Source organism: Sphaeramia orbicularis, chromosome 16 (genome assembly GCF_902148855.1).
Source record: "Sphaeramia orbicularis chromosome 16, fSphaOr1.1, whole genome shotgun sequence".
Taxonomy (NCBI): Eukaryota; Metazoa; Chordata; class Actinopteri; order Kurtiformes; family Apogonidae; genus Sphaeramia; species Sphaeramia orbicularis.
In genome coordinates this window covers 40,782,848-40,833,573 of record NC_043972.1, presented here as the reverse complement: position 1 = coordinate 40,833,573, position 50,726 = coordinate 40,782,848, and the positions used below count along the sequence as shown (strand labels likewise).

At 34.8% G+C, this 50,726-nt stretch overlaps 1 protein-coding gene and 1 long non-coding RNA gene across 2 annotated transcripts in view; both read right to left on the bottom strand.

Moving 5' to 3' along the window:
* Positions 1–270: 270 nt before the first annotated feature.
* Positions 271–33,490, bottom strand: csf3r (colony stimulating factor 3 receptor). The gene is made up of 17 exons (XM_030158857.1): positions 33,378–33,490; positions 23,477–23,558; positions 22,596–22,669; positions 19,719–20,015; positions 17,813–17,945; positions 17,494–17,660; positions 16,167–16,336; positions 13,992–14,142; positions 13,617–13,699; positions 13,293–13,494; positions 8,004–8,195; positions 7,719–7,820; positions 5,602–5,748; positions 5,382–5,522; positions 5,196–5,292; positions 3,284–3,362; positions 271–1,007 (listed from the first exon to the last, which is right to left on the bottom strand). Exons 3-17 carry the CDS (start codon positions 22,657–22,659, stop codon positions 528–530), a joined length of 2,505 nt encoding a protein of 834 aa, XP_030014717.1. The 5' UTR covers positions 22,660–22,669; positions 23,477–23,558; positions 33,378–33,490; the 3' UTR covers positions 271–527.
* Positions 33,491–42,064: 8,574 nt separating this feature from the next.
* LOC115436118 (uncharacterized) overlaps positions 42,065–50,726 on the bottom strand; it is a 14,332-nt gene continuing 5,670 nt past the window's right edge. The window contains exons 2-3 of the long non-coding RNA XR_003937779.1: positions 47,816–47,825; positions 42,065–42,075 (exon numbers count right to left, since the gene is read on the bottom strand). This is a non-coding gene — a long non-coding RNA (uncharacterized LOC115436118). The remainder of the gene's footprint in view (positions 42,076–47,815; positions 47,826–50,726) is intronic.

Genomic DNA, 50,726 nt, shown 5'->3' with positions numbered 1-50,726 from the left:
ATGAGTAATTAAACAAAATTACAGATTAGTGTCTATATTTCAGTACATATTGTAGATTAAGCTGGTATCATTTTCAACCTCATCCCCTAAAGAAAAAAATATTAGGTGCTGTGGAAGGAAATTTGATAAATAGCCTACATAATATCCCATTATAGAAGTTAATGAAAAATTGACTGGAAAAAATGTGAGCTTATTTATAGAAGCTAATCTACTTAACAGAGAAATATTTCACTGAGGTTCACTGAAAGATACCAAAAATGTCGGTTTTAATCTTTTTAAGGAAAGAAATGTTTATTTTCAAACATAGGAATGATGTATTTTCACAGCTTCATAGTTCAGTACAGAAAACAAGCACAAGCATCTCAATCATCTGACAGAAAAAAATGTTTTGTCTTCAGTATCTTGCATTTACAGCTCTTTCTCACATCTTATACCTCACATCTCATCATACCTCATGCATCATTCAGGCTCACAATATAAAGTCAAATTTGCACAAACATCTTTCTCTTCCAATCAGCCAAATACTTTTAGTCATTGTGAGGTTCATTCATGGCTAATGCTCGTAGAAAAGGAAACTCATTCCACACAATATCTGCCTCTCCCTCAACCTCATCATTAGGGCATGGCCCAAAGAAACACTGCTCCCTCTTCATCATCCTATCAGATGGAATAATCTGGTAGCACTTTGGGGTGAAGGCTTCCTCTGTCTCCAGAAGCGGCTGCGTGGACTCGGAGCGCAGGTAGACATGACAGTCCTTGGACGGTGGACTGGAACATGGACTGGAGCAGATGACGGTGGCGTAGGGAACAGAATCACTGTTAGTTCCAGAGTAGCCAGGGATGAATGGTGAACCACAGATGGACTCTCCCAGGTCGCTGGTGTCCTCCGGGTCGCTCAGGAAAAGGTCATCCTTCTCTTTTGTCATTGTCATATGTAGGTCCAAGAAGCTGAGGTGGGTCAGGAATACTGGGTTGGGCTCCTCGCTGTCTGAAGTACGGAGGGATTCCTGCAAAGGAAAAATAGACAAAACCGGTGGTTCCCAATCTTTTTTGGCTCATGACCTCATTTTAACATCACAAATTTCCGGCGACCCCTGACATTCTAAACAAGACTTTTTGCTGGAAATTTTTGCTAAAATTAATTTGTTTTTGATCATGTAATAGTTTGCTATACTATGTTGCAAATAAATGTTAATTTTAGGTGACAGTCTATATAATGTATATTATTATGGACGGAAGCAGAAAAGCCAGGTGTAGATTATTGCACAAAGTGAGAATTTTATTTTCCTTGGTCAGGATATGTACATTATTATGAAAGAGCTGCAGCATCTAAAACAGACCACAATGAACATTCATTTTCTGAACCCGCTTTATCCTCACTAGGGTCACGGGGGTCGCTTGGAGCCTATCCCAGTTACATAGGGGTGAAGGCGGGGTACACCCTGGACAAGTCGCCAGTTCATCGCAGGGCTGAACATATAGAGACAAACAATCACTCTCACATTCACACCTACGGGCAATTCAGATTAACCTATCAGTGCATGTCTTTGGATGGTGGGAGGAAGCCGGAGTACCCGGAGAGAACTTGCACAGACACGGGGAGAACATGCAAACTCCACACAGAAAGGTCCCACCTCCATCGACTGGTGTTGGAATCGAACCCAGGACCTTCTTGCTGTGAGGCACGAGTGCTAACCACTGCACCACCGTGTTGCCCTCCACAATGAACATTTGAAAGATAAACAGTACCACAATGCTTCAGTTTCAGCTTCACAGTTTGTCATGTCTTTTATGTATTGGGATTGTCTCTCTCAACTCACCGTATATTTTTTATCAGTAAGGTTTTTTTTTGTTTGGCTGGGTTTTTTTTTTTTTTTTCCAATTACTAGAAATTTCAGGTGACCCCATTTGAATTCCAGGTGACCCCATTTGGGGTCCCAACCCCAAGGTTGAAAAACACTGCACTAAACATTCAGTAAAAACAGAAAATACACAGTAGGGTTGTAGGTGAAATCTGCTTCATTCTTTCCTCATGTTAATCATTAATGGTGTTACAATAAAATGGCCTTTATGCACTGTGGCACCTTTAATTAAAAAAATGTAAATCAGATTTGATGATATGCAGTCTTCAAGCCTATGTTTGTCAGCTTCTAAATATTCTATATCTAAAAAGGATTTCTGTGCAACCATGTCCCCCTCCCCCCCCCCACCCCTCCACAATCTCTCTCTCTCTTTCTCTTCCCTTTAACCCTCTCTCTTTAACCCCAAATGGTCAAGGCAGATGTCCATCCTCCAGGAGTCTAGATCTGCTCCAGGTTTCTGCTGTTAAAAGGAGGTTTGTCCTCACTACTGTCACCAACTGTTTGCTCCTGGAGGATTCTGATGAATGTCTGTAAACTGGCTTAAGAGTTTTCATTTAGTTTTAATTTTTCAGTTATTATGAGGAAATCAATCAATGAATCAATGAATCAAATTTTATATATATAGCGTCACATAATAACAAAAGTTATCTCATGACACTGTACATTTAGAGCTGGTCTAAAGCAGACAGACCTGAGACTACTCCTGAAGTACTCCTGAAAATAAAAATAAACCTATCTATGCATTTATAAAGCAAATAAAACTAAAATGAATGCAAAATCAAAGCCAACATTGTCATAAAAAAGTGCTGAAAATTCTTAATCACATAATTATTGTTATTTCAACCATATTATTAACAGTGGCTTTGGTGTAACAGATACAGAAATATCAATATTCATTGTTCTCATTGTTCATTGTTTTTACTGTATGAATGAATAAGATAAGATAAGATAAGATAAGATATTCCTTTATTAGTCCCACAAGGGGAATTAGATTTAGAGCAGCTATAGTGGAGCACAAACAAAGCAAACGAGAGCAAAAAAGAACATAATCAATAATAAAGACAAATCAAAAAAGCTATAAATACTATTTACAGCTGTGAACATGCTGATCATACCACAGATTGGATAGGAGATACTCATATGTACACCTATACACACATATCTACATACATAATTATATATATATATATATATATATATATATATATATATATATATATATATATATATATATATATATATATATATATGTATATGCACATGTATACAGATTATACATATGAGTACAGTTTATTGCACAGTTTGAATATTTTCGTTCCTTGAAGCTTTTGGGTGGTCTGCACTTCCTGCCCAACACCATTCTCGCTATCAACAATATCGACAGTTTTCATCTTCCTCAGGTAGATTCTAGTTTTACATACCTGTAATGATTCTGATGACCATTTCCTGATGCTACTGTTAGCTGGATCTGGAACAATTGGCCAAAGACGCATCTTCAATCTGTAAAGCAAAGTAATAACAACAAAAATAGCATCAAAATAAAAACAGACAAACTTCCAATATAACAGTGGTTCTCAACTGGTCTGGCTTCAGGACCCACTATCACCCCTTAAGGACAAGACAAGACCCAAACTGATAAAAGTTAAACTTCTCAAATGTATTTAGAAGAAGAGTCTTTACTTTGTCATTAAGGGTTCACACATGTAAACATGCACCACACACTGAAATTTGTCTTCTGTCTTTAACTCATCAGTAGATCATGCATCACACACTGCAGACTAGGAGCAGTGGGCTCACCATCTCAGGCGCCTGGGGAGCAAATGGGGAGTTAAATGCCTTGCTCAAGGGCACATCAGCCAACAACTCTCTGCCAGTCCAGGGAATCGAACCGACAAGCCACCGGTCACAAGCAAGACTTTCCAGGTATCTAGGACGCAGCTGCCCCCACAATGGTATGTTTTGAACCTGATATAATACAGAACCAGCGTGTTGATCCATGGGTTCTAGATGTGGTAGTTTTTAAGCTGTTGAGTATTTGTGCATGCTGTACCGCATTTGCCCAGCAGTCACCGCTAAAGTGCTCTGGGTATAGCAACATGATTATGAGGCTATCGTATTCCAAAATTACTAATATCTCCCAAAATATTGGTCCTATCAACTTGCTGTTTCACTAGTCTGTTCCTTGACCAAAAATACATAAGTATGACAAACTGCAGCAGTCAGCTCTTTCCGGATTTTGTGTGAATATAGAGACACACATACACATACACACACACACGTAGAGGCCACTTGGCTTTTATAATATAGACATCATAGAATGAAAACACAGAAGACAATTTTAACCCTTTCATGTGTACTGGTCCCTACAGTGGACAGCTATTCTACAGCTGTTCTCTTGTATATTCATGAATTTTGTTGTTCTTTTCATTGTTTTTTTTTTTATTTTGTTTTGGTTTTTTTACACATATCTTTATTAAAGTTTCAAGACACTACATATCTTTTCTGACATGAATTGGTAACATTATGTAGATCTCCCCTGAGCATAAACCCCCAGAATCACAAGCCCTCCCCATAGTTTTCACACAATTTATCACTAATTCATCTTTATGTGCATCAAAAATTAAATGAGTGGTGTCCAGCTGAGTGGACATTTTTGCAACTTAATGAAAAATAGGTTCATAAGACTTTTTCATTATAATTTTTTTAAATGTATTTTTTAATTTTTTAAAATTATTTTTATTTTATTTATTTTTTAAAAGAAAATTTTCAATCACATTATTTTTTTCATGCCTAAAGAGCAATAAAAACACTCAGGAAAAAAATTTGATTAAGGTTCTCATAATTTGTGCATGAAAGGGTTAATGATAAACCAAACTGACCAGCAGGTGGTGGTGATAAATATGGAAATATTCCCTTTAACACTAAATTAGGTACATTTTAACCCACACTAAAAAAGTGCACTTAGTTAGCAATAAAAAGTGCATTGAGTCACTTATTCAAGAATTAAACACACTGAGGTTTTTGTCCTCAGTGCAGGTGAAACCATATCTGATGTAGTCGTTGTCATACCTGAGTTTTGCCATGAAACTTTTGGGTCTTCTTTTATGCTTTGAAATGTCTGGCATTAATTAGTATTACAGCACATTACTAACACCTACTGTTGGGGAGTGTGAATGGACGGCACTCAACTCCATAACAAATAAGCACAGCATTTGGTTTCTTAACATTATATTTTTTGCTCAGACAGAGGCTCATGACCCAAGGAAAAAGAGTTTGCAACCCACCAGTTGAGAATCACTGCAGTATAATAAGATGTCCTCACTATGATCTCACCTTTTGTGCTTGGAGAAACAAGTCATGGCCAAACAAATTACCATCAAAGACAGAGCAACGCAGGATGAAATTGCAATCATCACAACAGCGACTGCATCTGGAAAGAGGTTATAATCATGAATAAAAAATCTAAGGTGGGACAAAGCTCATATTACTGAAAAAAGCATTAAAAACAATGATACTAACCGAAAGGCTCAACACCAAAGTGGATTACTGATCCATTATAATTCCCACCAAGTGTGCTGACCATCATGAAGGCGTCATACAAAAGCCTGTTGTTAAGGTCTTTGAGCAGAACCCTCCTCTCATCGGGCTTTGCATTCACAACTTAAAGAGAGGTCACATGTCAGACGGTATAGAAAACATGGAAAATCTACAAAAACATCAGGCAGGATAGTTCACCTACCGTGAACGGGTCCCTTCTGAGCCCAGTAAAACACACTGTAGCTTTGGATAATCCCGTTCCTTTGGTCTAATGGTATTTCATCCCAGGTGAGCTCAACATGAGACTGCCAGGTCTTTTTAATTCTCATTTTTGGAGCCATAGATGGAGCTTCAAGAAAGGAACAAAGAAAATAGGAGCATGTTGGTTCCACATATTCATTAGTCAAGTAGTCTGGTTAAAGTCATAGTAGTTATTCCACTTCTCTACTTTAGAAAACATGAGGAAGCACAGACTTTGATCAGCTTTTTTCCCTCATCAACTCATCTATTCTAAGATGGTGTACCATTTGGAGTCAAACGGACAGAATAACATTTAGAGTGAATGTAAAAATCCCACTAAATATTTTGGACCTTACAAATATAATAATGAATAATGATTCATTTTCCAAGTGAATTGTATATTATTCAAAACAGAGGTGTACCCCTACTTCCCTTATTTCACAGAATATATTGAAATACTTTCGTTTCTGAACACAAACAAAGCAATAAAGATGTCATTTTCACAGAGCAATAAATGTCAGTTTCTTTCTTTTACTTCTGCTTTTTATTTATAGTTTGTCAACCCTAAAATGTTCCTCTAAATGTTTTTTTTTTTTTGGTACAACTTACTTTTCCAGCCTTTTCTTGCCCCCATCCCAACTTTTCTGGTAGTGTGCTGCTGCCATTAAATTAAAATGTACCTTATTTTTGTCTGTTTAACCATTTGACATTTGTTTTTAATCTTCCATTGAGAATAACATATGAATAACATACATTCTGCATACATTCTGCATGCATTCATGCATTCTGTTTTTATGACATATTACAGTGTTTTGACTTTTTTGGAATTGGTTTGAGTTCATAGATCTCTACATCAGAGAAATACTAATACCTGTCACAGTTTTACACTAGTTATAAATGTATTCATTGCTCAGTTATAATAAAAAGGAGACACCAAGGGGATTATTTTGTTAATGTGTGATTATTTATAGTCTTGCGGTTATACTGATGCAAAGTAAATGTAATCTAACCTTAGCCTCAAAGGTATCAAAACTAAAATGAGCCCACAGTGAAGATGTCAAGTAGAAAGTATAGGTGTTTTGGAAGCAGTCGAAAAATCACAATCATGTAAAATGCATATAACCAAAATTGTTACTTAATCCTTTTGAAACTACCATTATAACACACAGTCTAAATTTCTCTATGTGTTTTTTTTTTGCAATAAAATTGTCAGAAAATGTCTTTTTTGCCAATTTTTGGACTGGACTGGATTGCACTTATATAGCGCATTTTATACACTTTCATGGTGCCCAAAGCGCTTTACAAAGCTTCACATTCACCCATTCTCTCTCTCTCTCTCTCTCACACACACACACACACACACACACACACACACACACACACACACACACACACACACCAGTAGGCGGCTGCCACCATGCAAGGTGCTGCCAGGCAGCAATTTAGGGATCAATGTCTTGCCCAAGGACACGTCAACATTTCTTTTGGACACTTCATTTACACATTTTTTTTTTAGGAAGAACTTAACTTTCAATATCTGGCTACTGATTATCATTATTACATGTCATATATGCTTAAAACCGTGTGTTATAGCAAAAAAAAAACAACCAAAAAACTAATTTTCTTTTCTTTAAATCATATTTATAATGATAAACAACTGCAAATGTTCATAACAAAATTTGATGAGATTACACAAATAAACATTTAACTATTTTACATGTGCTCAAACAGTTTTGCGTGTCTAGAGCATTCTGTTTTTCATGCTACATATTCTTCTTCTTTTTTTTTTTTTTTTTAATTATTTCTTGTCATTTTTACAGCAACAATGTATATTTTTATTTAAGATGTTGGTTTGCTTAATGATTATTGAAATCCAAACGTTCCACTGATCTAAAGTTTCCATTTCCGTCCACTAGAGGGCATTATTCAACCACATATGAACTGTTTCTGATGACCTGCTCAGTGCATGTTTTTTGCTGGTGGTAAACTCTGTTCTGACTTCTTGAAAGTTGAAGTATTCCAACTCTCACACCTCTGCCTGCTCTTTGTGGGATCCTTCATGTGTCTTTGGCGACTTACCCTTTTGTCTGGCGTAGGCATTAGCAGTCTGAGGCAGCCCTATCCCGTCCTTAAACCTGGGATACACAGAGATCCCGTAGGGCTTGTACGGCTCAAAGCTGCCTATTGATGAGAGTGAAGAGGTTAGAGTGGATCAGTGGCCGTAAGCTCCTGGCTGTGTACAGGCAGGAAACACAAGGCCCTGCACAAGGGGGACTGTTTGGATTCTAGTGGAGTGGGATGAACCAATCAGTATCACAGCAGCGTCAAACACTGAGGACAAAGCTTCAGACTAAATATTGATACCTGTTATGATGAGGCTTGACTGGTTTCGGTCGACGATATCAAAGCCGACGAAGGAGGGGTCTGTTTGTAACAAAGGTCTCCATTCGACCACATAACCAGTGAGAGCAGAGGAATCTAGACCTGTCCATCGGACCAGCAGGGATCTGTCGTCATAGGGGGTGATCACGATATCGCCCAGTAAAGCAGAATGAGCTGCAAACAGAAAGACAATTCATCACACACAGTTTATTCAAATTTAGAGTCACATGGTCACAGTATCAGGTATCATAGTATACGTATAATATAGTTACTATGACACTAGTCGCTTTTCCATTGACCCTCAAATTGCGCAAATATAACTTGCGGATAAAAATTTATATAATGTAAATTATGACTGCATTAGGACTAAAAGGCTTTTTAGTTTTAAATTTTACATTCTCCATCGAAACTCTGCACTGCAACTCTTACTTTAATATAGGTGTGGTTTTATATTTTTGGGTTTTATGTGTATTTTTTTCTTACTTGCTGTTTTTAATCACCTTTTACGCTTCTTTTATAATATTTTAAATGTGTTTCTTTTTCCCTTGTCGTTGTATTTCAATGTCCTGTGTAAAGCACCTTGAATTGTCTTGTTGCTGAAATGTGCTATACAAATAAACTTGCCTTGCCTAATGGAAAAATGACAATTTCGCCAAAAGTCTCATTTTCAATTAAAAGTTTTTGTGCTGGCAAGAGGGGATTTTTCGGGCGTAGCGCAAATAGTATATCATGCAAAACTGCAATGGAACTAGAGTAAAGTGAATTAAAAAAACGCATGTTGACGGACATTACAACAAGCGAAGAAGAAGAAGAAACATGTCGCGGTGTGTGTGGACACACCAGGAAACCAAATAATTTTTTAATTTAGTGTGAGATAGAGGGGTAATATGTAATAATAATGAATATATCTGTAAATCAACATGATATTTATGTAGCCATGTTTATGGAATGACTTCTCGTGTCATCTCGTGATAATAAATAAACAAATCATCGCATTTGTGATTTAATGGAAAAACCAACATTATGCACTTTTGTTTTTTCGACATTTAGTAAATATCGGTAAAGTTTTGTGCAGATGTTTAATGGAAAAGCGACTTATGAAGCAGGGGTGTGTATTGGCAATAATATGACGATACGATACAAATTACAATTCTAGGATCACGATATGATATATCACGATATATCATGATACTGTTAAAAAGGCCATTTTTTGCTTGTTTCTTTTTTTAAATGGTTATTTCCTTGAAGAATTGAATTACACCAGAAATATGTACAAATACTAACATTTTTATTTGATCAGAACAGGATCTAATGCTATATCAACATTTTCCTGTGTTAAAACTTAAATTATGTTTTACAGACATTACAGTTTAAGATCCTGTTCAAATGTTCATATTCTATTAGTTCATAACTAACATCATAACATTATTTTTGTGCAATCCCAATACCTAACATTACTAAATAAAAGCGTGTTAAATAATAATAAATAAAATATAAACAAAAACAAAAAAGAAAAATGAACCTCCACAATATCTGCATTTGAATAATTACCTAAAAATATCCATACAGTACTTTTTAACACTGATACAGTGTGTGAAATGAAATATTGCGATATATTGCAGAATCGATATTTTTTAATGAAGTAAATAATTATAGGTCAATTATCAGTCACTTAACTGAGGGGTTCCCAAAGTGAGGTACATGTACCCCTGGGGGTACTTGGAAGAAGCCCAGGGGGTACTTATTTATTTATTTTATTTCACTGGTTCATTTAATAGGGACCATGCATATTTATGAACATTGCTGTATAAAAAACACACCCATGTAAATATGCCAAAATTAGTAAAAAGAACTACTTTTCATCTGCAGCCCCTAGGCAGGAGACAGAACAAGACATAAAACAGCCAACATTGATATATCACACATTCACTATAAATTAAAAATGTAAGAAATACATACAATGATGACATAAACATCATTAAAACAGACAAACAACAAACATAAAAAAAAAACAAATAGACATAGGATGATCACAGTGGCATTAACCTGTAGTCATCTCTATAGTTATATACAATTTAACAGAGATAGTGTACGGGTGATGAAATATATGTATGATTTTTTTTTTTTTTTTTGATAAATACATTAAATAATCATCATGTACTGAATAAAAAATAAATAATGAGAATTAATGCTGAAATATAAAATGTGAAAAATGCATTCATATAATAAAATTGACACTCTTGACCTTATTAGTTTTCAGTATTTTTATTGTATTGTTTTTTGGGTTTTTTTTGTATTATTGTCTGTCATCTTGTTTAAGTTTTGGTAACATTTTAATAACATTTCTATTTTATATTATTTGAGATGAGATTATCTGAGTAAGTAATTTTTGTGTGTTGATGAAAGGTTCATTTATTCATTCATGACCATTTAATGTATTTTTCTTATCAGTGAAAGAGGGCAGTTTTCAGTTTATATTTTGCACAAAATTTGCTTATAAAGATTTGTTATTTTTAATATATTAAAGTTAAATATATGTTGTTTGTTTACAAAGTTTTGAAAATATAAACAGACACCTTTGGCACAGGGACAGATTTTGCCAAATTTTTTCAATCAAATTTGCTGAAGTGAGAGTTGGGGGTACGTGGCTAAAAATACGTATTTCACTGTAAAAAGTTTGAGAACCACTGACTTAACCCATAAAGACCCAAACATCCACTGGCGACCAATATTATTTACCAGTATAAAATGTTTAATATCTGTTGATTCACTAATCTTGTCAATCAGTGTAAATAATGGGTGTAAAATGCAGTTTTTCGTCTTTTCATGGTCATCACAAATGACCCATTTGGAGGCTCAGAGTCATCTTCTACAACACTGATTTACCAGTAAGTGGATAGAGACAGTTGTTTTATGTTCAGTTCATAATAGATTTTATTGAAAAACTTACTTTTTCTTTGTTTTCTCTGTTTCTGATATAATAACCCTCAACTTTAATCCAGGCTTTTATGGACGTCTACATGAGTAGTACATTAAATATAGGAAAATACCCGATTTTCACTTGAAAATGTAAAATACAGAAGATAATATTACAATAAATGGTGATAAATTGCTTAAGGAAGGTTAAAAAAAAGAGAAAAAAATCATTTGGGAACTGCCACAAAAGAAGTACTGGGTTAAAATTACATCTGAAGGAATGAAAACTAAAGGTTTATTCATTTGAATAAATGTTTTATTATGCAAAGAAAAAATGATTGATTCTGGGAAATTAGTCAGTTGTTTTTTTTAATCAAATGAAAAATAGTCTCATCAAGCATGTTTATTATTAGAAATGAGATGTTTTTGGGAAATGACAACATGAATAATATCTTAATAAGGCACTGAGTTAAAACTAATCATTAACAAGATAAAACAATAATTTGCATAATATCCTATCAGACCAACAAGATTCTTTTACTTTTTAAAAAAGTGAACATCTTCTTCCCAGTTTAAGAGTATTAAGTCTGACTCACTTCACTGTGTCTGTTACTTAAAATAAGCACACTTTGCTGAGTTTTATCTATTTTAGATTTAAGGCTTTATTCAGTGCTTTTCAGTGGCTACACTTTTATTCTAGTTTCAATACTCCTTTCCAATCTAATTTTGGCAGATATGTGTGTTTTCTTTATTAAGACAGAACAATATGGTTCTTTGGCTTCTAGTGGAGCTGTTCATGTAATGTTCTGATGAGTTTACAGGAGTATGTGTTGAAAGTCTTGAAAATAAATGTAAGTAATTAGAAAGTTTTGCATTTCCCCTTTGAACAAAATAACTTAAGAGCATGACTTTGAAATATTTAATGACTTCTGATCCATTAATCCTATCAATACATGTTAATAATTGGTGTGAAATGCAGTTTGTCATCTTTTCATGGCCATCAGATATGACCCATTTGCATGTTCAGAGGCTCCACAGTGAACGTGGATACACCATCATCTTCTACAACATTGATTCCCCAGTAAATAAATGACAGCGGATTGAGACACTTGTTTAAGTTCAGTTATTGATATTTTCACTGAAAAAGTCACTTTTTTTTTTCGGTGTTCTCTGTTTCTGACATAATAATCCTCAACTTTTACCCATAAAGACCCAGTATTACTTATATGGCAGTTTTACCTTCGCTAGGAGGTATTGTGGTCACTTTGCTTTGTGTGTTTGCGTGCGTGTGTGTTTGTTTGTTAGCAACATAACTCAAAAAGTTATGGACAGATTTTCATGAAATTTTCAGGAAATGTTGATACTGGCACAAGGAAGAAATTATTAAATTTTAGTGGTGATGGGGGGGGGTGTCTCTCTTGGTGGAGGTCTGCGCTCTCCAAGTGCTTTTCTTGTTTCTCTATATTTAGCCTTTCTTGAGTTATTTATCACCATGTATTATAGTATTACGCTCTGTATTTTGTGGGGTTTTAGTGTAAATAATGTATTTTCCAATATTTAATTCACTGATCGTGTAGATGTTCATAAAAGCTCAGATTAAAGTTGAGGGTGATTACATCAGAAACAGAGAAAACTGAAGAAAAAGTGACTTTTTCAGTGAAGGTATCAATAATTGAATGTAAAAACAAGCATTTCCACTGTCATTGATCCAACTTTATTTGTTTTACTGGTGAATCAATGTTGAAGATGACAGTGTTTCCACATTCACTACAGAGCCTCTGAACATCCAAATGGGTCATATCTGATGACCATGAAAAGATGACAAACTGTATGTTACACCAATTATTTACATGTATTGATAGAATTAGTGGTTCAGAAGTTATTAAACATTTTAGATCAGAACATGGTTTTGGTAAGTGGTTGGTGTTTGGGTCTTTATGGGTTAATCTAAGCTCTATGAACATCTGCATGATCAGTAAATTAAATACAAGAAAATACATGGTTTTCATTGACAAAACACTAAATACAGAGGAAAGTACTATAATAAATAGTGATAAATCATTGAAAAGAAAAACTTTATTTGGGAACTGCCACAAAAGTCAACATTGGGTCTTTATAGGTTAAACTGTACTGTGTCTTATGAGCAACATAATCCGGGGAGAAAATAAAACATGCACATTTTAGACTCTCCACCAGCTTGTACTGTTTTTTTTTTTTTTTTTCTTTTTGCATTCTTTCATACACAATTCAAATAATTGCATGTACATATATACAGTACATACAGAGTTTGACTTGAAACATGAAACCACCGCAGCCGTAAACCGGTTCAAACAAGTGTAAAGATGTCAGTTTTACCTTTAGGGGTGTAAATGCGAACTTCAGTGGGGGTGGATTTCCCTGCTGCATTTACTGCACTCAGATACACCTTCTTTGCTTTTGCAGGGAGCTGGAAGGAGCAGTAATTCCCCACTGTAACACACACCTGACCCTTTTCACCTTTTTGCAGTGAGACAACATATGACACATTTTGGCTGTTGGCATGAAATTGTTTTGAAGGCTGAAACAGAAAAAAAAAAAAATACAGGATATTTTACTGGCAGACCTCACACTCATCTAGCACTGTAAGAGAAAACACATAAGTTTGTGACAGGTGTCAGGCTATGAGTGTGATATGTGCACCTTCCAAAACAAATGTATGTTACGTTGTTTGTGCATTTGATCTCCTGAAGTCTTCACCCAGGAGTCTAAGCGTCCAGTCGGAGCTGAAAAGAAAGAGACGGCTGTCAGTTTCAGGGCTTGTCAAAGGCCTGCGCTTCTATTCTCACCCTTTAGAAAGTAGAACTTTTCTATACAAGACGAGTCTATGGATTCACTGCTAGAGTGTGCAGCAAAACTCAATACATCAATTCACCCTGTGCTATAGAGCAAAGCAATGGGAGATGTAAAACATGACATTAGCATATATTGAAAAGGCCAGGAAATGGAAGAAAAGGCAACAGATTGGAAAATGTTCAAGTGACTGATTGTGCCACATTGAATTGATCTGGGTCCTACCACTCTCCAAGGTGACTCCAGACTGGCTGCTGCTCCATTCACTCCAGGGGCTTTGTTGGTATCTGACTCTGATCTGGGAAATATAGCGAGTCCCGTGGAGGAGGCGACACTGGTCAACGGATTTTGTTGCTCTCACACGGTTCAGTGCGGTCTAACATATGACCAAGAGCAAACAAACCATACAAATCACCCTCAAAACTTTTATCATCAAATCTGTCTTTTGAATGATGATACTGCTTTGAACTTTAACCCATAAAGACCCAGTGTTACTTTTGTGGCAGTTCCCAAATTAATTTTTCTGCATATTTAACCTTTCTTAAGCGATTCATCACCAGTCATTCTAAAATAATCCTCCATATTTTGCATTTTTCGAGTGAAAATCATGTATTTTCCTGTATTTAATTTACTGATCATATAGATGTTCAGAAAAGCTCAGACAACAGTTGTAAATTAAAAACAGTAACTGGCGATCAAAACCATCTACTGACCTGAAATATTTAATAACTTCTGAACCATTAATCCTATCAATACATGTAAATAATTGGTGTAAAATGCAGTTTGTCATCTTTTCATGGTCAGATATGACCCATTTGGACGTTCAGAGGCTGCGTAGTTACCATGGAAACTCCATCATCTTCAACAACATTGATTCACCAGTAAATAAATGACATGGGATGGAGACACTTGTTTATGTTCAGTTATTGATATTTTCACTGAAAAAGTCACTTTTTTTCAGTGTTCTCTGTTTCTGACATAATAATCCTCAACTTTTACCCATAAAAACCCAGTATTACTTATATGGCAGTTCCAAAATAGTTTTTTCTCTATATTTAGCCTTTCTTGAGTTATTTATCACCATGTATCATAATATTATGCTCTGCATTTTGTGGGTTTTCAGTGTAAATCATGTATTTTCCAATATTTAATTCACTGATCCTGTAGATGTTAATAAAAGTTTAGATTAAAGTTGAGGGTGATTACATTAGAAACAGAGAAAACTGAAGAAAAAGTGACTTTTTCAGCAAATCTATCATTAACTGAACATAAGCCAAGTGTCTCTTTTTATTGTCATTGATCCAACTTTATGGGTTTTACTGGTGAATCAATGTTGCAGAAGATGACGGTGTTTCCATAGCAACTACAGAGCCTCTGAACGTCCAAATGGGTCATATCTGATGACCATGAAAAGATGACAAACTGCATTTTACTCCAATAATTTACATGTATTGAGAGGTTTAGTGGATCTTAAGTTATTAAACATTTTAGATTTAGAAGATAGTTTTGGTTGACGGTGAGCTTTCTGACATTATATAACACTATAAAACACAGTGGGACTCTATTACAAGTAGAAACTTCCACACAGACTAAAAAATACCTGGAAATAACAAAAATATGAAGCCATAATATAAGTACTGAATGTTCAACACCAAAAAGCATATTTGAACAGATGTAAAATAGTTATAATTATTTATTTTTGCAATCTCAAAAACTTTTGTTATGGACAATTACAGTCATTTCTGATAATAAATCAAACAATAAATAAAAACTTCAAGTCCATTTTTTTTTCTTTTGTACGAAAACACACTGTTTTAAGCATTTATGTTTTATAATAATGACAATTAATGGCCAGATTTTGAAAGTCAACTTCTTCCTGAAAACAAAGGTGCAAAAAATTGGCAAAAAAGACATTTTCTGACACTTTTATTGCAAAGAAAACATGAAGACACCTGTAATAATGGCAGTCTTAAAACGGTTAACATGGAACTCATTTGAACTATTTTTATACACAGTTAGTAATTTAATTTACAGTAAAGCATCACATTCTGTAGGATGATCATTTGTTTCTGAGGTAACTTTTCCTCAGAAAAACAGGCCTATTTTCAGTTTTTGTGATTTTTTTTTCCATTTTGACAGTGAATTTTAAAGTAAATCACAAACAGTTTTCAAATAATTGTATGAAGAAAAGAAAAATTTCTACCTTTAAAGTAATAAAACCTGCAGATAAATATAGTGAAGAAAAGGTGGCCTGTAAGATGCAGTGGGGTCGAGGTGAAAAGTATCATCAAAGCGAAAATAAGTGAAGCAGAAGAGCCTCAAATCTGAGAGCAGTACCTGAATAAAAGTAAATAGTTAAATATTCAACTACTGAGTGTAACTGGATTGGTTTGTACTCACGATTTGTTCACTCCATTGACCGTGGTCAGTGGTCCTCATTCGGACCTCCAGGTTCAGGCGTGCGGCCTGCATCCAGGTCTGGTGCTGGGATAAGGCCCATCTCAGCGTTAGGCAGCCGTACCTTCTAGGTATCGCTTGGATACTCAGAATCTTTGGTGGGTCAAATTTAGCTGAAATAAAACAACAAACAAAGCAAAAACCTTTTAGGATTTTTCTGATACTTCGTTTTTTTTTATTTGTGTCGTGTTGGGTTTGTGTAATAAATGATTGTGAAGAAGAAGTAGAATTAAAGACGGTTCTGGTGAAATATGAAATAAGGTAAGGTAAGGTAAGGTAAGGTAAGATAAGATAAGATAAGATAAGCTAAAACAAGATACGATAAGATAAGGTAAGATAAGATAAGATGAGATAAAATAGATACGATAAGGTAAGATAAGATAAGATAAAATGGGATAAGATTGAATAAGATGCGAGAAGATAAGATAAAATAAGATAAGGTAAGATAAAATAAGATAGGATAAAATACGATAAGGTAAGATAATATAAGAAAAGATAAGATAAAATGAGATAAGCCAAGATAAGATAAGATAAAATGAGGTAAGATTAAATAAGATGTGATAAGATAAAATAAGGGAAGATAAGATAAGATAAGATAAGATAAGAAAAGATAAGATAAAATGAGATATGATAAAATAAGATAAGATAAAATAAAACAAGATAAGGTAAGATAATATAAGAAAAGATAAGATAAAATGAGATAAGGCAAGATAAGATAAGATAAGATAAAATGAGATAAGATTAAATAAGATGCGATGCGATGCGATAAGGTAAGATAAGATAAGATAAGATATGGTAAGACAAGATAAAATGAAATAAAATGAGGTAAGATAAAACAAGATAAGATAAGGCAAGAGAAGATAAGATAAAATGAGATAAAATAAGATAAAATAAGGTAAGAGAAGATAAGATAAAATGAGATAAGATATACATTATTGATCCCCCTAGGGGGAAATTCAAATGTACAGCAGCAAAGGACAATATGCATCAAATGGAACAGAATACTACAAAAGATAAAAATATGAAAATTTGTTAAAGTGACAAAACATTACAAAAAATAGTAACAATAATAATAAATTAATTAACAAGTGTGCAGTAGGTGACTTTGATAAATGTGTGAGTGACACTGACAGATGCAAAAGTGTTCAGAGCAGAACAGCTCAGTCCAAATATTCTAGGACTAATTACAGTGAAATGGCAAATAATGAAGATGCAACCTGCAAAAAATAAACTCTATACAAAATAAATAACTGTTTTCAATCATTCTCACCTGCACTTACTGGTTCCAAAACGACAGGATCTGAGGTTGTTTCTCCAAGTTCATTTGTTACCTTCACATATATCTCCATTTCAGAGAAGAAGACAAAGTCCGAGCGAGGGATGGTGTAGCGGTGCTTTCCAGGAAGCAGCTTGTAAGTAAAGTTCTCATTTGAATCCCTGAAATGAGGAAGTTATATTGTGGGAATGGAATCACTATTGTGAAACTTCTCAGATATTTGTAAATGACATTTAAAACCATAAATAAACCAAAATAAAATCTGCTTTCTGGTAACCGTTTCAGGGTTTTCCTTTTGGAAGTAAAGTACTACCTGATGTGTGTGTGGAGGCTGTACTTGGTGAGAAGGTGGGTTTCACGCTGTCCGGGGTCCCAGCGACAGGAAATGGTGCTCGGGGTGGTCAGGTTTGTCAAACAGTAGAGGTTTTCTGGGGCTGAAGGGGGATCTGAGAAGGAAAAAAAGGGGTTTTAATGGAGCTGATGATAAAGTCTTGTCCATAAAAGACTGTCAGCCACAAACACATTAAAAACTGAAATCAATTTAAGGCATAAAATCACCAAATCCTCCCCAAAAGAGGATAAGGCCTAGACATTTTACCTTATTTTACCGCAGACATTTAGATTTTGTGAGGAAAAAAGCTATTAATTCAAAAACATACAAAGCAATACTTATAAACTCTAAATGTAGAGCATCAGTTTTCATGTTTTTCTTGGGATTATCCTCAAAAATTATAGGTAGAATGAACCAACTGATACCTAGGGCTGTACACGAGCTTTAATAAAGTGCCGATCTAATGTAGTTTTTGCTAAGTTTTGGCTTCGAATTACTGGACACATTGGCAGAAAAATAATGAAATAAAATAAATCTGCTGTAAGACACTTTGCCAAGGCTGGAACTGAAGTCGAAATATTTTATTTAAGCCAGAGCTGTAAAGGAAATGTTTTCAATGATTTGTAATCTAACATGACCACTGCAATTTGTTTTGTAAAGCTGTGAAGGTTGGGCATATTGTGCATGATGACAATAATAAAAAGAAAAAAACAATCAACTAAGCAACCAAATCAACCAATGAAATGGTTTAGACTAGTAATATTTTAACACGTTTGTCTTGTAAAAATTAAGCTTTTACATTTGGTAATGTGTATTAATATTATGTCATTTTATTGTATTGAAACATTTGCAAAAAGACTGAAGGCGGACTATTTTATTTAAGATAGAGCTGTAAAGGAAAGGTTTTTAAGGATTTGTAATCTAACATGACCACTGCAGTTTGTCTGGTAAAGCTGTGAGGGTTGGGCATATAGTGCATGATGCTATTAAAAAAAACACTGATTCAACCGACCGACTGACCAACCACAACCAACCAACTAACTAACTAACTAACTAACTAACTATAAGCTGTGAGGGTTGGGCATATTGTGCATGATGCTATTAAAAAAACATTGATTCAACCAGCCGACCAACCAACCAACCAACCAACCACAACCAACCAACCAACCAACTAACTAACTAACTAACTAACTAACTAACTAACTAACTAACTAACTAACTATAAGCTCTGAGGGTTGGGCATATTGTGCATGATGTTATTAAAAAAACATTGATTCAACCAGCCGACCAACCAACCAACCAACCAACCAACCAACTAACTAACTAACTAACTAACTAACTAACTAACTAACTAACTAACTATAAGCTGTGAGGGTTGGGCATATTGTGCATGATGCTATTAAAAAAACATTGATTCAACCAGCCGACCAACCAACCAACCAACCAACCAACCAACCAACCACAACCAACCAACCAACCAACCAACCAACCAACCACAACCAACAAACCAACCAACCAACCAACCAACTAAATAACTAACTAACTAACTAACTAACTAACTAACTATAAGCTGTGAGGGTTGGGCATATTGTGCATGATGCTATTAAAAAAACACTGATTCAACCAACTGACCAACCAACCGACCGACCAACCGACTGACCGACCAACCAACCACATCCAACCAACCAACCAACCAACCTTACAAAAAACCAACCAGCCAACCAAACCAACCAAACCAATCAACCAACCAACCAAACAAACAAACAAACAAACAAACAAACAAACAAACAAACAAACAAACAAACAAACAAACAAACCACATCCAATAATCAGTGCAGGTGAGATAATCATTGACAAAACAATAAGAGGAGGAGGAACTCATTCTCACATCCCGCTCTGATCTCCACTCCTCCCAGGATGACAGCAGAAGGGCCCTGGGTGCAGCAGGTGAGGACCGCCCTGGTGTCATTGAAGCTTTGTAAAACAACCTGGGAAATCCTGCTGCTCTCATTGGCTACAAAGCTGTCGGGGACAGAGCGGTCATTGAGGCGCCACTCGATACGAACAGCTTGTCCAGTGGCCAGAGGGCAGTCGTCTCTGATGACACAGGTGGCTGTGACAGGTGACCCCAGAGCTACCACCGAGCTGGACGTCTGGACCGTCGCACAGGGCTGTGTGACAGCGTCTGAAAATGAGGAAACTCATTTAAACCTCAGAGCTGGGACAACTGTATGGAGTTAATTCACTGCTGAAACCAAAGAAAACAGTATGTTTTAATATCCTGTGTGAATTAACAGTGTGGACTGCAAAATATAAAACAACAGTAGGATATTTGTCAGAATATTATCAGTGTCCCTTAACTGTATAGAGCTAATTTCTTGCCAAAACCTGGCAAAAATAAAACACTACATCATTAATGCCAAAATGTTAAAACAAATACAAAATACACCACCCCAAAGTCTTTTGTTTTATATATAATTTAACTGACCCCCTGGGATGTTTATACTGAGGTCATTTGAGTGTGTCTATGTATTTTGATAGTTGCTGGCAGCCATTTTATTTACTTATTATGTACATTATATTAGAATATATATGTGGTTACCTGTGTGAATTTTTTTTTCTTTTTTTTGTAGTTTAGTTTATTTGATGTTATGTTATTATTCTGTATATATGTAAAGGTGTTAGTGTTGATGTTTGTTTAATGTTGTTATATTGAAAAAACTTAAATAAAATATTAAAAAAAAAAAAAAAAAAAAAAAACGCTGCCTTTTTAAGTTGTGTCGTTCTGTTTTTTGTTTTTCTTTACGTCTTTTCCTTTTTTTCTTTGTTTTTTTTTCTTTTTGTAAATGTCTGAAAATATGATAAAATCCATAAAAACTTAAATGACAAAATATATATATATATATATATATATATATATATATATATATATATATATATATATATATATATATATATATTTACGAAAGACATTCTAATGCATTTTTCCAATTATAAAATTATAAATAAAAATATTGTCTTCGTCCTCCATAACACACTCAGTCATTTTAAAGAAACGCAGCATCACACTGATTTCTGCCAAAACCTGCTCTAACAAACACTGCTGGTTTAGACTATTTATCAATTAAATTTATACATGTACAGTAACATCCATACAGACAATGCAAATCTCAGCAGCCACAAAATCAACTCATCTGAATAATACAGTGTATCCCCACAGGAATCACATGCAGTAATGAGCAGCGATAAGTTAAAATAGCTAAAAATATGATATGGGTAACTTGATTGATTGCTTGATGTATTTATTTTGAATATGAATGTCAAAATGGAAGGAAATAAATAAACAAAATAAGAATAAGACATATAATACATATTCGAAAAGGAGTGAGAATTTATAAACTCCTACCCCTTCTCCTTAAATCATTACTAACAATAATAATCTTCCTAGTCTAAGCATATCTATACTCTATACTATAATATGCCTGATACTTATTATTCATTATTCATACGGAAATTATAATGTCTATAAAAAACTTAAAGGGCAGCCTATTTTGGCAGAATTTAGTGCTTCCAAATTGACTTACAGCAGGGGTGTCAAACTCATTTTAGTTCAGGGGCCACATTCAGCCCAATATGATCTCAAGTGGGCCGGAGCGGTTAAATAATAACAGTGAAAAGACTAAAATTAAATTATGATAATGTTTACATCTACAAAAATCTGAATAACATGAACAACTGGAAACATCTTTAGAAAAACAAGTGCAATTTTAACAACATTATGCCTCAGATTATCAGTTTATCCTTTACACTTGTGCATTACAACTTACGTTACAATTACTAATGCAAAAACATTTAATAACAGGCAGAATACTGTTAAAATTGCATTTACTCACCTTAAGACATTTCGGGTTATTCACATTTTTTGTAAAAGAATAGCTTTATATAAACATTTATTTTCATGTAATTTTACTTTTTTTTTTACGCTAAAACAAAGAGAAAACTGGCTGTTTTCATTATTTATGGGTTTAATATGATAGTATTTTACTGGTCTGACCTGCTTGAGATCTAATTGGTCTGTATGTGGAATCTGAATTAAAATCATTTTGACATCTTTGATTGTTAATATCTTCAGTGTAACTTTTGTATTTCACAAATTCATCCTACGGGCCAGATTGGATCCTTTGGCGGGCCAGATTTGGCCCCCAGGCCACATGTTTGACACCTGTGACTTACAGTGATAAATCTGAAATACAGTTGCAGATAAAGTCGGAATTTTTTTTTTTTCCATGTCTATTTGTACACATCAGTAATCACTTTTGACCAGGTTCAATCCCAGTTACAATTTTATTTACCAAGAATAAATCACATTGTCACAATCATTTTATGTGAAAAATAAGTAAGAAATATTTTATTCCAACTGTATGGACAACAGTGTGAATTGTGAATGTATTTGACATAATTTGTATTTGCAAAAACAAGTATTAATTTGCTAATCATGCTTTGTATTTGCAAATCAAAGCATCTGTTGGTGGCTTTTTTGGGGTAGTTTCGGCTGGAAATGAGCTCTGTATCTGTGTGGCATACTGAAGAGGATTGCTATAGGAAATAAGTCTTCTCTAAACGTATTATTATTAAAATGACCATCTTTCTGTTCAGTCTGGACAGAAATTTAAACGCAAAGTAAGTGACAGTGTAATAACCGTTGTCGCTACTGCTTAGGTATTTCCATTTACATGTGAATTTTCATTCAGGGACAAACACTCACCTTTTCTGTCTCCATTCACAAATGCCGCCAGCATGGCAATCACTGACACCCATGTGGATATCATGATGATAAACCTGTTAGGCAGCCAAAATGAAATGCATTATTCCTGCATTACAAACTTTCATGCCCAATCAAAACAATTTGCATTGCCATTCCTCTCCGAGCGCTACGCCGCATTGTGCGAGCGAGTTATCGAGAGTGATAACGGCCGTCGTTTCAGAAGACATCATGGACGTGCTGTTTCAGGTGTTTTGCTGTAGCATTCAGGCTGATGTGAGCAGGGATGTGATCTCCATAATGCATTATGTTTTAATGTAAACAGCAGGCTTTCCCAAAAGTATAGTGGGGAGAACCTGCAGCACTGTTTGCAGTGTGCATACAGAGCAAACTCATGAATAAGAGAGAAAAATCAACTTTTGCGACAGCTTGGGTCCACATTTATGTAACATGATTACACACAGGACCTGACATTTGAGGCTCTCCTAGCTAAACTGTATGTGTAAATGAAACCTAAATTCTCAGCAGACAGAATAAAAAGATATCACCACTATCTGTCGTCTTCTACCGTTCAATTAAAGGTATTAAAGTCTTCTGAACAGACAGGAAAATTGTAATTGCCAGTTGTTAGATGGTAACCAGCCTTGTTGGGCTCGCATTCCTCTGCTGATTGGTCATGTATAATCAGGAAAACATGGGAGCTTGTAGCTAAGCAGATGGGTGCAATCCACCAACATATTGCACTGGTGATATTAAGTCAACAACCTGCTACTTAAAATCAAGAATCAGTTGGGACAATGGCATTTTAATAACAGGTGAGAAGATGGTGATTTAATTTTGATGGCTTTTTTTTGTTATTGTTGTTGTAGTTATTAAATACTCACCATTCCACAACAAGTTTAGAGGCCTTGAACTGGTTGGCTCACAAAACCCCACAAACAGGACACATGAGGCATACCCTATCAGCTGCATGGGAGGAAACACAAAGCAGCATTTAGCCCAAACAGCTAACAATAGCCCACTAATGCTTACAACAGGACTATATAGCATAAAAGTTAAAGCAGTGTCTTAACCCTTTATCAGGCAATGACTATTTTTGGTAATTTCTGCAGACAGTGACAGCAACAGCTCCAGTGAGGACAGTGAGTCTACAAGTCCAGGTCCAATGTGGTCTACAGGGTCTGTAAGGTCCACCTCTGCATGAACTGTGAGTGTACCTGCTTTGTTAGGTACCAGGGGTCTGGATCAGCACTAATGTTGGTCTAATGTTCTAAAATACATGTTCCTTACATCTTACATGTGTTTTCTTGTATTTTCATATATACAGTTCTTGTATTTTTGTTTATTTTTTCAATCTTTCCACTTACAGGTAAAGAACCAAATATGGTAACTTCATTGACCTGGATTTCCTGCAAAACAATATTTTTTTTTCAACCTTGGTGTGATATTGAAGGACATAACAAGACTTTATTACTTTTGTGAAATTTTGTATTTTTATGTATACTTTTTTTTTTTTTTACCACTTACGGGCAAGGAACCAAATATGGTAACTTCATTTACCTTGATTTTCTACATGACAATAAAAAATGTGGAAAATTTTACAAAAGTAATAAAGTCTTGTTATATCCTCCAATAACACACAAGGTTGAAAAAAAAAATGGTTTCGTAGAAAATCTAGGTCAATGAAGTTACCATATTTGGTTCCCTACCTGTAAGTGGAAAAAAATGTAAATAATGATAATAATAATAATAATAATAATAATAATAATAATAATAATAATAATAATAAAAAATACAGGAAAAATCTTTCACTTTGCATATGTTGTTCTTGTTATTTATTTATTTTAACATTTTTTCCACTTACAGGTAAGGAACTAAATATGGTAACTTCATTGACTTGTGAATTAGTTATGACCAGGGTCACGCTTTAAAAAGGGGAACATATATTTAATATAGTAAAATAGTTTTGTATCACAACAAAAAAGTGCAATTAAGGAAGAATTACTATTCTTGCATAAGCAACAACTTCCTTATTTACTATCAATAAACAGTAATGAGGAGGTTATTTGGAACTTTAAATTATAATTAAATTGTAAATTGAATAATGTACCAATTAAACTAAATACATGTGCATTGATAGTAATGACTGTAAATGTTTTCTGTTGGGTAAAATATAAATTATAAAAAAAATTCAAATCTTTCTCTGCTTCCTACTTCCCTAATGTGAGGATGAGGTGCCATTTTATTTATTTATTTGTTATTTCTAATGTTTTGACCTCAGGTTTTCTGGATTCAGCGGTTTTGATTTGACAAAACCACTGTTGTAAACTTGCCATACTGGACTCTGGGAAATTAATGTAACTTTCAAGACTTATTTTATACACTAACAACAGATAAGCCATGAGGATTAGCTAGTAAAGTGTTATTTATAGATATGCTTTGTGAATTATTTTAGTAGATGGCAGCTATTCTCAGGCTTATCTAATAGTGTTTCACTAATATCTTGCATGTGTCACTTTAACCCAATAACTCATCTGTCACTTTACTGTTGTATCTTTATTCTTTATTTTTTGTCTCCTCAAAGTTATATTCTGTACTTTTCATTATGCGTCGTACATATTGCAAAAAAGCAGACTTTGACCTTCTTTAACCCATAAAGACCCAGTGCAACTTTTATAGTAGTTCCCAAATTAATTTTTCTCTCTATTTAACCTTTCTTAAATTATTTATCACCATTTATCATAATAATATCCTCTCTATTTTGCATTTTTTCAGTGAAAATCAGCTATTTTCCAATATTTAATTTACAGATCATGTACTTTAATCATCATGTTGAGATTATATTTGAGGGTTATTATATCAAAAACAGAGAAAACTAAAGAAAAACAGACTTTTTTAATAAAATCTATCATTAACTGAATATAAACCAAGTGTCTCCATCACTGTCATTGATTTAACTCCGTGGGTTTTACAGGTGAATCAATGTTGTAGAAGATGACGGTGTTTCCATGGTAACTATGGAGCCTCTGAATGTCCAAATGGGTCATATCTGATGACCATGAAAAGACGACAAACTGTATTTTACACCAATTATTTACATGTATTGATAAGATTAATGGATCAACAGGTATTAAACATTTTATATCAATAAATCATTTTGGTCACAGACAGATTTTTGGGTTTTTATGGGTTACATCAAATAAATATACGTTACAGGAGTAAGTGTCTGTTAACCCATAAAGACCCAGTGCTACTTTCGTGGCAGTTCCCAAATGATTTCTTTTCTCAATTTTTTACTTTTCTTAAGTGATTCATCACCATTAACTCTAATATTATGCTCAGTATTTTTCATTCTTAAGTAAAAATCAGGTATTTTTCCTATATTTAATTTCCAGATCATGAGTGATGTCCATAAAAGCTCAAATTAAAGTTGAATATTATTATATCAAAAACAGAGACAATGGAGGAAAAAGTGACTTTTTTAGTAAAATATATCATTAACTGAACATAAAAACAAGTGTCTCCATCCACTGTCGTTGATCCAAGTCAATGGGTTTTACTGGAGAATCAATGTTGTAGAAGATGACAGTGTTTCCATGGTAACCATAGAGCCTCTGAACGTCCAAATGGGTCATATCTGATGACCATGAAAAGACGACAAACTGTATTTTACACAGATTATTTACATGTATTGAATTGATTAGTGGATCAAAAGGTATTAAACATTCTAAATTTAGAAGATTTTCTTTTTTCTTTGTTTTTTTTTTTAGTTTAGTTTTTTTTTCAAATATGCATCAAGACAAAATAATCTTACTTAGTCTTTAGAAATAAAACAGGTAGTAAGAAAAACAAAAACAAAACTTATACATGACTTCGATTGCACATTCAAAGAGGAGTGTGGGAGGATGTATGACTTCTTTAATCCCACCCCTTCTCCACACAACAGTCAATCATTTAGCTTCCTATCAACAGAATATATGAAAAATCAAGTCCCTTAGATCTTTTGTAAGTAATTAACCTCACTTATCATCCTCATATACACACCCATATTGACATACCACAAAAGTAAATAAAAAAGTACATACATACATACATAAATCCTTGACATAAATCCATATATACATAAATCCTTCTGGTTTCTTTACTCCTTTAGACAATAAACTGCAGATCAGATAGTAGTTTTTTCCTTATTTTCTTACATTTTATAGAACAAACAATACAGAAAATAATCAACACACACCAAAAACTTACTTGCAGCGATATTATTAAATGAAGCACATGGAAAGGAAAGCTCTTGTGTGTAATCCCACAGTGTGACAGACATTGTTTTCTGTCCTCACACAGACATACATGAACACAAACATGAGCCTGTACACATGTCCACACAGACATACACATGTTCACACTGCCAGTAACTGATACCACAGGGTTGAGAAACTTCCTGTGCTCTTGTAACATTCCGTCCCTGCCTCCCTATCTGAGCCGTGGACTCTAAAGCCTATTATTGTTCCCGAGGCTAAAACATGTCGACTACATCTACATTTTTCACTCGTCATAAAACTCCCAAACTCTTGAAATTAACCTATTCCTCAGAGCTCAGAGGTACAAATTATGACAAATTCTTATAGATTTCCATTAATACTTGTTTCAGATATTTTGGGTCTAAAACATTTCTGTACCTCGAGGCCTAAAGAACTGGTAAATTGGTTCAGACTCCAACAAGAAGCGGTATTACTTTAATAATTTGTAACTATCATTCAAACTCCCAGGCAAATCACAGCCCACAGTCGACAATAACCTCGTATTTGTTAAAGTCTGTGTCGAAGCGTTGTGGGAGAAATGGAGTTTCTCCCAGTTTCTTATCAGCTGTGTGCATAAAGGCCTCCATTTTCCCCTGCTTTCCTCTATTTCTCCCTCGAATTTCTGCTTACTAATATCGACAGTAATTGCTTGCGGCTCTGACAAAAGGCAATTGAGAGAAAAAAAAAAGAGAGAGGGAAAGGAAAGAAGAGATAGGCTATTAAAATATCTGAAGTGTATTTTGTCAACAAACACAATTTGCAACGCTTAAAATAAGGACTGTATAAAAAAGTAGCAAGTTTTAGAGTTTTGGTGAATAATCTCTCTGTTGAGTTGACTTTAATGGACATAGTGTCAAACATATGGTCCGTGGGCCAAAACCAACCCACCAAAGGGTCCAATCTGGCCTGTGGGATGAATTTGTGCAATGCTACAATTTCACTGAAGATATAAACAATCATTTTAGTTCAGGTTCCACATTCAGCTCAATTTGATTCCAAGGATGTATTCAGACCTACTTCAATTGCTCCATTTAAAACCGCGAAAAGTCCCACCTTTTTATTAGGTGTGAATACATGTAACAGTCAATTATTTCGCAGCAATGTGGGTATGTATATGATATTGTGTATTGTTATAATTACACAAAATCTGTTCATTTTATTTTCATTTCTTTTGGTTGGTACCTGACATTGTGGGCCTCCGGGTCAGTGTGTGGAACTTTTAATTAGACTCTGTTCCCCAACGAGCAATTTACAGTGTGACACTGCGCGTTATAACTGGAGTTTTCGCGCCTTTGCCTCTTTCCTTTTGTTGATTTCTTTGGGAGAGGTAAGCAGCTGTGCAGTTCATGAAAATTTTTGTTTTAGCCTCTGTTAATTTAATTTTTACATGAACTGGCTAGTTCAGGCTGTATGAGGTACTTATAATGTGCTGGAACACATTTCTGTGTCATTTTGGTTTGTGTAGGAGCTTGTTTTATGGGGGTCGCTGACCGGAGGTTTTTGTGTTTTTCTGTCACTTGTCAGGTATACTGTATTTTGTTTTAATAATTTAATGTATTTGCCCCTTTTGTTCCGGATTTCTGTGGGAGAGGAGCTTGTTTTACGGGGGTTGCTGACTGGAGGTTTTTGTGTTTTTCTGTCACTTGTCAGGAACGAAAAAAGACAATAAACGGACACTGCCTCCAAAGACATACGTGTGGGTCTTGTTCTTAAAAAGAACACAACGCAGAGTTCGACACCACCGGTTACATACAAAGATGAGAACTCTGATTTGAATCAAATTTCCAAACAGACTCTGGGCCAGTTCACTTCTGGTGTGAATATAACCGGCCTCAAGCTGAAACAAACCAAGGAACCGTAGGCCTTTTTGTGCTTGATGAGCCACCGTAGCTGCTGGAAGTAGCCGAGCCTCATGGGTAGTCAGAGCTAATAGTAGCAGCCATGAGCCGTGGACAGACGTGGACCACTGAAGAAACTGAATGTCTTATTGACATTTAGTCAGATGTCCACATTATGAAACTGGCTCCGAATGAGCTGTTCTTGACAGTTAACATTATTTTTGTAAATTGGTGTCTGTAAATATACACATTCTTGAAACGGTAATTGCATGTAGGACCTCCATATTTGTTTTCATCAACACACTGTCATCTCTGATTCATCCCACCCCCAGCTTTTCTGTCCAATGCCAGCCCAGTTCATCATATACGTGCTTCTGTTTACAAATTTTGGTCCACAAGCAAAAAGTGCAATGAGAATGCGATCCAACCCAAACGAAAAAATAAAGTCCGCATTTGATCCGAATCAGCGAGGCGAACACTCCTATTCACCTCACCCCAAGGAGGTTGGACCGGTTGAATACTATTAAAATGACCTTTAACCTCCTAAGACCCAGCTATTGGTTTTCTGTCCACATTTGTGGATAAGAGTTTCACAACTTTATACAAAAAAAAAAAAAAAAAAAAAAGAAAACAATTCACCACAAAGGACATTCCATAAAAATTTTAAAAACTGCATCTGAAAAAACTGTTGCATCATGATGTTTCCAATATAGGCACTTATTTAATAAAAAAAAGCTTGTAGTTTGTTGACATTTCCTGGGTCTTAGGAGGATAAATAATGACAACTACAAATTTTTCTTTTTCTGTTAGTGTGAAAAAGTCAAATTACAGGAAAATATTTACATTTACAAACTATCCTTTACCAAAATATGTGAATAACCTGAACAAATATGAACAACCTGAAATGTCTTAAGAAGTAAGTGCAATTTTACCAATATTCTGCCTGTTACTAAATGTTCTGTATATTTGTATTTGATCTGTTGTGATCTGTAAGTTGTAATGTACATGTTTAAATGATAAACCGAGGCAAAAATATTGGTAAAATTGCACTTATTTTTCTTAATAAATTTCATTTCTTTCAGTTTGTGTACGGTTGTTTATGTTATTCACATTTTTAAAGGATACTTTGTAGATGTAAACATAATGGAATGAATGAATTTTACTTATTATTACTATAGAAATGTTTGGAGTTAACATTATCTATATATTATAATGTTAGTATTTTACTGGTCTAGCCCACTTACTAAATGTATAAATGATAAGTTGTGGTGTAATTGTACTTATTTTTGTCAAACATTTCAGGTTATTCACTATTTTTGTGAAAGAAATGTTTGTAAATATAGACTTTTTAACATTTTCATAATTTTTTGGACTTATATGCACTAAAACAAAGAGAAACATTTAGAATTGCCCATTTTTATCAGCTATTTTTCTATTATTTTAATGGTTCAGCCCACTTTAGATCATATTGGGCTGAATGTGGCCCCTGAACTAAAATGAGTTTGACACGGCTGCTTTAATGTGTTACCTGACTTCAGTAAGTGATGATGTAGATAGAGATAGACTTTATTTCGAACATAAGTAGGCAAAAGAAATTACCGATGTAAACAGGACACTCCAATATATAGAAATAAATCAACCTAACAAGAAAAAAAGAGTCACATATATGTATAACTATTTCAGTGTGGCTCTTAAACTATACTTTATGTCCTAAAAGGAGTGGGAAGAAGCCGAGCTTATATTATCCCACCCTAATTTTACATGATGATGATGTGTGTAGACAAACAATGATTTTATGATAGAAACCATATGCTTCCTTTCCCGTTGTCGAGGGTTACCAAACGCCTACTTTCAGGATTTAGCAATATCCTCAGCACAAAGTGTGATGACAAACTGGCCACTGTTTCCCCTTTTTTTGGACTAATCTCACACACAAAGTAATATGCTTTAAAATGAAGCTTGAAAAGAATTGAACGAAGTTTGCTTTTTTCTTGCTTCTTTTGTGTTTAGACCGTTTAATTTATGTGGAACAGTTCCTTCAAGCTCAAGACAAATTGACCTTTGTGTCAGCACTTGTAAAACTCCCAAAATCCAAAAAGGAGGAAAGCGCTTTGTTTCACATCCTCTTGTTGAATAGATGACCAGAGAATAAACATGTTTTCCAAGGTTACCTCTACGGAGATCACTACGTATATGAATGTCAGAATGATAAAACAGCAAAAAAATGAAGGTGTTTGAATAAAAAGATGAGTTTTAACCTCTGGGTTTGTGGCTTTAGTATGTTTTTAATGAGTAAAACTGATCTTTTTACTGTTTTAATAAAGATATTCATTAAAAACCAACATATTTTAAGAATATAACAAATATGTTTGATTAAACAACTTCTTGCGCAATGAAAATTGTGAAAAATACCTAAATCATTAAACTGAGATCAGTGCTTCCTCTGGAAAACTTCAATATGCATGTGTTTTCATTTAACCCTGAGAGAAAAATAACTGTTTTGTAGCATTTTCAAAATATTTTTTTTCCTTACTTAATCTTTCCTAACAGATTTATCATCATGTATACAAATAAAATGGATGCTTTTGGTCACTGAAGGCTGTTTGTGTTCTAACAGGTTTATTTATTAACATTTCATTTCATTATTCTAGTTGTTGACTGTTGATATTGCACATATAGCACACGTAGTTTTAGCAAACACAACATTTTTTAAAATTGTGCTTTATCTCGAAAGGAAATAAAGATTAAAATAGCAAAAAACAACAAAAACCTAAATAAGAAAATGAAGATTCAGTATTTTTTCACGTCTACAGTCTCATTTGAAGTAAATAAAGAAATAACAGTGTTTTACAATTAAAAAACTAGCACTGGTGATATTCGACACACAAGAAGATATAATAAACATATAACAAGAAGACATAATAAACATATAACTTACATAACATTTATATACATAAAATGGATGCTTTTGGTCACTGGAGGCTGTTTGGGTTCTAACGGTTTTATTTATTAACATTTCATTTCATTATTCTAGTTGTTAACTGTTGATATTACACATATACATGTAGTTTTAGCAAACACAGCATTTTTTAAAAATTGTGCTTTATCATGAAAGGAAATACAGATTGAAATAGTAAAAAACAACAAATATCTAAATAAGGAAATCAAGATTCAGTATTTTGTTCACATCTACAGTCCTCATTTGAAGTAAATAAAGAAATAACAGTGTTTTATAATTAAAAAACTAGCACTGGTGATATTAGACAAACAAGAAGATATAATAAACCTATAACTTATATAAATTTATATACATAAAATGGATGCTTTTGGACACTGGAAGCTGTTTGTGTTCTAACAGTTTTATTTATTAACATTTCATTTCATTATTCTAGTTGTTGACTATTGATATTGCACATATACCACATGTAGTTTTAGCAAACACAGCATTTTTTAAAATTGTGCTTTATCTTGAAAGGAAATAAAGATTAAAATAGTAAAAAACAACAAAAATCAAAAGAAGGAAATCAAGATTCAGTATTTTGTTCACATCTACAGTCCTCATTTGAAGTAAATAAAGAAATAATAATGCTTTACAATTAAAAAACTAGCACTGGTGATATTCGACACACAAGAAGATATAATAAACATATAACAAGAAGACATAATAAACATAGAACTTACATAACATTTATATACATAAAATGGATGCTTTTGGTCACTGGAGGCTGTTTGGGTTCTAACGGTTTTATTTATTAACATTTCATTTCATTATTCTAGTTGTTAACTGTTGATATTACACATATACTACATGTAGTTTTAGCAAACACAGCATTTTTTTTTTTAAATTGTGCTTTATCATGAAAGGAAATACAGATTAAAATAGTAAAAAAACAACAAAAATCTAAATAAGAAAATCAAGATTCAGTATTTTGTTCACATCTACTGTCCTCATTTGAAGTAAATAAAGAAATAATAATGTTTTATAATTAAAAAACTAGCACTGGTGATATTAGACAAACAAGAAGATATAATAAACCTATAACTTATATAACATTTATATACATAAAATAGTTGCTTTTTGACACTGGAAGCTGTTTGGGTTCTAACAGTTTTATTTATTAACATTTCATTTCATTATTCTAGTTGTTGACTATTGATATTGCACATATACCACATGTAGTTTTAGCAAACACAGCATTTCTTAAAATTGTGCTTTATCTCGAAAGGAAATAAAGATTAAAATAGTAAAAAACAACAAAAATCAAAAGACGGAAATCAAGATTCAGTATTTTGTTCACATCTACAGTCCTCATTTGAAGTAAATAAAGAAATAATAGAGTTTTACAATTAAAAAACTAGCACTGGTGATATTAGACAAACAAGAGGATATAAGCCGATACATGGCACAAGTACAAATAACTGCAAATATCAGATAAAATAAGCGTCTTAAACATAAGACATAACAACACATTCAGATGTACAGAAGTTGGATGAAGATGTAACTACTCATCCTGATCCTGTGTCATTCATGAAACCAGTTTTGTGAAGTTTTCCTTTTCAAACTGACACAAATATTAAAATGAAAGCAACAGCAAATCACTTGATGTGAAGATAAAGCGCTGCCATCGGGGAGGCTCTCCACTCACCACACGGCAGCTGCAGCAGACCCACAAAGACGACAGGCTCTCATCAATGCCGGGACATCAAACAGTGGCTCAAAGCAGCTCCATTTGGACGACGTGTGTGTGTGTGCGTGTGTGTTTGCCGTGCAGCTACGCCAACATCCTTGTTTTGAATTTGTGAAACTTCACTATTTTTCAGGAAGAGACGTGTGACTGATGGGGCCCAGTTCTGGGAAACCAAAGAAGGAGTGTGTTAAAATTAAGAGTTCACTGAAAAACAAATTGGTGGAATAGTTCAAGCAAATGTTCTTACACAGTGATGTTAGAAATGTTTCAGTCCCTTTAATAAGCTCAAGAAAAAGACTCTTTTCAGACTGGTTTTTTTTTTTTTGCAGTTGGCTTGGGGCGACAATAGAAACAATCGATCTACTTCATTTCTTTTCTGTTGAATACAGGCCTCTACCAAAAAGGTGTTTGTTGGTTCATGATAGAGCTACTGATTTCTGATGTTGGTTTATTGTTCTTTTTTGTTATTGTTTTTAATTGTACAGCTTTTTATTTTTTAAATCTATTCTTGTATTTTATTATTTTATTTAGGTATTATCTATTCTTCTGTATTTTTATTTATTCATTTATTTATTTTTACAGTTGTTCTATGTCTTTTAATCTATTCTTGTTTTACTCTGTTATTTTGGTTTTTATTTATTTTTCTGTACAGCACTTTGGTCCACTGTGATTGTTTTAAAGTGCTTTACAAATAAAGTTGGATTGGATTTCTTTTAGGGTCCTTTTATTATTTATAAAACAGAAAGTCATTCAACCATGCATCATTATTGGTAAGATGTTATTTCTCTGATTGTGACCACTGACAGGCAACGTGGTGTTAATGTTGATCATCTCATTACAGTGGGACCTGGGAAAATCTGAATTAGAATCCTGTTTATTGCCATGTAAGTCAACAGGGTTCACATGACGAGGAATTTTCTTCAGTGGTTTGGTGCATTTTTAAATCTTTTTTTTTTTCCCCATTTACTTATAAATTTCACCTCTGTAGCAGCAAAACTATTGGCTGAATTCATGTCAAAATCCGTTTATAGATTGCCAGTGACCCAGAATAGTTTTGGTTACATTTTGGGAAAAGCAGGTCTAAGTTCAAATTTTTTATGAATTTTTAAAATCTTTTTTCCTATAATGGCCAAAATTTAAGATGTCTATAAAAACATAAATTTTGTTTCAATTTACTTCAAACTTGGTACATATATAGAGGCAACTGATATGCTGACATGACCTCATGCATAGACACGATGACATCAGCTTGATCGATGCCAAAATAAACTACAATACGTGCGTGGGGTGGGGTTTGCTGTACCTGACACCACTTGTTTTATTTGTTTTTTTTTTTACTTTGCACATTTTTTGGTAATTTTTATTCTACCCTTTTACCTTTTAAATATTTTATCTTATATTTACCTCCACCAAGGAGGTTATGTTCTTGCCAGCATTGGTTTGTCTGTCTGTGTGCAAGAGAACTCAAAAAGTTATGGACGGATTTGGATGAAAATTTCAGGCAATGTTGATACTGGCACAAGGAACAAGTGATTAAATTTTGGTGGTGATTGGGGGGGGGGGGGGGGCACTGGTCTGCCTTGGCGGAGGTCTGCGCTGTCTTTTCTAGAAAAACACCCGTAGAGCACAGACCTCCGCCAAGGCAGATCAGTGGGCCCCGTGGCCCCCCCACCCCCAATCACCACCAAAATTGAATCATTTCTTCCTTGTGCCAGTATCAACATTTCCTGAAATTTTCATCCAAATCCGTCCATAACCTTTTGAGTTATCTTGCACACAAACAGACAGACAAACCAACGCTGACAAAAACATAACCTCTTTAGCGGAGGTAATAAATATATAAGTGATCCAAACTTATTAATTGCTTTAGCTGCAGTTGTAGAGATGCTCCGACCCAGTCATCACCATTACAATATGGATGCAATATGGTCAAAGTCACCCCCGCCTTACATTTTGCTGCTTCCAACACATCAGCTTTGACGACTAAATGGTCACTTGCTGCCTAATATATCCAACCCAGTGAATGGTGCCAGTGTAATGAAATAATCAATATGATTACCACTTCTCCTGTCAGTGGTCTGAATGTTATGGCTGACTGATGTATGTAAACATACTGTGTGTTGGTGTGATACTGTGGGATTAGTAGTATTGTATTAGTATGGCAACCAAATGTACACAACGAAGAAAACATCAGAGATGGTTAAGAAATTATAGAAACATGCATTATTTCAACATTTTAATTATTACTTGGTTCAACTTTAGGTTCATTCTTACCTCCTTCAGATGAGATTTGTGTTGTGTTTTGTATTGTTCCACTCATACATGCTGCTTGATGCTGGAGATGAAGACTCACTGCCCAAAGGTTGAGGACCGGAAACATCTAAAACGCAGCAAAACAAGCGAAAATAGCAGAGTTCATAAAAATATATAAGGCACTTAATCTTTGCAGGTCTAAGTCTTTAGTTTTTATCTTTCTGTAAGACAAAGTAGAGTCAGATCAAGGGAAAGTGAACATGTGCTACTGGTTTTATTCCTGTCAAAGACACTGAACCAGTGAATATTCAGTATGTGTTCACTGAAGTGGAGACACCAGCACCATCCTCCTCAACCAGAACCAGTCTACTGAAGTTAACAAGATTTCAAGAGTGAGCTGCAGAAATTCAGATGTTTATAAGGTTAAAATTATGACACTGAACATGAACGAGTAAAAACTCTGAGTCAATCACATGCTGTATGATAAACATTTGAAATGATCAGTAACACTGTAAGATAAATGTTTGAAACATGAAGCAGAGTAGGAAGCTTGATGCTGTGTTACTGTATATTGGTAATTATTTTTATCAAAATTATGACCAATATTTGTTGTTTATATATATAATAAATAAAAGTGATCAAGGATTTGTGAATTTTTAGTCTGTATTTAAGTCCTCCATTAAATGTTGGCTATTAGACCTGTGGCTACGTGACTAAGGGGCCTTGCTCTACGTAACTGAGGCAATCAATATTTTTGCTACAAAAATTGTCAGTCTTGTAGATAAACACGTTATCTAAAATACCAATATCCATTTAGAACAATAGTTGAAAAGGAACAGCATGTAATCCAGTTTTGTGGCTATGTGACTGAGTATGTTTTTGGTAATTTTCACATAATAAAGCTAACTCTGGCAGATTAATATACATACCTGTAACAAAGGCTCAGCCCTTCACTAGGAAGTCACGCGAGATTGCGTATATGATCTCGCGTTGTTTATTTTGATTTCCTGTTCCGACTGACGGGTTTCCTGTTTACGACGCCATATTGGTAGGCAAGCTTTACTTGGATCGTACAACGTGTTAAACGATGGACCTGCTAAACTCCTGTGTGCCGTTTATTCCTTAGCTTTCACCAATAATAAGTTAGGCAGAAAGACCGCTCAGTTCCATTGGTGGTTCTGTTCTGCCGACCTCTGTTTATAGTTATTACCGCGGTTAGCGTAGCTTCTCAGTATAGTTAGCCTGCGTGCCTGTTGCGCTTAGCAGTGTGGAAAAAAAGAATTGTCATCATGTGGTACGGTGATGAAGACCCCTTTAAGCCTACTAGGAGGGCTTCCCCTGGCCTATCACCCTATAGAGAGAGAGTGATTGTGGATCTACCTGCTCCCTTTCAGTTTCCTCAGCTGGAAGTGGCTGTCGGAGCTATAACGGGCGACACCGGTGAGTTCAGCAGGGAGCCGGTGACAATACTCCCCACCCATCTGTGCAAGTCTGGTTTTCTACTATGGGACAGCCTTCCCGATGCGGTCAAGTCAAATTATGCGGTCGTGAAAGAGAAGATTAGATCAGCTTTTGGACAGAGACAGTTAATAGACCGTTTTAGAGCTAACATATCGTACATACTCGTTCACCAGTTCCGGGGCAGAGCCTGGAGGTGCACGCGGCTGATGTGAGTGTTTTTACCTCAGAGTTACCCATGCTTCACTGTTGTTAGTAAACATTGAAACTCATCTATGGTGCCTTTATCACAAGCAGACATGCTCGCAAATAACAAAACACGCAAACAGGAGTCCAAAGAAAAACACAATATAAAGCAACAGTTCTGACTTTCTGGATCCAGATAGCGTGCCTACCAATATGGCGGCGTAAACAACAATCACATGACCAGTGACGTCAGCTGCAAGTCCTGAATATAGTAAAGTATAAGTATAAGCAAAAAAAAAAAAAAGTATAAGTATAAGCTCCATTTCCGTGTTCGCCTTTACCACCAACATTATAAGTACCTAGTTAATGAACAAAAAGTAAGTACATGTTTTGTGTGTTCAATACAGACCTGATCAAAATCTTAAGACCAGTTGAAAAATAGCTAGAATTTACCTTTTGCACATTTGGATCTTAATGAGGTTTTAAGTAGAGCTAGAATATACAAAAGCAAGAAGGGTGAGTGAGACAAAAAGCACTTTGAAAAAGTAATTTATTGAAAACAACAAGTAAACTGAAATAGGCTGTTTATCAGCTGATCTAAAGTTTAAGACCGCAGGCTATAAGAGCCAAAATCTGCTCAAAATTCTCATTTTCTGTCGGGCATTCACACGGTCATGCCCTCCTGATGGCTAAAGCTAAGAAGCTTTCTCTTCTTGAACGTGGTCGGATCGTCGAGCTGCATAAGCAAGGCCTCTCGCAGCGTGCCATATCTGCAGAGGTTGGAGGCGGTAAGACAGTCATTCTAAATTTTTTGACAGATCCTGAGCATTATGGAACAAAAAAGTCAAGTGGTAGACCCAAAAAAATTACACCTGCGCTGAGCCGGAGGATCCAATTGACTGTCTGTCAAGACACAGGGCGGTCCTCGACCCAAATTAAGGCCCTTACTGGTGTGGACTGCAGCGCAATAACCATCAGACGGCATCTGTGGGAAAAGGGTTTCAAAAACAAAAAACAAATTCAAAGACCTCGTCTCCTACAACACCACAAAACTGCCCATTTAGACTTTGCCAGAGAGCATCAAACATGGGACATTGAAAGGTGGAAAAAAGTTTTATTCTCTGATGAGAAAAAATTTAACCTTGACGGTCCAGATGGCTTCCAACGTTACTGGCATGACAAGGAGATCCCACCTGAGATGTTTTCTACCCGGCACAGTGGAGGGGGGGTCCATCATGATCTGGGGTGCTTTTTCATTCAGTGGAACACTGGAGCTCCAGGTGGTGCAGGGTCGTCAAACGGCGGCTGGTTACGTGCAGATGTTGCAGCGGGCATCCCTCATGACTGAGGGCCCTCGTCTGTGTGGTAACAGCTGGGTTTTTCAACAGGACAACGCTGCAGTTCACAATGCTCGCTTAACGAAGGACTTCTTCAGGGAGAATAACATCACTCTTTTGGACCATTCTGCATGCTCCCCTAATTTAAATCCCATAGAGAACATTTGGGGATGGATGGCAAAGGAATTTTATAAAAATGGCCATAAGTTCCAGACAGTTGATGCCCTTCGTGAAGCCATCTTCACCACTTGGAGCAATTTTCCCACCAGCCTCCTGGAAACACTCACATCAAGCATGCCCAAACGAATTTTTGAAGTGATTAACAAGAACGGTGGAGCTACTCATTACTGAGTCCTACTGAGAAAATTTTTTGTTCTGGTTTGGAGAGTTTTTTGTAATTTTTTGAGCGATGGTCTTAAACTTTTGATCAGCTGATAAACAGCCTATTTCAGTTGTTGTTTTCAATAAATTACTCTTTCAAAGTGCTTTTTGTCTCACTCCCCCTTCTTGCTTTTGTATATTGTAGCTCTACTTAAAACCTCATTAAGATCAAAATGTGCAAAAGGTAAATTCTAGCTATTTTTCAACTGGTCTTAAGATTTTGATCAGGTCTGTACATACGGTTAATGTAGGTATAATTTTCTCTGTGTAATTCTGTTAGCCACGCTAGCCTGTTAGCTTAGGGCCGCAGCCTGGTCTCAGTCCTTAAGATGTGTAGTTTAGAGCTCGTTAATGAGCGTTTACATATTAAGGAGTTATCGGTGTTGTGGGGCTTGTTAGTTGTTGTGTCGGTGCGGGAGGTGGATATGGAGTTGTGGATCGTGTTTGTATGCGATAGCTATGTTCGTTTATTAACGCCGCTAGATGGCGCCATTGTATTATTTATTAGGTGGGTTATGGGTTCGGTTTAGATGTTGTATGTCATGAAACACTCAGGTTGCTTTATGTATGTATTTGTTTGTTTGTTTGTTTATTATGATTGAGCACTGTAAAGGTTTGAATTTAATGCCTTTATTTATTTTTTTCTGTTTCAGATTAATTAAATTGAATGTATATATGCCGTTACATCTGTATGAAAGAAATGGTTAAGTAAAGGCTGCTGGAAGACATATTAGAGTCCAGTCTCTTCACCTGTGTTTTGACAAACGCACCATCTTGTTTACAGTTTACCCTAAACAAACTAGGCCTAATTAGTTCCTCCCCAACAATACTATTTTAAAGTACTTGTTAATACCTACACAGAAATATAAAATAAACCTATTTGTGTCATTTAAAGTAGTGATATTTTGCTTTTTTAAATGGAATTATTTATTTTAAAACATTTCCCTGTGGTCTACATAAACTGTAAATGCTATGCTTGGGTTTGAATTCTTCATTAATTCAACTCCACAGGTCCATCTTCAACCCTATTTCTGAGTAATGATACCAGAAAAGTTATTTTTGAGCGCTGGCCTTTTAAATGCACATGATCCCACCCCCTCCAGGTTGTTGACTGTGCTTTCTGACCTGTTCAGCCACTTGTGTTCATTAATACAAACAACAACTGAACATTTTAGGTAATCAGCTCGAAGTTTGGACATATTTTCAGTGTGGACTACAACTGCTGCTGCTGACAAACAATTATGGTGTAATTAGAGAAATGTTCATCTCAAGTCTTGACCTTATATGTGCAAATGTCATGACATAACTAGTTTTAGACGTAACAAATTAAGCAGGAATTAAAACAGGTTGTAGAAATCCACTCGATTTCTGCCTAAATGAATATAAAGGTAGCTTTGCAGCACCTGGAGGGTTCAAATTCAAACTGTATGAACTGTTATGGTTCAAATACACAAATAAATGTACCAAAGACTAATAAAAATGGGTTTAGGAAAATATGACCCCTTTAATTAACAAGTCACAGGTCAGTGAACAGCAACTTTGCGCCTGCATACCTCTAAATAGCCTGTTTACAGAACCAGCGCCATCTAGTGGATGATTTTGTAAGCCTAAACCAGGTGGAAAAGATAAGTTAAGGATGAGTTAAGGTCAACACATTTTCCATTAAGATATAGTGACTGAGAAAATCGACTGAGGAGTCACTCTGTGGAACCGCTGTGATTGTTGTTAGAGATGGAGTCATGGGAAAAGCTGTTAGACCTGTGTGTAAAGCAATTAAATGTCAAGCTACAATGCGGTGAGGTGTCTGGCTTTTGCTACCATTAAAGACTCTATGTTTTTTCAGCTTTATTTGACATTTTTTCTTTTTAATGTGGCGGCTGACAAACGCCCTCCACTTTGACTCCTGAGAGCTTTCTGGAAGAATGCAATAAGTCTTGGTCAGCCTGACCTCGCCGCGTTGAATGGGCCTTCTGAAGAAGATCTGCTGTATCACGGAGGCTGTCATCTCCCCTCTGTGCGCCTGTCCGAGCCTTTGTCGGCATGGTAATAGAGCACGCTCTTAAATGGGATTGTAAACTCTGCCTTGACCCCCCAAGGGCACTTGAAACTACTCGCCATATCACGTTTATTAGCTTATTAAATTGTGAAATGATTCTCTGGCTAAGGCCTCATTTCAAATGGTGCGTGAGGCGAGCCAGTGAGCTCACCCACTCAACTTTTAATCTAACAGCTGTATCCCCGCTCGGTCATTCAGCCGCCCTCAAAAACATAATGAAACCAAACTGTTAATCAAGAGGCCGCTGAGGAAGAATTAAATGCACACAGTAGTAGGTTTTTGAATAAGACTCAACGGGAGAGAAGAAAAGCAGCCACTAATTAAAAATACATTAACCGGTTATCACACGGTGACATATTTTGCTTGATCTTTCTTCCTAATCAGCATTAATGAACAGAATGCTCTCCATCCATTGGGTATTACATGCTACATTTCAGTGAGCAGTAAAATTAGCTGAGAAGCCCGAAGCTAAAACTGATGAAGCTTTGCTGAGTTTGATTACAGTTCTTGTACTGTACTTAATAGAATGCTGTCTCCTCTTTAGATTCTTATTCACTCTACAGATGTGACTAACCCCCAAATTAGTCACTGCTAGAAATATCCTCTCATATCTGTTGAATATTATACAGAGAATTACAGGAGTTAGCTGAAATCACAATGGCTGTAATCATGGCGTACGCTAATCAACGACATTTAGAGTCACATATAAAAATACTTAAGGCCTAGTCTTTAAGTGGTTTCAGTTGAAATAATGGCATCCAATCATCCTACACTCAAGCTAACAGTCCAAGCATTTAACTGTGGTTGAGTTTGTTGCAGTGAATAATATATTCTTTAGGAGGGAATTATTGTATTTTTTTTCTACACACTTTAACATGCTGGGTTATTTTAATAAACTACACGTTGGATTCAACAGTAATGGTTATGAGTTGAGTATGTTTGACTTAGCATTGCTAACATTAAGCTCAGTGTAATACACCCTGATCTATGAGTAGAAGTTAAAGAGTGTAATTCTTTGCTTTTTTATCAAGGTCAAGATCAAGTTTATTTCTATAGCACATTTACAACAATGCAAAGTGTTCAAAGTGCTGTCCAAAGATATAGGTAAAAATAAAAGACGTAAAACTAATAATATACGGATATAGAAGGTAAGATATACTAAAACTGATAAAACAGATACACAGTAATAGGATGAATAGTATCTAAAAACACAACCTATAGCTAGGGACTGTAGCTTGAACTATACTTTATCTGTCTTTGCTCCAGAATCTGACAGGAAATGGTTGGACAGTAAAAGTGAACATTTGACCAACAGAATATCCCTATAACACCAAACGTATCATATTTGATACATAAGTTTTGAAGCCCTCTACAAGATCAGTGTGATGTTTTTTTTCTTGAAAAACCTGATGTATACAATTAGATACATGCAATACAGTGATAATCCACCAGGGGGGAGGAATTCATTCACCAGAGGCCTTTCCAGTGACACTACAGGAATGTTTTTAAGGAGGAAGGAGACAGAACTTTGACAGTTTTGAAAAGGAATTACCAATTTGTTAGACATGTTTGTGTTATATTATGTTTTTGTTTGTTCAAAATTAATAATATTTGAGCATTGAGACCTGATGCATCAAATATACAAAACTGAAAGTCATACTTGGAAATTGATATTTTTAGAAAATGTTTTGGGGTTGTTCAGAAGGACCAATAAAGGCTCCAGTTTCAAAGAACTGGAATTTTTTGTCAATGATTTAATGGTTCAGGCTTTACATGGATATAATTAGTAGATTCATTTTTACTCTGCTTACACAGACAAGAAGCTAGATCACATAAACTAAAATTAGCCCGTCAGTTGTTAACACCAGTCATTTAATGCAAAGTGTTGTGTAAAATTAATTATGCATCAACATTTTATTATACATGGTAGAGTCTGCCAAGATAAGATATGTAAAATCTGTTGAGGTATGTGGTGAGAGATGCAGTCTAGATGTTCCTTTACTACTTTTACCACAAACAGCCACTTTCTATACAAGTACGCTTATATTTCAACACAAACATTATGATACAGTGTTTTGCTGATTGCACAATTCAAATAAGATTAACCCTTTCATGCATACTGGTCACTCCAGTGGACAGTTCTTCTCCAGCTGTTCTCTTGTATATTCATGGGTTTTGTTGGTGTAGTTCCATATCAGCCAACGCAGTGGATGCTCATGCATCATCCTATACACTGACATTCAGACCATTACTGTCACTTTGCTGTTCTTGATAAAACTGATCTGCACTAACATGTTGGAGCATAAACCACTTGTTTTTGTTAGACGCAAAGTTCTTTTTTTTGCATGTCATCTCCATGAAATGAGTAACAACTAGCATAAGAATATGTTAAAATGTGAGAAAACATCAGATTAGCAGCATTAAAAATGTTTTTATTTCATTGTTTTCATATCACTTTCTTCAGAAGAGGATTAGGGCCACTGGAAAATTAAAAAAAAGTGTTTATATATATATATATATATATATATATATATATATATATATATATATATATATACATATATATATATATATATATATATATATATATATATATATATATACACACGAGGGCCGTTCAATAAGTTCATGGCCTCACCCAGAACAGAACAACACAGACTGTTAATTTATATTTTATTTTTCAACATAATCTCCATTTACAGCAATGCACTTGGTCCATCGATGTTCAAGCATCACTATCCCATCACGAAAGAATGTAACATCCTGTATTATAACAACCAGTATTTCTGGGTGAGGCCATGAACTTATTGAACAGCCCTCGTATATATATATATATATATATATATATATATATATATATATATATATATATATATATATATATGTATATGTATATATATATATATATGTATATATATATATATGTGTATATATATATATATATATATATACATATATTTTATTCTGAGAAAAAAAGTCAGAATTCTGACTTTAAACTGTGAATTCTGACTTTTTTTTTCTCAGAATTCTGACTTTAATCTCAGAATTCTTACTTTTTTCAGAATTCTGACTTTAAACTCAGAATTCTGTTTTTTTTTTTTTTTTTTTCAGAATTCTGATTTTAATCTCAGAATTCTGCAAATTTTTCTCAGAATTCTGACGTTTTTTTTCTTCAGAATTCTGACTTTAATTTCAGAATTCTGTTTTTTTTTTCTCGTAATAATAATAAGAAATACATGTTGGACCCTAGTTTATTGTATTTTTTTTTCCAGTGGCTCTAATTCTCTTCCGTAGTTTCTGATATTGGGTTTTAAACACATGTTTCTTTACTTCAAAAATTAAATGCCTGGACATTTTTGTAACTGAAAAAAAAAAAAAAAAAAAATCGATCACATTGTTTTTTTCATGCCTAAGGGGGAATAAAAACACTCAAGACAAAAAATCTTGCCAAAGGGTTCTCATAAGTCATGCATGAAAGGGTTAAACAATTATTAATCTCTCACAGTTGACCGTCATTTTTATTTTTCTCAAGGTCTCATGGGGCACATCCAATGGGGCAGAACTTCACCTTTCTATAAACTCAGAAGAATATTTATATTAAAAACCAAAACCCAGCCAGCTCTAGTTGTAATTCCTCCCCTATACCAAACCAGCATTTGCATATGACTATTGTGAATTTTATATCACACTTAAACTCTTAGACAACACGATATACATACATAAATTGGGCTCACTGAGAAGAAGGGGGGGGGGGGGGGGGGTGTTGTAAAATTCTGTTTTTACAGTTAAAAGAGGTATAGAGAAATATAGTGAAATATATGAAACTTGAGTTTGAATGTTCATTTTCAGTTTTATAAAATGTAGTTTTACAAAACACAGACCTGAACGTTTCCTTAAGTTTTTAATCTAAGTCTCTCCTCTGAGGAATACTGCAAGATGTTGGTAGCTTTTAATTTAATTGACCTTGAGTTATATAGATAGACATATAAAAATGCCATAAATCTTTAGCTACTTTTTTAAAATAATTTTTAAATTTTTTTTTTTAAATAATGGTTATGTGAATCATCCTAAAAGCACTTTTTACTGTTTGAGGGGCAGATGTTAGTTCCTTTGTTGGGACAAAAATAATGTTATGATGTTAGATCTGAACTAGTAGAATATGAACATTTGAACAGGATCTAAAACTGTAATGTCTGTAAAACATAATTTAAGTTTTAACACGGGAAGATTTTGTGACATAGCATTAGATCCTATTTTGATCAAATAAAAATGTGTTTGGTATGTATGCATATTTCTGGTGTAATTCAGTTCTTCCAGGAAAAAAATCTTAAAATATATAAAAATCTTAACATATATATGAATAAATGAATGTAAAATCAATAAATAATAATTAAAAAAAAAAAAATCTTTAAAACATTTTTAAAAAAATGAAAAATTGCCTTTTTAACAGTATCGTGATATATTGTGATATATCGTATCATGATTCTAGTATTATGATTTGTATCGTCGATTCTTGCCAATACACAGCACTAATTATTAGTAGTATTATTTCGTGCTGTTTGAGTCCTTATGTATACAGTGTATGTACTCATATTCATAATCTGTATCATATGATGCTGAATGTCTGGTTTTAGTTAAACACCAAAGGCTGCTATTTCCACCATGAGACGTGGTTGAAAGACGGTGAAAGGGAGGGAGAGAGTCAGAGAGGGAAGGTCAAACAAGCTCAGACTCACGCTCCTGCTCCTTACATGCACCCAATCCACTCCTATCTAGTACCTGTCACACGCTGGCTGCAAAATGGAATTGACTATTGATTTCCCCCTTACCACAGGTCAGCTGTGCTGGCAGGCTACAGTGGGCTTTCAGAGAGACTCATGCGGGACAACAGGAGAAGAGAGAGGAACACGAGAGAGAAGCACACACACACATCACAGAAAAACACACAGGTACAAACATGCATTCATTTTAACTACTGGAGTCTCCAGTCTTGTGTAAAGTAAGTTAATGGATGGTGCTTTAATATGGGTTACAGCAAGTGTTGACGTCATATACTCAGGACTCAAAACACTAGTGGGATTTTCATTCAAATAGGCGTATTCTGGGTGAAATATTGTACAGATCAAGGGTATTATTAAAGTTCAAAGTTAGATTGCGTGATACTGAAATAGAGGACGATTGAATGAGAATTAAAATAAGTGTTTAACCCTTTCATGCATGAATTATGAGAACCTTAATGGGTCAAAACACAGTAATGTCCAGTCAGAGAGCGAATTTTAATTGATTGCCATTCCAACATTTATTTCACTATGAAGTACCTCCTTGTTTTGGATAATCCCTTGTGGTCTAACTAAAGCAAAAATGAATTTAAAAGTAAAAATATGGGTCAAATTGTCTCTAAAATGTCCCGTCAGAGAGATTTTGAATACCGTGTTTTGACCCTTATCAAGTTGTTTTTTCCTGAGTGTTTTTATTTCTCTTTAGGCCTGAAAAAAACAAAGCGATTTGAAGAATTTTTTATGAACCTATTTTTCATGGAGTTGCAAAAAATATCCAGTCAGCTGGACATCATGCATTTAATTTTTGAAGCAAAGAAACATATATTTACTGATACACTGTGTGAAAACTATGAATTTTTTTTTTTTTTTTTAAATTTTGCTAATCTGATGTTTTGTCATGTTTTAACATACTGTAATATTAGTTATTACTCACTTTATGGAGATAATATGCAAAAAAACCCAAAACAAAACAAAAAAATGCTGCAGTCTAATAACAATAACAAGCAATTGATTTACACTCAGATGTGTTAGTGCAGATCAGATTTATCAAGAACGGCAAAGTTACAGTAATAGTATGAATTGCAATGTGTGGGATGATGCATAGGTGTCCACTGTGTTGGCTGATATGGAACTAAAACAATAAAACCCATGAATATACAAGAGAACAGCTGTAGAATAACTGTCTACTGTAGTGACCACTATGCATGAAAGGGTTAATGTGTTTTCTCCAAAGATCAGAGTTGTTTAACAGGGAAATCAGATGACATCAAGCCATCTAAAACTTACAAAGTATCATGTATAGTTGATTATTTGACATTATACTTAAACTGGTGCTTTAATGTTATACATTGTGTTATACTTTTCTGCTAAAAGAAAAGAATTTTAGAGAAGAAAAACATTTTCTTGACCCTTTAATCAAAAGAAAACACTACCGCTGAACAGTGCTGCAAGCTACAGATATGTAAAGCCTACATTTTTCTGTTTCATGTTAACATTATCTCAATTTGTGTATATCCAAGTATTCATCAGCTAAAATCCCCTAAGTTATTTCTTTCCTCATTGAGTATGAGGTGGTTGAGATTTCTGAGATTTTTTGACCTAGGTTTTTATGTTTGCCAGATACAAGTGACTTACTATTAGTAACTATAGTGAGGTGCTGTTTGTGCATACATATCAGCATAAAGTGGGCAAATATTAAAAAAAAATTAACATACTTTCAGGGCCATAACAGCTATAACACTCTGATCACTAGATAGACCACAGGTGTCAAACAAAACCGGCCCACCAAAGGGTCCATTTGGCCCATGGGATGAATTTGTGAAATGTAGAAATTACACAAACGATATTAACAGTCAAGGATGTTAGAATCATTTTAGGTCAATTCAATCTCAAGTGGGTCTGATCAGTAAAATACTATCATAAAAACCTATAAATAATGAAAACTACAAATTTTTCTCTTTGTCGTAGTGTAAAAAAAAGTAAAATTACAAAAAAAATGTTTAGATTCACAGACTAGCCTTTTGCAAAAAAAGGGAATAACCTGAAATTTCTTCAGAGAAGTATGTGGAATTGTACAAATATTCTGCCTCTTACTTAATATTTTGTGTATTTGTAGATCCACTGTGACCTGTAAGTTGTGATTCACATGTATAAATGATAAACTAAGGCGTAATATTGTTAAAATTGCACTTATTTTTCTTAAGAAGTTTCAGGTTCATATTTGTTCATGTTGTGTTCAAGTACGGTTCGTAGATGTAAACATTCATTACGGAATTTGACTTTTTTCACTCAAAAACAGAGAAAAAAACTTTGGAGTTGACATTATTTGTAAGTTCTTATCCTATTATTTATGTTATTTTACTGGTCTGGCCCACTTTAGATCATATTAGGCTGTATATGGCCCCTGAACTAAAATGAGTTTGACACCCCTGAGATAGACAGATGGACAGACTGATGGACGGACAGATAGACAGATATATTTTATTGATCCCAAACTGGGAAATTATAGTGCAGCAGCAGCATGGCAGACAGCAAAAATAGAATATGAGATCAACATAGAATATTCAAACACACTAAAGATTGCTTTTTCTTTTTTGTCAGACAGGTGGGAAAAAAAAGTTAACTCTTTTATCTTGACATGTTTCGGCTACAACCTGTAGTCTTCCTCAGAAGCGTCACTTGATGTTACTGTGACGTGAAAATGGGCCCCGAGGACCATGAAAAGGGATGAGGGTTCCTACACCTTATCCCACACCTGGGATGTTGTCCTCTTTGGGATGCCTCTGTTGCCTGGCAAACAGGATAAAACAGCTGACAATGACACGTCACAGGAACAGCAAGTGACCCTTCTGAGGAAGGCTACAGGTTGTAGGCGAAACATGTCAAGGTAAAAGAGTTAACTTTTTTTTTCCATTGGTCTGACAAAAAAGAAAAAGAAATCTTTCTAAGTTCTAGTAGACAGTATGAACCTAATTGGACTACATAATAAATTAGAAGTATATAAAAAAATGGTAGAAAAACAGTAAGGTGCAACAATAAACTGTAATGTGCAAAGTAAAATGGAATTATTCAGTAATATGGACAGTAAAGTGCACTAACAGGTGAAGTCAAAATAGTGTGCCACAATGGTATCTTTCAGAGGTTGGAGTACATTAGACACAAAGTGAACATTTACTTCATGAAGCTGACATGTTGGAAACAGCCAAATAGACCCCATAAGGATCTGAAAGATTTAACAAGGCTCAAGGTATTATGACAGGGGGGGTCAGAGCATCTCCAAAAATACAGATCCTGTTGTGTGTTCCCAGTTTAATACCCTAACAAAATTCTTCTAATGCAGGTCAAGGCATTAGTGGTAACTTAGCATTATTACAACCTGCTTAGTATTGTGTAGGTCCCGCTTCTGCTAAAAAAAATATATATATATCTGACTTGGGACATGGACTTCTGAAAGCACAATATAGGATCTGGCACCAAGATGTTAGCAGGAGATGCTTCTATAAGTTTTGATGGGTTGAGTCATGGGTTGAATTTGCTTGCCCAGCACATCCACGTTGGTAAGTCAGAGATCCAGTTCTCCTTTCTTAGACCATTTATGATGGGTACTAACCACTGCAGACCGGCAACACCCAACATGACTCGCAGTTTCAGCGAAGCTCTGACTCATCATAATTTCAGCCCCTGTCAAAGTCATTCACATCCTTTTCAGTGCCAATGTTCCTGCTTCAAATGCATCATGTTGGAGGTCTAAATGTCCACTTGGTGACTAATACATCCAACCCACTAGAAGGTGCCATTATAACAAAATAATCAACATCATTACCACTTCACCTGTCAGTGTTAATCATATTATGGCTGACTGGTGTGTGTAGAAATGTAAAAAGGTAACACATTTTTGGTTCAGAAAGGTTGAAATTATGCATATCTGTGGTTTCGACACACATATTAGTGTGAAATTCATTTTTGGCAAATGGGATTAATTTTATTCTACAATTTAAAACACAGACTGTGTTGGACTTTAACCCATAAAGACCCAGTGCTATTTTGGTGTCAGTCCCCAAATGAATTTTTCTCTCTATTTAACCTTTCCTAAGTGATTCATCACCATTTATTACAATATTATCCTCTGTAATTTGCGTTTTTTCAGTGAACATCAGGTAGTTTCCTAATTTTAATTCACTGATCATGTAGATGTTCAGAAAAGCTCACATTAAAGTTTAAGGATATTATATCAGAAACAGAGAAAACTGAAGAAAAGGTGACTTTTTTAGTAAAATCTATCATTAACTGAACATAAACCAAGTGTCTCCATCCACTGTCATTGATCCAACCCCATGGGTTTTACTGGTGAATTGAAGTTGTAGAAGATGACGGTGTTTCCACGTTCACTACAGAGCCTCTGAACGTCCAAATGGGTCATATCTGATGACCATGAAAAGATGAGAAACTGCATTTTACACCAGTTACAATGGTCTACGAGTGAATAAATGTATCAAGAATAAAAGTAGTGAAATTTTACCACGTGTGAGTCACTGATAAAGAAAAATCAAGTCAAAAATGCTGCTTGATTAAAGTTTCCAAGATACAGTCGTAGGTCAAAATGTGAAATTTGAGAATTAATGAGAGAATGGGGGAATATTTCTTTCAGAGCTACCAGATGTACTTCAAAACACTATCTGCACAGTACATTCACTTTACAGGTTCGGTCTAGTGGAAGATTTATTAATGTCTTGTATAAATGAATATAAACCAATATATATGTGGAATATACCTTGAAAACATCAGCAATCCAGCACTTTTGTCACTTGTTTTTCAATTAATCTTATTAAAATACATAACACTGATCATATTTCAACTC

Coding starts and splice junctions, on each gene's coding strand:
- csf3r (XM_030158857.1), bottom strand. CDS start 22,659: ATGATATCCACATGGGTGTCAGTGATTGCCATGCTGGCGGCATTTGTG. Junction 20,016..22,595: donor TGTGAATGGAGACAGAAAAG/GTGAGTGTTTGT, acceptor CCTCATTTTCAG/ACGCTGTCACACAGCCCTGT. Junction 5,749..7,718: donor TGCCTACGCCAGACAAAAGG/GTAAGTCGCCAA, acceptor CCTTTCTTGAAG/CTCCATCTATGGCTCCAAAA.